Here is a 72,089-nt window from a genome sequence, read left to right as displayed (position 1 = left end):
GTCTGAATCTTCCTCCTCTTCCAAAAGGTGAGACTGAGGCAATGGCTGGACGCTGCTTGGTGACGTAAGGGAAGGCGTCAGCATGTGTTTTGTGATTTTCAGATGAACATGCGCACTTTGGACTGTGGTGTCGTCGACGAGCCCGTCGTCGGTGTAGTCGTCTTCGACGGTGAAACACCGACAGACACAACTGGAGGTAGCGTAGACGAAGCTCACGGGGACGAACCCGTGTCAACGGAGTCGTCTGCGAAGGAAGGGACATCGGCGGAACACTCCTCGTCAACGAACCCGTCGTAGATCGTGGCGTCGACGGTGGCTTGGACGTCAACGACGATTTCCTAATCTTGATCGTCGACGACAATGGCACAACAGCCGTCGACGATGACGTCGTCGAAGTGGACGATGCTGAGGACGCCAAGGACGTAGAGACTGTCGTCGTCGACGAGGTTACTCCCACAGCTGTAGAAGGGGATTTCGTTGTCGTCGAGGCCACCGTCGATGAGGGGGTCGTCGACGGGGCTGAAGTAGGCTTTTTAAAAGGTGTGTACAATCCTCTGTGGAGAAACCTTGGTTGGTAAAGCCTTAAGTTTTGCCTCTGAAGACTTTTTCTGCATCTTCTTTTGGGGGGGCTGCGATGAAGGACCTGGAGAAGCATCTCTGGGCCTTTTCTGTGAGGTTTTTGAAGATTTTTTAGATACCTCACTCTCCTCAGAGGACAAGGCATGGTCTTTGTCTTTAGGCCTTTGCAGCCAAATTAAAAGACGTCCCTCCCGGTCTTTAAGGGTCTTTAAGGGTCTTTGAGGAGAAGGTACCACATACCTTACAGTCCTTTGATGAATGGTCCGGATAAAGACAGTAGAGGCAGTCTTTATGTTCGTCGTCGACATGAAGCCTCTTCTTATTGCAGGAAGCACAGGGCCTAAAAAGGCCTTTCTTAGGAGTATCTGACATGAAGATATAGAGAATTTCAGTCATAAGAAGTAATTCTGAAGAACAAACCACTGGAATTCCAGAAACAAGGAAAACTGAGCAGAGCTCTGGGGAGACTCCCGTAGCACGACGTGCAGTAGAAAATCTGAGGGACTAGAACTCCTTCCAGGAAGGTTCCAGAGGGTGGTGATAGCTGATTGGTTGTTCTCTAGAGTTTGGTCCTCTTTACAAAAGGACCGGGGTATGTTACTGATGTGAGGCCTTTGGCCTATCTCTTTATACGTCTAGCGCAACATTACTTTTCTTATGTACTGGGGACTCCCATCCCGATAACAGGGAATGATTCAGGCATGTGAATCTATGAAAGCTACCCTAATACTGGATAAACACCACTTGCAGGCATTGTAAGCACATTAATAAAAGGAATTGTCATTTATAATGCCAATATCTCAAACTCTCGCAAATGTGAGACCATAAACAATTGCGGCACCTGCGATTTAGTTTAGAATGTTGCTTTAAAAGTAAAGGGAGGGGGGCGTGGCTAGGATGGCGGGCGGCTAGGATGCGCTTCCTGATTGTTTTTCGAGCCGCCGCCATCAGCATACATCAGAGCCCATCGGCTTCCTTTACATTGGCATCGAGGTGTGCCCCAGACTACCGACTGCATAGGGCACCCGCTGGAGTACTCCGGAGCGGACGGGAGGGTGAGCTGTGCGACACCCGGAGTGCTGGGCAAAGCGGATGGCATGTGAGCCCGGGTGCAGCCATCGGCCAGGGACTCTGTTGGGGCCGGTTCTTGCGGAGCATGCAGGATGACAGGTGAGGGCAGCAACATAGGTGGAAGACACCTCTGCGCTATCGGGCGCCCGGCCCTATGAGTGTGCCCCCCCATTGTGTGAGCCCACCTGGTGAGGCTCGGCAGAGGTGCGGTGCCGCAGGACTGGGTGGGGAGGCTGAATCCACGGCCCTCCACATATCGATGGGCAGCCAGGGGGCCCGCTCCATTTCAAGGTACCCTCCCGGGGATGGGCTGACCATCTTCTGGTGCGGGCGTAGAGCGTGTTACCTACGCCCCTACCCCACGCTTGAAGCACATCTGTGGGGAGAGTTGGGGCCTGCAGTGTGAGACTCTTTGCAGCCTGGGGTAGGCCAAATGACGGACGTGGGCCTCGGTGAAGCCTTCCCACCTCTCCCTGGACCTCGTCCTGGTGCAGCACCCGCCTCCCCCATTGCCAAACTCAGCACCTTACTGGGTGGCAGAGGGGACCTGCGAGCCTCCATCCTTCCCTGTTGCGAATGGTCAGCCCCTGAGCCTCGATGGACTTTGGAGGCCACACGCTGACCTGATCCCTAGGAGAGTTGTGTTGATTCGGCCAGGTTTGCCCCAGCTGTCCCTGCCCTAACGACAGCAAGAAAGGAAACGCGGAGCTGGATCTAGTTTGACCTGAGCAAGAGCCATTACCCAGGAGCAGCAAGTACCAGCACAAGGCGTGGCTGCTGCCACCTACTACGCTTCGCACTTGGACAGGCTGGGTCCGGCGGACCGCAACAAGAGATTCCGGTCCCTCCTGCTACTTTGGCGGGGAGGACCACAGAATGCACAGCAGCCAGGGAGTCCAGCTGTAGGATATCTCCATCAAGGACCCAAGCACATATGCAGGAGTCGTCGTCTGGCAGAGAATCGGATGAGGGCATTTGCTTTGACCATCGCTCGGTGCACTGCGGCTGACAGGGGATCTTGAAAAGCGGGCTTCTCAGAGTCATCACACTGGGTCTGCGAAGCCAGCAGGAGACACTCCAGTGCAGGCCCAACCCAGGACTGCCATTGGCTCAGACACACACAGGAACCTAGCAGCATGGCGATGAACAGATCCAAGAAAGACTGCTCCCTCAAGGATATGTTCGGCATGAAAGGAGGCGCCGCCATGGAGGATAAGCTCGCCAGTGCAGGTGCTGACCTTAAATCAGACCCTTAAGATGGGGAGGGTCTGGTGACGAAGACCATCCTGGAATCACTGTTCACCTCGCTGCAAGCGGACCGTCAGGTGATGAAAATGGACCTGACAGCAGAGTTGCGAGAGGTGCGACGAGATGTAGACGAAGTAGGTGAAAGAGTGGCCGCACTAGAAGATAGGGAGTCCACTCAAGAAGAAGAGCTGGGAAGGCATCAACAAGAGGTCCTGAGGCTCAAAGAGCAACATTTAGACCTTCAGGTGCATAACGAAGACCAGGAGAACCACCCCCGGAGAAACAATATTCGGGTCAGAGGGTCCAGTCTTAGAGAATACATTACAGAGCTCTTTCGACATATCCTAGGATCTACAGACGAATCCTCCCTACAATTGGATCGCGCCCACCAGGTGGGCCCTGAGCGGTCGAGAAAAGGACCCCCAGCAGATATTTTAGTGTGTGTGCACAATTTTCCAACCAAAGAGCAGATCCTTAAAAAAGCACGGGATGCGCACCCAATTCAATTTAACGGCCACACACCAGTGCTATACCAAGACCTCTCCAGATCACTCTTCAAAAGCGTAAGGTCTTCCGTCCAATCACAGACCACCTGCAGAAAGCCAGCATTCCTTACGCTTGGGGCTACCCTTTCCGTATCATCTTTCTCTATGAGGGTGCACTCCGTTAGATCTGGCCCTAAAGGAAGCATGTGTCCTGTTGCATATTGACACCGGAGGACTCTGGGGATGGTACCCCCCGGGTGCTGCTGGATTGCATCCACAAACATGGCAAACAGTCAACAATGGCAGACGGAGGGAGGATCCAAGATGGCGACCGAGCTGGCGGCGTAAACGCTCGGCTCCATGAGCCTTCTCACCCCGCGCATACATCCTGGCACTTATCCTGAGCTGTACCGGCATATTTTTGTAGGCGAAGGATAACTTTCACTTACCGTTTGCTCCTGAGGCTTCTGCATGCTGCTGACCCGTTGAAATGTCCCCGAATGTTTTGCGGCATTCACGGAGCTGGGACCGGGGTCTCGAGTGCGGAGAGTGGCCGGCCGCGACTGCAACAACAGCGGCCTCTGGTGACGGTGAGGAGTCGGCCGGAGGGAACTGAAGACCAGGTGGCCGATGGTGACAATGCCGACCCAGCCCAACTAGCAGAGAACCATGTGGGGAGTGCGATACAGCTGGGTCGCGGGGAGTGCATGATACTTGGCCCCCCACTCCGGTGTTGTATCCGGGCACATCACCGACTTTTCCCGGAGTTAGCGTGCGGGCCCCAGGGAGAGACGGTGTTTTTAGCCTTTCGGTGACTCTCCGCAGAGAAACCTGCCTTGACTTTTGAGTTCCCCGTTGTGAATCCTGTTCCTCCCTGGTGTGAGGCCCGGTCCCGTGGTGAGGTGGAGAAGGACGAGGCCGGATCAGCTAAGATGGCGGACAGCGCCCTCGTACGCACACCTCATCAGGACAGAGAAGCCGTTGTGCGAGAGAGTCCTGGGGTCAGGTGACACGAGAAAGAGCCCACGTCCAGAGATGTATTGGCTGCGTTAACAACTCTGCATATGACCCTGATCCGGGACGCCCGGGATCTGGGGAGGAGGATGGCCGCCATTGTTGTCCCGTCGATCCACATGGGCATGGTTGAATCACAAGGCAGCGCCGTTGTGCTCGCCTCTGCGTCAGTGCTGAATGTTCCAGCTGCGCCTACGTTCGTTGAGACGCCGATAGACCCGGTATGTGATACCGCTTTGGATTGCTCAGTTGTATATGTAAGTGACTCGTCGGGGCCCTTATCTGTACGGCGGCTGAAGAAACAACATCGATTCATGGTTTGGGCTGCCCCGGCGACGTTTCAACGAGTACCGGATTGTGTGACCTTCTCTTCCTGGCTGGTGAAACTGTGTTCGGACTGGGGGATGTTTCCGGTATCGATACTGACACAGACGGATTTTTGCCATACGTCTTCGGCTGGGTTTTGGGGGCTACTGTCGCATGGAGTATTGGCGCTGCCCGGTCCGCCCGGATCGGTTGGACCCACCACATTGCTTTGTATGCCGACTGATGGGTGGTCGTATGTGGGTACTATCGTTAGGAAAGGCCAGGGGTGAGACCGTCTAGGACATAGTGGACACGTTGTTGGCTGACGGTGGTTAGTGGGACGCTCAACGGGGATGTTATTGATTGAACTGATACTTTTTGCTTACTGTGGCTATTCTGACCTTGCTTTTCCGATGTTTTATTGTGCGCGATGGGTGAGGGGGGGGCCGGGTGGTTTGATTGATGGCCCTTCTCCATATTTTTTTCCTTCCTTTCTTTTCTATTATTCTATATTTCGGGTCTCTCATTTAGGGTGATAGGCACGCTGCTGGGGGGGGTAGGCCGTAGCCTTCTGCAGGGGTGCAGGGTGGGGGGAAGGGGGTTGTTTATTTGTTCTTTCTTTGTCCCTATGGCCCTTTGTCTTTTCTTTTTCTCTGTATCGTCGTCTTTCATGTTTCCTGCAGTCTGTTTTGTTTTTAAGGGCTGGGGTGCTGTTCGACATGACATGTATGTATTGTTCACATTTATCCTGACTCGTGTGCCTTGCCCCCATGTCTTTAAGTGTATTCGCACTCTTCGCGGATTTCTGTTTCGTGTTGCTATTGTAGGACCATGTATGACCGTATGGCAATTATTCTGATATCTTTTCTGTTTTATTTTTCTTCATTGTAAAATGAACCTTCTTGAATCCTGATTATCATGCTGTACGTTTAAATACGAGTTATATCCTGGATATTTCCCTGACCCCGAATTATGGGCTGCTGTATCTTACTATATTGCTTTGCTGAACTTCCGTATTGACTAGCGGCCGGCCGGGATGGTTGTAGGCTCATGCTTGTATTTATGTGAAATGATAATAAAGGTTTAAAAAAAAAACCAAAAAAAAAAAACCAATGGCAGACGGAGAGTAAAATCAGATCAAGACCCCATTAGCAAAGAGCAGCAGGCGGTCTTGCAGGCTCTCTCGACGGACTCTGCTCTCTCGGAGGCTACCTGAGCTCTTAGCAGACCGGCGGCCCAAGAAGAAGAGCACAAGGAGAAGAAGGAGTAGAGTGGCGGTGATGACAGTGGCGAGACAACGGGAATATCGAGGACACTGAGGCTAGAACCTTTCCAATGGCCCCTCATTGTCTCCTGCTCCTGCTCCTCCTCCTCCTCCTCAGACTTCTTACTGGACCGGTCTGGTCCTCCATGGCTGCAGACTGCTCCAACTTCACAGAACGGACTAACTTTGGTCTTCAGAAAGTTTTCTATGTTAACGGTTTTATTTGTCCTTTTATTTTATTGGGTTTAGATTACTCTATTGGGTTGCCCCTTCCGATGAACCGCTCCAGAAAGACCCCACACTCATGGGTTCTGTCACCGGACCCCATCATCAAGTGGGCCCTGGGAACTCTGCACATGCAGCAAGGACTGGTGCTGGCCCAATCCCTCATTGCGCTTCCTTCCTTGTCTCCATGGAAATTAAGCTTGTTAGCCTCAATGTGCGGGCCTCAACAATCCTATTAAGAGGTTGGCACAACTTGGCAGTACTGTCCCTGTTGGAGCAAGCTCAGGGCGACATATGCCTACAACAGGAGACTCATTTACTCCCTAAAGATATACAGATAATGTACCCCAGGGGGTTTCTGCACCAATTATGGTCCTCTGGGAGGGAAAAGGCCACGGGGCTGGATATATTCCTCTCTAAACACTTACCTGGTGCATCTCTAGGGCCTATTGCTGAGATTAAGGGCGGCCTCCTAGCTTTTCAAATGCAACTGGGTGCAATTCACTTCATTGTTGCTTCGATATACTCCTCAAACGAGCAGCAGGAGTCCTTTCTGCTGGACACCCTAGCCAGCATTCTCCATACCCCAGATGTAGCTGTGTTGGTGGGTGGGGACCTGAACATTGTGATGGACGTGGAGTGGGACCGCTCAGGCTTTAGATTTGGTAATTCATGAGCTCTCTCTCCGGGGGGGGGGGGCGGGAATGGCTGGAGGAGTGGACGTGTGGTGCTCACAACACACAGACACCCGTGACTACACCTTTTACTCTGCAGTCCACAAGACATACGCCCGCTTAAACCACTTCCTAGCATCCCGTCGGCGTGGGATCATGTGATCGCCTCTATCATTGAGCCTCGCTCGCTGTCAGACCATGCACACAACTCTCCGTACCTCCGGCTGCCTGGAAGGGGCAGGTGCGGAGGCTCGAGCTCGAGGCAACAACCTATACCTGGATGCTTGCACAACCAGCGCCGCTTAGCCTCGGAAACAAGACTTTCATTACAGGGCACACATGGCTAGATCAACCTACGGTGATCTTCCTACTACTCTAGGAACGACCTACGAGGGTAGCCCCGGCCCTGACAGGGTTATCAGCCTGAAGCCCTTCTCTTCTTGTATAGACTGACGTGCACTTTCCACACCCTTCATTTCTAGGTCCTGAAGAAACGTGACTGATCTTTACGACACCACGTGCGTGAAACATGTCGACCGTGTGTCTAGTTACATTGGCACATTAAAGCCCCATGTAACTCACTAACTTTCTGATTTTTTAATTTACCAATGACATCACGAGAATAAAAACCCTATAGTGGATGCCCTTCGGTATTTTTAACTTCACTTGCACACACCACACCACTTCTCTCACAAAGAATCCGACCCTCTAACCTGTCTCGCCCCCACACCTGCACGCATTTTACGGTGTATTCTCTTTTAAAGATCTCCGCTAAAGAGACCCTTTGGGGGCCCGGCAGACATTGCAGCGCCGGTCTGACGAGGAGCAAAGCCTGATGATGAAGCATGACATCCTTCGGGGTGTCTGAGGGCGAATGAGAGGCAAGTCCTGGACTTCCCCTTCGGGATTGGATCCTTGAAACCGGGGATAAACAACTGCCTCTTTTCTCTTCCTTTTCTTCTTTCTCCCTCTGACTCCCTCCCTCTATCCTCTATCTTTCTTCCCAAACTCTCTCCATCTTTCCTCTCCTCTCTTTCGCTTACTTGGGTGACATACATGCACCCATGACCATGGAACAGTGTCCCCGTTGATATAGTCATTTATATAGGAGCGCGGACACTGGACCTTAACAAGCTGCTGGTTCCCCTCCTCCTTGTTGACTCAACTTAAAAATACCATACAAGACTTCCTAGAGCTTAACAACACAGGCACCACTGCACTATCTTCTGTTTGGGAAGCCTTAAAACTGGTGATCCGGGGGTCTCTTATTGCAAAAGATGTACACGATAACAAGTTGAGGAAAACCAATAGGTGCGAGCTGGAGAGGTCAGTGCTAGAGCTAGAATCGATACACAAGCGCACCAGTGCCCCCCGGATTTGGGGACAGCTGGAGAAAGAGCGGCTGCAACTTAAACATCTTGATCTAGATAGGGCCGAACATGCAATGTTATGCCTCAAACATACATTTTATGTAGGAAGCAATAAGGGAGGCTGCATGGTTGCACATTGGCTCCGCAGCAGACAGTTCACACAGTTGGTCAAATCGGTTCAGACAGGATTGGGAGTCATGGTGTCCAACATACACAGCATTGCGGATGCCTTCCAGGCTTATTATGCGGGGTTGTATAAGCGCAATTCTAGCAGCTTGGCAGACCCCCATACATACCTAGCAGCGGCTGCGATCTCCCCCTCTCCCCCCGACAGAGGTTGAAAGCCTAGATAAGCCCAATTGTATTGAAGAAGTAATTTCGGCAATCTCTAGCCTAAAGCCCCTGAGGTCGCCTGGCTGAGATGGGTTCAGTGCGGCATTTTATAAGACCTTTTGTTCGGAGCTTGCCCCAATACCTACTAGCTTATTCAACGCATTCGCTGAGACGGGCACCCTTACAGAGTCGATGCTTCAAGCCTCAATATCAGTCACCCCGAAACCTGGCAGGGACCCAAAGCAGTGCAGTTCCTACCGCCCTATCTTGCTCCTAAACATCGACGCGAAGCTGTTTGTCAGTGTGCTAGCCCACCGCCTTAATCCTTTGATGCCTTGCCTCATAGACCCTGACCAGGCAGGATTAATTCCCAGTCGTCAATGTGGGGACAATACTAAACGCATTTGTCATTTGATTGACGAGGTGCAGCGGTCTTGGAAAGCATCCCTATTACTGGCGGTGGATGCTGAGAAAGTGATTGATAGAGTGCACAGGCCCTATCTTTTCGCAGCCCTCGAGCACTTTGGTTTGGGCCCACGGTTCAGGAGTTGGATCAAGAGCATTTATAGCTCCCCACATGCGGCGGTCTCAGTGAATAGTGTGAGATCCCATTGCTTTACTATTGAATGGGGCGTGCGTCAGGGCTGCTCCCTCTCGCCGCATCTTTTTGCTTTATGCGCTGAGCCTCTAGCGTAGAGACTTCGAGATAATGCTAAAGCCGAGGGTATCCGATTTGGAGCTGATCAACACTTAATCAGCCTTTACGCGGACAATGTTATCTTCTCTTTCACCCAACCTTTGATCTCTCTCCCAACCAGTGTTATGGAGCTCCATAACTTTGGCACAGCCTCGGGGTTCCACGTGAACATGCAGAAATCGCAAATCCTGAAAGTCCACATCACCCCTAATTCTGATTGGCCCTATGCTGCCAGTTTGACTTTCAGTGAACTGGCCATCAGTCAGAGTCTCTCCAAAACTGCTGAGACCAACTACTCAAAACTCCTTTCCCTGATCCGTAAAGATCTGATGCAAGGGCACCGACTGCCACTTTCTTGGCTTGGCAGACTTGTAGCTGTAAAAATGAATATCCTTCCCCGAGCCCTCTACATATTTCAAACCCTTCCATTGGCCCCACCAGCTGGCACAACCCACACCCTCCAAAGAGAGATTGAGCACTTTATCTGGGGGAAGACGAAAGCTAGGTTGCAGAAACAACGCCTACAGCGTTCTAAATGAGAAGGCGGACTCTCCATGCCCATTCTGTCCCGCTACTACCAGGCAGTGCAACTGCACTATTTGGTGGAGTGGAATCGCCCTCTGACGGAGAAACACTGGGTCTTCATGGACCAAACAGTCGCGGTATCACATATTTGGAGGGAAATATGGTTGACTCAACCCCACAGGGTGAGGGGGCTTTACTCCTCCCCCATAATGCGCCCAACACTCCAAACCTGGGATAGGGTAGCAACTGCAGGGGCCCTCACCACTTTCCCTTCGCCTATGATGCCCCTGTTTGCCAATCCGGATTTCCTTCCAGGCAAATGCCCACATACTGCTAAGCACTAGTTGGCGGTGGGTGTAAGCGCATTGGAAGCCTCTTTGATCACAAAAGTCCCATTCCTTTTGACCAATTAAAAACAGATTACGCCCTGCAGGACGGAGACCGATTCACTCACATGCAAATGACACGGTGGGTGCTTGGCTCCTCCATTCGCCCGAGGGTGGGGAGACCGATGACAGCATTCAAAAAGTGGTTGTTCCTCAAGTCAGACAATAGGAAGCTTATTTCAGAGATCTACCTACACCTTTTAAAGAAAGAGCAAAAACACAAGTCCCCAGGACAGATCCATTGGGAGACAAACTTAGGCCGTGCACTATCTGATAAATAATGGGAAGGCATTTTCTATAGAACACACCACACGGCTCACACTGCAAGACACACTGAGACGATCTATAAAATTACCTCTTACTGGTATTACGCATGCAGAAATGGAAACATCAGAGCGATGGCCTCTGCTGGCGGAGCTGTTGGAACCCAGGGACGCTGATCCATCTTTTATGGCTTTGCCCGAAGCTGCAGAGATTCTGGGACCAAATCCTGAACGACATAGACAGGGCGTTTGACACAACAATCCCCAGATTCCCCGACTACACGCTACTAGGGCTCCCCAACACACTTACATTCCCACTTTGTTTCGTTAAAGGAAGGCAGATGACCCAGGCATTAAATGCCGCACATAGAGTATTGTTGGCTAGCTGGGGTACAGATAAAACTCCCGACCACCGACAGTGGCTCCATCAACTCTGGTCACTACTGGGCATAGAACGGCTGTCAATGGCGAACTAAGCAGATCTATGTATATACACTAAAATCTGGGCACCCTTTATCACTATCCTCTCTGCTGAGTTCAGGGAGCTAACATGCCCTAATTACCTATGAATCTTGCAACTGCTTCCAGATACACTGAACAGGGACACGAAGTGGGTAGGAACGCACAGCGACCCGGACACATAACTTATTCCCAGTAGGCACTCCTCTTCCCTTACAGAAGACGGTTCATTCGGAAGGGGGTGGGGTGGGGGGAGGGATAGGTTTAATTCAATTTACTTTTTAGATGTGTTTTAATATTCTTTTGTTTTACACACCTCACCGCGACAATACCTGCATTTGCTGGTAAATACTAACACTGTTTGAAAGAGGCCGTGCTGGGCCTACTCTGAAGTGAAAGAAGCGTACATGAGGTGTATGTCACTTAAGCATCCTACCCTGTAACGCCGCTGACCCATTGCGGGTTGTAGGCGGCATGATGTATAATTCCTATCCGCAAAGTGTGCTGCCACCTTGATTGTGATGTCAGAGCAGGCCTCTTGATGGTAGACATTTCTGTATAGGACCGCCCCACACATCATTTGCTGAGCAAGACAATTGGACAACACCCTACACTATGCCCTGTAGATGCTGTACTGAGATAGACTTTGCGGCAGACCCGGTTGGGTTGTAGGTGGCATGCTGTGTAACTGTTTCTCTGCTTACCTTTCCAATAAAAAGATTTGATTTTGAAAGTAAAGAAATAGAAAAAAAGTTTTTTTCTATTTCTTTACTTTTGAAACAATGGGGGCACCCGTGCTTTAGCTTAAGCTTAAGATGTTGAAAGTTAAAGTGTGGGTGACGCCATTGCAACAAAAGTAAACAAATAAAAAAAAGGCAGCCAATCGCTTTTTTTTCTATTTACTTTTGTTACAATCGCGGCACAGACGCTTTAGCTTTGAACATCTTAAGCTAAAGCGCTGGTGCCGTGATTGCTTCAAAAGTAAACAAATAGAAAAAAAATTGCACTTTTTTTCAATGTATTTATTTTTTAAAGCAATCGCGGCACCCACGCTTTAGCTTAAGATGTTTAAAGCTAAAGCGCGAGTGCCACCACAAAAAAATACATAAACAGAAAAAGAAAGGCATGCTGTCGAGTTCGGACAGCATATAACGCTGGATAAATGATTAAAGAAAAGTCTTGAGGGAGAGCGTGTCCTGCCAGGCAGGACAATCCTATTTAGGAAAATAATGCTTAGAGGCTGTATTTAAAGCCTACTGAGAAACAACATATGTAACACGGGGTGTCCTCGTGGGAGGTTACAAGATGAGACAAGGAGGTACTAAGCCTATTGACCAATAAAAAGCCATAGTTTACAAAGGACAGTGACAGCAGCCAATTACACAGATGGGCGGAGCTTCAAGTCCATACCTGAATACAGAATGCCACGAAGAGCAGCGCAAGAGCTCCCTAGGCGAGACCTACTAAATTAGGTAAACACAAGGAGATGATGGACGGAGTGCGGAAACTTTTCAGACACTCACCCTCAGTCCCAGATCTGGGTTGAATCCATCATCGTTCTTTAACTTACTTCGCCACCTCAGTTCAGACCCAGCTATATGCAAATCAGTCTTGACCCTGCGCCCAAAGGGAACAGTCCAGCCCGAACTGCCAAGCCAGGTCTTCCCTGTAAGGAGATGATGGACTGAGTGCTGAAACTTTTCAGACACTCACCCCCAGTCACAGATCTGGGTTGAATCCATGATCATTCCATGATCGTTCTTTAGCACCCTTCCCTACCTCAGTTCAGACCCAGCTATATGCAAATCAGTCTTGACCCTGTGCATCATGGGAACAGTCCAGCCTGAACTGCCAAGCCAGGTCTTCCCTGAACCAGAAACAAGCATCCTGGAACCAGTTTCGGGGTAACACCCCTCATCAGCCAGGCTAGCTTGAATCCGGTGACAAAGTGAGAAAAGGAACCAACGTCTGGGCATACCCTACAAACTTAGGGAGAACAAAGCAAACACAAACTTAGGTGGCCCAGCCTTCTCTGTTCAAGCAGCCAAACTATGGAACTCTTTACCCCCAAACATAAGATCCAGGAATAACTACCTTATCTTCGGAAGTGTACTCAAGAGTTGGCTCTTCCCTCACATAACCACCATACTCAAACATAAATATACATCATATACCTCTGTATATAAGCATTTATTTGGTCTATAGATGTGTACCTACATATGTGTATTGCTTTGCATAAACGTATACAATAAATATGTTTTAAAATATATAGATATTAGTTAGTTCTCCATAACAAATGTACTTATTACTTAGTTATATTATTCTATGTTTAACATGCATATAGGTGACTGCAAAAATAAGTACATAACTATCTACAATTGCTTCACTATTGAATTACCAAAACAAACTTAAAGTACAGCAACACTCGAAAGTCTGAGCTTCTTAAATACAACTTAATTTTACATATACACCTTCCATGTACTTATGTATCCTTATATGTATTACTTTGCTTCTAATTCAGCATCTCCGATGCACTACCCTATACCTCACCCTATACCACTCGCAATATATCCTCTACCTTAACTCTGACTCATCTCAAACCTCATTCTACTACTCTTTCCAATGCACTACCCTATTTCTCACCCTATACCCCTCTCAATATATCCTCTACCTCCACTCCTCACTCATCCCAAACCCCATCCCACTATGATCCCCAAAAATAACCATTTCTAGACTTTTTTCTCCTCTACCCCTCCTTGCATTATCTCATACCTTTTACTCTTCAGACCTTCCAAACAAGCCTTTCTAAACCCTTCCCTCTGACTCTTTCCCCTCCACCTCCGCTTTACTCATCCCAAAACTCCTCCCACTGCTATAAACTCCCCCTAAAAAAACCTTCTAATCCCTTCCCTCTTCTATCCCTCCACTATTCCTTTTCAATCTAAATAAACGACTAACATTTCCACCGTTCAAATTAATTTCATATTCCCCTATACTAATTCCCCACTAATCCTGTTTGGTTTCCGGAGTAGCGTGCTACCCACGAAAAGCGCTTCAAAACCTCATCTTGGTAGCAAGCGCTATATAAATACAACCCCTACACTCCTCTATCCCTCCACTAGCCTTTTCAATCCAAATAACAGACGAACGTCCACTGCTCAAATTAATGTCATATTTCCCTATACTAATTCACCACTAATCCTTTTTAGGTTCCGGAGTAGCATGCTACTCGCCGAAAAGCACTTCAATGCCTCGTCTGGGGTAGTAAGCACTATATAAAAGCAATTACAATTATCCGGCACCTGCTGTATAACTTGCAGATGTTAACAACATTTTTTTTTAGCACTAACAGTTCAAAAGTTAATAAAAATGCAGCGACACACTTTGCAGGGCAGTGGAAGGCCCTTATCAAAGGTTTATTGCTCACCTTCTGTTGCTTATTGTTATATTTGGGTGTTAAACTGGTACTAATGAGGTGCAACCAATGCCCACTGTTAATATGTGTAACAAGCATTGTCAAAGCCAAAAGGTCTCCCCTATACAAGAGCTATTGGCTTTGGCAATGCGTTTATTCCATGCAGTGTGGCTGCTGTTCAGCATGACTAAAAATTAATGGCAAGGAGTGGGGGGGGGAGTAGAGTGTCGTAGACTGGATTTGTTGGAGTAGGGTGTCTTACAGTGGAGTAGGGGAAAAAGAGTGTTGTAGAGGTGAGTAGAGGGGAGTACACTTCAGTTGCTCAGTGGCTGAGAGTGTTGTAGAGTGCAGTGTCAGAGTGGAGTGTTGTGGAGTGGGGTGGAATAGAATGGAGTGTGTTGGAGTGGACTTAGGTAGTGAGGTTGATTGAATTGGAGAAGATAGGTATGGATTGGATCGGGTAGAGAGGGTTGGATTGACTGGAGTGGATTGGATTGAGTGGAATGGACAAGAGTGGGCAGACGGGATGGGGTGGATTGGATTGAGTCGGTGGATTGAAGTGGGGTGAGGTGTAATGGTTTGGGTGTATTGGTGTGGGGTGGATTGGAGTGGGGTAGATTAGACTGGTTTGGGGTGGGGTGGATTAGAGTAGGGTGATTTGGACTAGACTGGAGGGGTGGATTGGTTTGTAGTGGGGGGTTTGCCTGGAGTGGGGTGATTGGAGTGAATTGGATTGGAGTGTGGTGGATGGGTGGACTGACATGGGGTGGGGTTAATTGGATTGGGGTAGAGTGGGGTGGATTGGAGTACAGTGGGTGGATTGAAGTGGGGTGGGCTGGATGGGGTAGATTATATTGGAGTGGATTGACATGGGGTATTGGGTTGAGTTGGGGTGGACTGGCGTGAGCTGGGGTGGAGGGGGTGGATTGGAATGGAGTCGAGTGGAGTGAATTGGGATGGAGTGGATTGAATTGGCGCTGGGTGGATTGGAGTGGAATAGATTAGATTGCAGTGGGGTGGATTGAATTGGAGTAAGATGGATTGGTTTCAGTGAGGTAGATTGGATTCCGTGAGGTGGATTGGATTGAGTGAGGCAGATTGGACTAAGGTGGGTGGGATGGGGTGGACTGGAGTGCAGTAGGGCGGGAGTGGGGTGAGGTGGATTGGAGTGGGGTGAGGTGGAATGGAATGGGGTGATGTGGAATGGAATAGGGTGAGGTGAAATAGAATGGGGTAGATTGGAGTGTGGTGGATTTGAGTTGGGCAGATTGTTCTGGATTGGAGTGGGGCAGATTGTTTCGGATTGAAAAGTGGGATAGATTGTTTTGCATTGAGTGGGGCAGATTGAGGGGGGGCAGATAGTTTAAATTGGAGTGGAGCAGATTGTTTTGGATTGGAGTGGGGCAGATTGTTTTGAGAGGGGTGGATTGGGGAGGGAGTGGGTGGATTGGGGTGGGGTGAGGTGTGGTGGATTGATTGGAGTGGGTGGATTGACTGGAGTGGGGTAGATTGGAGTGGGGCAGATTGTTTTGGATTGGAGTGGGACATATTGGAGTGGGGCGGACAGGAGTAGTGCATGCTCTTGCAGGTTCTACCCTAAAAATAACGAAATGATGAATTAATACTATCACAAAAAGTGGCACATTATGCCACATAATTTGCCTTTTCTTGCTGTATAATATACTTAACTAGGCTGCATAATTTTGGCACTCCCCTGCCACATAATTCGAGTGGCCCTGGATAGAAGAGAGTGAGATGGACAGAAAGGCAGAGAAAGAGGAAAAGAGAGAAAACGAGAAGGGTAGAGAGAGTGGAGACAGTAAGAGAGACAGAGAAGGACAAACTAAAGGGGCGAGAGAGAAGGAGAGAAAAAAGAGATGGAGGAGGGAGTGAGAGATAAATACAGAGGGGGAAAACGAACAAGAAATGGAGAGGCGGGATTGAGAGGGACAGAAAGAAGAATGTGTGTGAGACAGAGAGATAGCCAGAGAGGGAAACATCTAACTATTAATTGAAACCACAAGGAGGAAAGATGGAGAAAGATGGGGATAGACAGAGAGGAGAGAGCTCAGGCACAGAGAGAGTGAGAGCAAGAAACACCTGGTATGGAGAAGGAGACCAGACAGAGAGCGCCTGGGACTGAGGGGAGAGAACCCGGAGACAAGGCTCATGTGAAAGTGAAGCTTAGACTCAGGAAGCAGAAAGGAGTAGCTGGGGGAAAGAGAGTGGGGCATCTCAGAGAGCGGAGATGTGTGACATGAGGACAGAGGTCTGGTCTTCTTTTAGCCTTATGGCAGAGAGGGGTGATCTAAGGGACAAAAAGAGTTAAACTCCGGTGAGAGTGAGTGTTTCCCCTACAATCCCCTGTGGTGATTGGAAACATTCTACCCCGCTTGCCGCCTGGCCTGATTTACTGGGATCACCACCTAAAGTATCGAAGGAAGTAAGAAACCTCTGAATGACCATGGACTCTGAGATATCGATGTATGCCCAAGTGGACAAATTAGCAAGATCAAGCTTTGTCACTATAAAAGCGCTGCAACAAATTTTCCCTCATTTGGGAATTCCACACAAGGTCCAAGCTACCATCTCCCCTGTTCTGTCCAAACTCGATTGCGCCAATAGCCTCTATCATGGATCACCTTTAACGGCCATGAAAAGATTACAACGGATTCAGAACTCGGCTGCCAGACTACTCTTCATATCAAACCGCGAGACCACATCTCCCCTGCCTTGAAAGCCCTGCATTGGTTACCGGTTGCCAGAAGATCCACGTTCAAGCTGCTTTGTATCACCCACAAAGCAATACATGGAATGGGACTGCTCTTCATCAGGAATAAAATCACCAAACACATTCAACAAAAGGAACCTTAGCTCTAAAATGGCACCTTGCCTCAAAATCCCAAGATACAAGAAAACAAGCATTAGAAATGCAATCGGGCTCGGATTTATTTGAGTTTGAGCTAATGGCATTGTAAATGCCAATGTATTGTTGCTATGTGTTATGGAGTGTGTTCATGTGGTGTGTACTGCCAGTAATCTCCTTGTGAGTGTGCGAATATTGCACCACTTGCCTGTGATGTCCTTCTTGTGAGTGTGAGAAGCTTGCACCTCTGCTGCCTGTGGTCTCCTTGTGAGTGTAAGAAGCTTGCACTGCTGCTGCCTGTGATGTCGTTCTTGTGAGTGGGAGAAGATTGCACCTCAGCTGCCTGTGGTCTCCTTGTGAGTCTATGCACTGTCATCGCTAGCCTGTAGATATGCACTGTCATCGCTAGCCTGTAGATATGCATTGGCGTCACTAGCCTGTGGGTATGCACCGTCATCGCTAGCCTGTAGATATGCACTGTCATCGCTAGCCTGTAGATATGCGCTGTCATTGCTATCCTGTAGATATGCGCTGTCATTGCTAGCCTGTAGATATGCATTATCATAGCTAGCCTGTAGATATGCACTGTCATCGCTAGCCTGTAGATATGCACTGTCATTGCTAGCCTGTAGATATGCATTGGCTTCACTAGCCTGTAGATATGCACCGTCATCGCTAGCCTGTAGATATGCACTGTCATTGCTAACCTGTAAATATGCATTTGCTTCACTAGCCTGTAGTTATGCACTGTCATCGCTAGCCTGTAGATATGCGCTGTCATCGCTAGCCTGTAGATATGCTCTGTCATCGCTAGCCTGTAGATATGCACTGTCATCGCTAGCCTAGCTAGATATGCATTGGCTTCACTAGCCTGTAGGTATGCACCGTCATCGCTAGCCTGTAGATATGCACTGTCATCGCTAGCCTGTAGATATGCGCTGTCATTGCTATCCTGTAGATATGCGCTGTCGTCGCTAGCCTGTAGATATGCATTATCATCGCTAGCCTGTAGATATGCACTGTCATCGCTAGCCTGTAGATATGCTCGGTCATCGCTAGCATGTAGATATGCACTGTCATCGCTAGCCTGTAGATATGCATTGGCTTCACTAGCCTGTAGATATGCACCGTCATCGCTAGTCAGTAGATATGCCATGTCATCGCTAACCTGTAGATATGCATTGGCTTCACTAGCCTGCAGTTATGCACTGTCATCGCTAGCCTGTAGATATGCGCTGTCATCAATAGCCTGTAGATATGCTCTGTCATCGCTAGCCTGTAGATATGCTCTGTCATCGCTAGCCTGTAGATATGCATTGGCTTCACTAGCATGTAGATATGCACTGTCATCGCTAGCCTGTAGATATGCACTGTCATCGCTAGCCTGTAGATATGCTCTGTCATCGCTAGCCTGTAGATATGCACTGTTATCGCTAGCCTGTAGATATGCATTGGCTTCGCTAGCCTGTAGATATGCATTGGCTTCGCTAGCCTGTAGATATGCACTGTCATCGCTAGCCTGTAGATATGCTCTGTCATCGCTAGCCTGTAGATATGCATTGGCTTCACTAGCCTGTAGTTATGCACTGTCATCGCTAGCCTGTAGATATGCTCTGTCATCGCTAGCCTGTACATATGCACTGTCATCGCTAGCCTGTAGATATGCACTGTCATCGCTAGCCTGTAGATATGCATTGGCTTCAAAAGCCTGTAGATATGCACTGTCATCGCTAGCCTGTAGATATGCTCTGTCATTGCTAGCCTGTACATATGCATTGTCATCGCTAGCCTGTAGATATGCACTGTCATCACTAGCCTGTAGATATGCACTGTCATCGCTAGCCTGTAGATATGCACTGTCATCGCTAGCCTGTAGATATGCTCTGTCATCGCTAGCCTGTAGATATGCACTGTCATCGCTAGCCTGTAGATATGCACTGTCATCGCTAGCCTGTAGATATGCACTGTCATCGCTAGCCTGTAGATATGCAATGTCATCGCTAGCCTGTAGATATGCTCTGTCATTGCTAGCCTGTACATATGCATTGTCATTGCTAGCCTGTAGATATGCACTGTCATCGCTAGCCTGTAGATATGCACTGTCATCGCTAGCCTGTAGCTATGCACTGTCATCGCTAGCCTGTAGCTATGCACTGTCATCGCTAGCCTGTAGCTATGCACTGTCATTACTAGCCTGTAACTATGCACTGTCATCGCTAGCCTGTAGATATGCTCTGTCATCGCTAGCCTGTAGATATGCACTGTCATCGCTAGCCTGTAGATATGCACTGACTTCGCTAGCCTGTAGATATGCACTGTCATCGCTAGCCTGTAGATATGCTCTGTCATTGCTAGCCTGTAAATATGCACTGTCATCGCTAGCCTGTAGATATGCATTGGCTTCACTAGCCTGTAGATATGCACTGTCATCGCTAGCCTGTAGATATGCACTGTCATCGCTAGCCTGTAGAAATGCACTGTTATCGCTAGCCTGTAGATATGCATTGGCTTCGCTAGCCTGTAGATATGCACTGTCATCGCTAGCCTGTAGATATGCTCTGTCATCGCTAGCCTGTAGATATGCATTGGCTTCACTAGCCTGTAGTTATGCACTGTCATCGCTAGCCTGTAGATATGCTCTGTCATCGCTAGCCTGTAGATATGCACTGTCATCGCGAGCCTGTAGATATGCACTGTCATCGCTAGCCTGTAGATATGCATTGGCTTCAAAAGCCTGTAGATATGCACTGTCATTGCTAGCCTGTAGATATGCATTGGCTTCACTAGCCTGTAGATATGCTCTGTCATTGCTAGCCTGTAGATATGAATTAGCTTCACTAGCCTGTAGATATGCACTGTCATCGCTAGCCTGTAGATATGCATTGGCTTCACTCTGCACTACGCACCACGCCTCTGCACTACGCACTACGCCTCTGCACTACGCACTACGCCTCTGCACTACGCCTCTGCACTACGCACTACGCCTCTGCACTACGCCTCTGCACTACGCACTACGCCTCTGCACTACGCCTCTGCACTCTACCTCTGCACTCTAGACTACGCCTCTGCACTACGCACTATGCCTCTGCACTACGCCTCTGCACTCTGCACTATGCACTACGCCTCTGCACTACACCTCTGCACTCTGCACTACGCCTCTGCACTACGCACTACGCCTCTGCACTACGCACTACACACTACGCCTCTGCACTACGCCTCTGCACTACGCCTCTGCACTACGCCTCTGCACTCTGCACTACGCCTCTGCACTCTGCACTACGCACTACGCCTCTGCACTACACCTGTGCACTCTGCACTACGCCTCTGCACTACGCACTATGCCTCTGCACTACGCACTACACACTACGCCTCTGCACTACGCCTCTGCACTACGCACTACGCCTCTGCACTACGCACTACACCTCTGCACTACGCACTACACCTCTGCACTACGCACTACGCCTCTGCACTCTGCACTACGCCTCTGCACTCTGCCTCTGCACTACGCACTACGCCTCTGCACAATGCCTCTGCACTACGCACTACGCCTCTGCACTACGCACTCTGCACTACGCCTCTGCACTACGCACTACGCCTCTGCACTCTGCACTACGCCTCTGCACTACGCACTACGCCTCTGCACTACGCACTACGCCTCTGCACTATGCACTACGCCTCTGCACTATGCACTAGGCCTCTGCACTCTGCACTACGCCTCTGCACTACGCCTCTGCACTACGCCTCTGCACTACGCACTACGCCTCTGCACTACGCACTACGCCTCTGCACTACGCACTCTGCACTACGCCTCTGCACTACGCCTCTGCACTATGCCTCTGCACTCTGCACTACGCCTCTGCACTCTGCACTACGCCTCTGCACTACGCACTACGCCTCTGCACTACGCACTACGCCTCTGCACTACGCACTACGCCTCTGCACTACGCCTCTGCGCTCTGCACTACGCACTACGCCTCTGCACTACGCCTCTGCACTACGCCTCTGCACTACGCACTACGCCTCTGCACTACGCACTACGCCTCTGCACTACGCACTACGCCTCTGCACTACGCCTCTGCACTCTGCACTACGCCTCTGCACTCTGCACTACGCCTCTGCACTACGCACTACGCCTCTGCACTACGCACTACGCCTCTGCACTACGCACTACGCCTCTGCACTCTGCACTATGCACTACGCCTCTGCACTACAACTCTGCACTCTGCACTACGCCTCTGCACTACGCACTACGCCTCTGCACTACGCACTACACACTACGCCTCTGCACTACGCACTACGCCTCTGCACTACGCCTCTGCACTACGCCTCTGCACTCTGCACTACGCCTCTGCACTACGCCTCTGCACTCTGCACTACGCACTACGCCTCTGCACTACACCTGTGCACTCTGCACTACGCCTCTGCACTCTGCCTCTGCACTACGCACTACGCCTCTGCACTACGCACTACGCCTCTGCACTACGCACTACGCCTCTGCACTACGCACTACGCCTCTGCACTACGCACTACGCCTCTGCACTACGCACTACGCACTACGCCTCTGCACTACGCACTACGCCTCTGCACTACGCCTCTGCACTCTGCACTACGCCTCTGCACTACGCCTCTGCACTCTGCCTCTGCACTACGCACTACGCCTCTGCACTACGCACTACGCCTCTGCACTACACACTACGCCTCTGCACTACGCACTACGCCTCTGCACTACGCACTACGCCTCTGCACTCTGCACTACGCACTACGCCTCTGCACTCTGCACTACGCCTCTGCACTACGCCTCTGCACTCTGCCTCTGCACTACGCACTACGCCTCTGCACTACGCCTCTGCACTACGCCTCTGCACTACGCACTACGCCTCTACACTACGCACTACGCCTCTACACTACGCACTACGCCTCTACACTACGCACTCTGCACTACGCCTCTGCACAACGCACTACGCCTCTGCACTACACCTCTGCACTACGCACTACGCCTCTGCACTACGCCTCTGCACTACGCCTCTGCACTACGCCTCTGCACTACGCACTACGCCTCTGCACTACGCACTCTGCACTACGCCTATGCACTACGCACTACGCCTCTGCACTACGCACTACGCCTCTGCACTACGCCTCTGCACTACGCCTCTGCACTACGCACTACGCCTCTGCACTACGCCTCTGCACTACGCACTACACCTCTGCACTACGCACTACGCCTCTGCACTACGCACTACGCCTCTGCACTACGCACTCTGCACTACGCCTATGCACTACGCCTCTGCACTACGCCTCTGCACTACGCCTCTGCACTACGCACTACGCCTCTGCACTACGCCTCTGCACTAAGCACTACGCCTCTGCACTACGCCTCTGCACTACGCACTACGCCTCTGCACTACGCCTCTGCACTACGCCTCTGCACTACGCACTCTGCCTATGCACTACGCCTCTGCTCTACGCACTACGCCTCTGCACTATGCACTACGCACTACACCTCTGCTCTACGCACTTCGCCTCTGCACTACGCACTACGCCTCTGCACTATGCACTACACCTCTGCACTACGCACTTCGCCTCTGCACTACGCACTACGCCTCTGCACTATGCACTACACCTCTGCACTACGCACTACGCCTCTGCACTACGCCTCTGCACTACGCACCAGATCTGATGCATGTGATTCTCTACAAAAAACACAGCAGTGCACACGCTCCCACCACCATCTGCCTTCAATTACCGGCACCTCAGACAGCTGGTAATTGAGGATTTATGTATTCTTCTGCCGAACACTTTATGCAGCGCTCGCACCATCTGGATTGCATTACACGGCCAGTCTGACAGCTCCTAATTAAGATTAATCACTCTGCCGTGCTCGTTCTCGCACAGAATATGCCACATCGGGCACGAGTAAATTACTTACAGCCTATCAGGTCAACACTACTAAATACACAGCACAGCGAATCACTAGGCACATTCCATAAAAACTAAGGAATGTGCCAGCCTGGACCCCTTTCTGCATTGAACACATTAGGGCTCGCAAGCTCCGCCTCCACGAAGTGGAGGCTTAGGCCCGAGCCCTAAAAACATGGGTGGCACATCCTTCTCTGTTTAAGCAGCCAAAGTATAGAACGCTTTACCCCCAACATAAGATCCACCGACAGCCACCTTATCTTCAGAAAACTACTCAAGAATTGGCTCTTCCCCACATAAGCACCATACACACACAAATTTACAGCATATCCGTCTGTATATAATCATTTATTTTTACTATAGATATGTACCTATCTCTGTGTATTGCTTTGTATAAACATGTAGAATAATTATGTTAAAAAAATAATAATTTAAGTACAATAACACTTGAAACCCAGAGTTTATCTGGTGCATCTTTGGTCTACATGTACTTTTTCCATTGTGCATCTATGTACCTTCCATGTACTTGGATCTGTGTGTTTGTTACTTTCCTCCTGAAAAGCATATCCAATGCACTACCCTATTTCTCATCCTGTATCTTCCATCTACATATACCTATCTCCTTTATCCATCTATATACTTTCAATGTACTTATGGATCTATATATTTATCACGTTCTTCTAATTCAGCATATCCAATGCACTACTCTATTTCTCACCCTATACTACTCTCAATATATCTTTTAACCCAACTTTCTGGCTCATCCCAAACTTCTTTCTACTACTCTTTCCAAGGCACTACCCTATTTCTCACCCTATACATCTATCAATATATCCTCTACACCCACTCTCTCATTTCACCCAAACCCCACACCACTGCTATGATCCCCAAAATAACCCTTTCTAGACTCTCTCCTACTCTGCCACTCCTTGCATCATCTGACACCTCTTTTACTATACCGATCCCCAAACCAAACCTTTCTAAACTGTTCCCTCTGACTCTCCCCTTCCACAACCCCTTTTTACTCATCCAAAAGCCTCCTCCTACTGCTATGACCTCCCAAAAAATAATCAAAATCCTTCACTCTCCTATCCCTCCACTATCCTTTTCAATCAAAATAACATACTAACATGTTCACTTCTCAAATGTCATATTCCACTATACTAATTCACCACTAATCCTTTATGGATCACAGAGTAGCGGCAAATTGCCAAAAAAGCGCATCAACACCTCATTAGAGGTAAGCAAGCATTATATAAATGCAAACCGTTTCCCTATCTTCTACCCCTCCGCTACCTTTCTCTATCCAACTGAATAACACATCAACCGCTCAAACTACTTTCATATTTCACTATACTAATTTTCAACACTAATCCTTTATGGGTTCCGGAGTAGAGTGCTACTCGCCAATAAAGCGCTTCAACACCCCATCAGGGTTACAAGCGCTATATAAATGCAACCTTTTCCCTTTTCTACCCCTCCCCAACCCTTCTCAATCAAAATAACTGCCTAACAGATCCACTACACGAATTACTTTCATAATTCACTATACTAATTCAATAATCATCCCAAAAAATCGCTTCAAACCCCATCAGGGGTAGCAAGCGCTATATAAATACAAACCTCTTTCCCTCGTGTATCCTGCTGCTACACTTCTCTATTCAAATAATTGAATAACCTATCCACAATTCAAATTACTTCATATTTCACTATACTAATTTTCAACACTAATCCTTTATGGATTCCGGAGTAGCGTGCTACTCGCCAGAAAAGCGCTTCAACACCTCTTCAGGGGTAACAAGCGCTATATGAATGCAAACTTTCTCCCTCTTCTATCCCTCCGCTATCTTTCTCATTGTAAATAACTGACTAATATTCTCCACTCAAATTACTTTTATATTTCACCATACTAATTCCCCACTAATCCTTTATGAGTTCCGGAGTAGCGTGCTACTCGCCAGAAAGGGTAACAAGCGCTATAGAAATCCAAACCTTTTTCCCTTCCGAATCCAAAGAACTGACTAACCTATCAACCACTTTAATTACTTTAATATTTCACTATACTAATTCAACACTAATCCTTTATGGGTCCTGGAGTAGCGTGCTACTCGCCGAAAAAGCGGTTTGACGCCTCGTCAGGGGTAGTAAGCGCTATATAAATGCAATTACAATACGATACAATACAAGGGTGGGGAGGGGCGACTCCGACTCAGGGACAAAGAATGTTAAAACTCAGGGGCAGAGAAAAGAGACTCTGGTGACAGAGTGTGTAGCTTGAAAGGGGCGACCGAGGTGGTGAGGCGGAAGAGACTTGGGGAAAAAATTGTTACTCTCATGGCCAGACAGTGGCAGCCTTCGGGAACCTGGAGTCACACAGGCCGAGGCATAGGGGTTCTGAGGGGTAGAGCTGCGTTGCTCGGAGTCACACCCCTCGCACAGGGAGTGGTGGCCTCAGAACAGCGAGGGCTGGCCGAGAGGAATAGACTTGGGACAGAGAGGAATAAACTCGCGACCGAGGGGTTTATTCAGAGACAGAGAGGGTAGACTTAGGAGACAGAGACATACACCCTGACATCAGAGAGGGGTGGACTCATGGGGACAGAGCGAGGAGACCCAGGCTACAGGAAGTGTCAGGCTCAGGGGACAGAGAAGAGCGTCTCTGGCCACAGAGAGTGCAGCACTCCGAGGGCAGCGAGACATCTCTGGTGCCGCAGACAATGCCACACTCAGGGGGCAGAGGGACATACCTGGCGCCGCACATACCAGGGGGCAGAGGGGCGTCACCGAGGCCCGTGTGTGAGGCTGAGGGGGCACAGAGGGTCACTGAGGGGCCAGAGAGGGGTGGCGTGGTTTGAGGGAGGCGCCCGCACCGGTGTCGCCCCCTCAGGGCCAGGCCTCCCGGGGGGCTGCGTTCACCTCCCGCAAAGGCTCGTTTTCCCCACACTACAAAGGGCCCCGTCGCCTGCTGTTGAAATATTCATGGCGGCCGAGGCAGCCCTTACCTGAGCCCCGGGGCCCAGCTGGTGGTACCTCCGGCCACGGAAGCAGTGCTGGCACCGGCCCTGGGCGAAGAGGTTGGCCTCAAACTTCTGGCAGAGAGCGGGAGGGTCCTCGGAGGGGTGCAGCAGGCTCCAGGGGGTCTGAAGGAGAAGAGAGGCAGAGAGAGGCTCTCATGGCAGATAACGCTTCAACAAAAGAGGCACAAGGGGCTGTGGAGAGAGGATCCCAGAACAGGGACGGCTTCGAGAGGGAGCTGTACCCCGGGGTGTGGACAGGTGTTCTGATAAAAGCAGTGCTGTGGGAGGCGACAGGCTGGGGCTATGGAAAGATGCTCCTATGCCAGGAATCTTCAGGGCAGGGAGGGCCAGGATGGGGCTGTGGAGAGAGGTTCTTATACCAGGAAACCTCGGGTCAGGGAGGGACAGGCTGAGGCTGTGGAGAGGTGTTCTAATATCAGGAATCTTCAGGGCAGGGAGGGACAGGCTGGGGCTATGGAAAGAGGCTCCTATACCAGGAATCTTTAGGGCAGGGAGGGCCAGGCTGGGGCTATGGAAAGAGGCTCCTATACCAGGAATCTTTAGGGCAGGGAGGGCCAGGCTGGGGCTATGGAAAGAGGCTCCTATACCAGGAATCTTTAGGGCAGGGAGGGCCAGGCTGGGGCTATGGAAAGAGGCTCCTATACCAGGAATCTTTAGGGCAGGGAGGGCCAGGCTGTGGAGAGAAGTTATTATATCAGGAATCTTCAGGGCAGGGAGGGACAGGCTGGGGCTATGGAGAGAGGTTCTAATATCAGGAATCTTCAGGGCAGGGAGGGACAGGCTGGGGCTATGGAAAGAGGCTCCTATACCAGGAATCTTTAGGGCAGGGAGGGCCAGGCTGGGGCTATGGAAAGAGGCTCCTATACCAGGAATCTTTAGGGCAGGGAGGGCCAGGCTGGGGCTATGGAAAGAGGCTCCTATACCAGGAATCTTTAGGGCAGGGAGGGCCAGGCTATGGAGAGAGGTTCTAATATCAGGAATCTTCAGGGCAGGGAGGGACAGGCTGGGGCGATGGAAAGATGCTCCTATACCAGGAATCTTTAGGGCAGGGAGGGCCAGGCTGGGGCTATGGAAAGAGGCTCCTATACCAGGAATCTTCAGGGCAGGGAGGGACAGGCTGGGGCTATGGAAAGATGCTCCTATACCAGGAATCTTTAGGGCAGGGAGGGACAGGCTGGGGCTATGGAAAGATGCTCCTATACCAGGAATCTTTAGGGCAGGGAGGGACAGGCTGGGGCTATGGAAAGATGCTCCTATACCAGGAATCTTTAGGGCAGGGAGGGACAGGCTGGGGCTATGGAAAGATGCTCCTATACCAGGAATCTTCAGGGCAGGGAAGGACATGCTCTGGGGCTATGGAGAGAGGTTCCTATACCAGGAATCTTTAGGGCAGGGAGGGCCAGGCTGTGGAGAGAGGTTCTTATATCAGGAATCTTCAGGGCAGGGAGGGCCAGGCTGTGGAGAGAGGTTCTTATATCAGGAATCTTCAGGGCAGGGAGGGACAGGCTGGGGCTATGGAGAGAGGTTCTAATATCAGGAATCTTCAGGGCAGGGAGGGACAGGCTGGGGCGATGGAAAGATGCTCCTATACCAGGAATCTTTAGGGCAGGGAGGGCCAGGCTGGGGCTATGGAAAGAGGCTCCTATACCAGGAATCTTTAGGGCAGGGAGGGCCAGGCTGGGGCTATGGAAAGAGGCTCCTATACCAGGAATCTTTAGGGCAGGGAGGGCCAGGCTGTGGAGAGAAGTTATTATATCAGGAATCTTCAGGGCAGGGAGGGACAGGCTGGGGCTATGGAGAGAGGTTCTAATATCAGGAATCTTCAGGGCAGGGAAGGACAGGCTCTGGGGCTATGGAGAGAGGTTCCTATACCAGGAATCTTTAGGGCAGGGAGGGCAAGGCTGGGGCTATGGAAAGAGGCTCCTATACCAGGAATCTTTAGGACAGGGAGGGCCAGGCTATGGAGAGAGGTTCTAATATCAGGAATCTTCAGGGCAGGGAGGGACAGGCTGGGGCTATGGAGAGAGGTTCTAATATCAGGAATCTTCAGGGCAGGGAAGGACAGGCTCTGGGGCTATGGAAAGAGGCTCCTATACCAGGAATCTTTAGGGCAGGGAGGGCCAGGCTGGGGCTATGGAAAGAGGCTCCTATACCAGGAATCTTTAGGGCAGGGAGGGCCAGGCTGGGGCTATGGAAAGAGGCTCCTATACCAGGAATCTTTAGGGCAGGGAGGGCCAGGCTATGGAGAGAGGTTCTAATATCAGGAATCTTCAGGGCAGGGAGGGACAGGCTGGGGCGATGGAAAGATGCTCCTATACCAGGAATCTTTAGGGCAGGGAGGGCCAGGCTGGGGCTATGGAAAGAGGCTCCTATACCAGGAATCTTCAGGGCAGGGAGGGACAGGCTGGGGCTATGGAAAGATGCTCCTATACCAGGAATCTTTAGGGCAGGGAGGGACAGGCTGGGGCTATGGAAAGATGCTCCTATACCAGGAATCTTTAGGGCAGGGAGGGACAGGCTGGGGCTATGGAAAGATGCTCCTATACCAGGAATCTTTAGGGCAGGGAGGGACAGGCTGGGGCTATGGAAAGATGCTCCTATACCAGGAATCTTCAGGGCAGGGAAGGACATGCTCTGGGGCTATGGAGAGAGGTTCCTATACCAGGAATCTTTAGGGCAGGGAGGGCCAGGCTGTGGAGAGAGGTTCTTATATCAGGAATCTTCAGGGCAGGGAGGGCCAGGCTGTGGAGAGAGGTTCTTATATCAGGAATCTTCAGGGCAGGGAGGGACAGGCTGGGGCTATGGAGAGAGGTTCTAATATCAGGAATCTTCAGGGCAGGGAGGGACAGGCTGGGGCGATGGAAAGATGCTCCTATACCAGGAATCTTTAGGGCAGGGAGGGCCAGGCTGGGGCTATGGAAAGAGGCTCCTATACCAGGAATCTTTAGGGCAGGGAGGGCCAGGCTGGGGCTATGGAAAGAGGCTCCTATACCAGGAATCTTTAGGGCAGGGAGGGCCAGGCTGTGGAGAGAAGTTATTATATCAGGAATCTTCAGGGCAGGGAGGGACAGGCTGGGGCTATGGAGAGAGGTTCTAATATCAGGAATCTTCAGGGCAGGGAAGGACAGGCTCTGGGGCTATGGAGAGAGGTTCCTATACCAGGAATCTTTAGGGCAGGGAGGGCCAGGCTGGGGCTATGGAAAGAGGCTCCTATACCAGGAATCTTTAGGACAGGGAGGGCCAGGCTGTGGAGAGAAGTTATTATATCAGGAATCTTCAGGGCAGGGAGGGACAGGCTGGGGCTATGGAGAGAGGTTCTAATATCAGGAATCTTCAGGGCAGGGAGGGACAGGCTGGGGCTATGGAGAGAGGTTCTAATATCAGGAATCTTCAGGGCAGGGAGGGACAGGCTGGGGCTATGGAAAGATGCTCCTATACCAGGAATCTTTAGGGCAGGGAGGGACAGGCTGGGGCTATGGAAAGATGCTCCTATACCAGGAATCTTTAGGGCAGGGAGGGACAGGCTGGGGCTATGGAAAGATGCCCCTATACCAGGAATCTTTAGGGCAGGGAGGGACAGGCTGGGGCTATGGAAAGATGCTCCTATACCAGGAATCTTCAGGGCAGGGAAGGACAGGCTCTGGGGCTATGGAGAGAGGTTCCTATACCAGGAATCTTTAGGGCAGGGAGGGCCAGGCTGGGGCTATGGAAAGAGGCTCCTATACCAGGAATCTTTAGGGCAGGGAGGGCCAGGCTGTGGAGAGAAGTTATTATATCAGGAATCTTCAGGGCAGGGAGGGACAGGCTGGGGCTATGGAGAGAGGTTCTAATATCAGGAATCTTCAGGGCAGGGAAAGACAGGCTCTGGGGCTATGGAGAGAGGTTCCTATACCAGGAATCTTTAGGGCAGGGAGGGCCAGGCTGGGGCTATGGAAAGAGGCTCCTATACCAGGAATCTTTAGGGCAGGGAGGGCCAGGCTGTGGAGAGAAGTTATTATATCAGGAATCTTCAGGGCAGGGAGGGACAGGCTGGGGCGATGGAAAGATGCTCCTATACCAGGAATCTTCAGGGCAGGGAAGGACAGGCTGGGGCTATGGAGAGAGGTTCCTATACCAGGAATCTTTAGGGCAGGGAGGGCCAGGCTGGGGCTATGGAAAGAGGCTCTTATACCAGGAATCTTTAGGGCAGGGAGGGCCAGGCTGTGGAGAGAAGTTATTATATCAGGAATCTTCAGGGCAGGGAGGGACAGGCTGGGGCGATGGAAAGATGCTCCTATACCAGGAATCTTCAGGGCAGGAAGGGACAGGCTGGGGCTATGGAGAGAGGTTCTTATATCAGGAATCTTCAGGGCAGGGAGGGACAGGCTGGGGTGATGGAAAGATGCTCCTATACCAGGAATCTTTAGGGCAGGGAAGGACAGGCTGGGGCTGTGGAGAGAGGTTCTTATATCAGGAATCTTCAGGGCAGGGAAGGACAGGCTGGGGCGATGGAAAGATGCTCCTATACCAGGAATCTTCAGGGCAGAGAGGGACAGGCTGGGGTGATGGAAAGATGCTCCTATACCAGGAATCTTCAGGGCAGGGAAGGACAGGCTGGGGCTGTGGAAATATGCCCCTGTACCAGGAATCTTTAGGGCAGGAAGGGACAGGCTGGGGCTGTGGAGAGAGGTTCTTATACCAGGAATCTTCAGGGCAGGGAAGGACAGGCTGGGGCTGTGGAAATATGCCCCTGTACCAGGAATCTTTAGAGCAGGGAGGGATAGGCTTTAGAGAGGTGTTCGTATATCAGGAGACTTCGGATCAGGTAGGGACAGGCTGGGGCGATGGAAAGATGCTCCTATACCAGGAATCTTCAGGGCAGAGAGGGACAGGCTGGGGTGATGGAAAGATGCTCCTATACCAGGAATCTTCAGGGCAGGGAAGGACAGGCTGGGGCTGTGGAAATATGCCCCTGTACCAGGAATCTTTAGGGCAGGAAGGGACAGGCTGGGGCTGTGGAGAGAGGTTCTTATACCAGGAATCTTCAGGGCAGGGAAGGACAGGCTGGGGCTGTGGAAATATGCCCCTGTACCAGGAATCTTTAGAGCAGGGAGGGATAGGCTTTAGAGAGGTGTTCGTATATCAGGAGACTTCGGATCAGGTAGGGACAGGCTGGGGCTATGGAAAGATGCTCCTATGCCAGGATTCTTCAGGGCAGGGAGGGACAGGCTGTGGAGAGAAGTTCTTATATCACGAGTCTTCAGGGCAGGGAGGGACAGGCTGTGGAGAGAAGTTCTTATATCACGAGTCTTCAGGTCAGGGAGGGACAGGCTGGGGCAGTGGAGATAAACTCTTATATCAGGAATGTTCAGAGAGGGACAGGCTGGGCAGTGGAGAAAAGTTCTTATATGAGGAATCTTCAGGTCAGAGAGGGACATATCGGGGCAGTGGAGAGAAATTACATCAGATATCTTAAGGGATGGACTGGTTGGGGCAGTGGAGAGAAGTTGTTATTTCAGAAATCTTCAGGTCAGGGAGGAACAGGCTCGGGGGATAATTTCTTATAACAGGAATCTTCAGGGAAAGACAAGGTGGGGCTGTGGGGAGAAGTTCTTATATGAGGAATCTTCAGGTCAGGGAGGGACACATTTTGGCAGTGGAGAGAAGTTCTTACTTCAGAAATCTTCAGGTCAGGGAGGAAGAGGCTCTGGTTAGAATCACTTATATCAGGAATCTTATGGGAGGGACAAGGTGGGGCTGTGGGGAGAATCACTTATATCAGGAATCTTCAGGGAGGGCTGGGCAGGCTGGGGCTGTGGGGAGAAGTTCTTATTTCAGGAATATTAAGGGACGGACAGGCTGGGCACTTGAGAGTAGTTCTTATATCAGGAATCTCCAGGGAGAGACAAGGTGGGGCTGTGGGGAAAATTTCGAATATCAGGAATCTTCAGGGAGGAATGGACAGGCTGGGGCGAGAAACTTTTGTATCACGAATCTTCATAGACAGACAAGCTGGGGCTGTGGAGTGAAGCTCTCAAATTAGATATCTTAAGGGAGGGACAGACTGGGGCAGTGGAAATAAGTTCTTATATCAGGAACCTTCAGTGAGGGACAAGGTGGGGCTGTGGAGAGGCGTTCCTACGTCATGAATTGCTTCCACGGGAAGATACAGGCTTGGGCTGTGGACAGAATTCCTTATGACATGAATATTCAAAGAGGGCCAAGCATGGGAGCGGAGAGGTATTTTATAAGTGACAGGCTGCAGCACCAAGCAGACAGCCAGAACCCTTCGAGCCCACCCCTTCTCACTTACCTCAGCCTCCTCCATGCCTCGTCTGGTCCCTGGTCCTCCCCGGGCTCACCCACATTCATAGCAGCCTCCCTGTCCAGACAAACACAATGAAGAAATACATTGTCAGGTAACTCCAAACCTTGGCATACTGCCAGTCAAACCCTCTCCCATTGGAGATCTCATTTATGGACACTTTCTATGTTTTCGCATTCAGTGACTCTTCAAAAATCAATTTCTCTCTGCGTATGAAATATCACAGTGTCTCCTTGAAACCTCCCTCACGGATGTCGTGCAATGCTGAACATGTCCTAAATGCCACGCTGACCAGGAATTTCTGGGCTAAAAAACAGAGTTTACTCATTCAGGGACAAAGGCCCTCATTTCCTAAAGTCTTGCGTGGGCACTGGTGTAACGCGTTACAAAAAATTGAATCTGTTTACTTATCATGTTAAAGCCCCACGTGTGTAAAGCTAAACTGCGTAGTGTCCCTCAAACTCAACCAGAAACCCGAGCAAACGTGGTCCAAAGGCGTCAAAACTTTTGGGCTTCCTAAACCCTGACTCAGGATCTGGCAGTTACTTCCTGAGTCGTAAGTGTGTGTCAGAAGGTGGCGCAGGGGCGGCCTTATGCATGTGCAAGCTGTGCACCAGCACAGGGCCACCACGCCAATATATATCCTTAATATAATAATCCTCTAAGGATGGATACATATTTGCGTAGCAGCCCCTGGCAGGGATTGGGGCCCTCTACCTACGCTCCCTGCCCAGGGCCGCCATGAGCCTAGAGCCGCCCCTGTGTGACGGGAAAATGGAGGGTCCCATACAAGATCTCTTGAGGTCGCCCTGCCAATGAGGCAAACATACCTAAACTCGTGACTGGATGGATGTTCACAAACATTGGCCATGTTTTGACTGCCTTCTCTGGACTCTTAAACTCACCTCGACTGCAATGAGGCGGAAGGAGCCCCGATACACCTTTTTGTCAGGATGAAAACAAGGGGAGAGGTGGGATTAAATGTGGAATTGCCAATTTGTCCAATTTGTCCAATGGCTGCGGATTGCCAGCGCTGTCGACATTTTGGAGTTGAACCGTAAAGATTGGCATACTTATATTTTTTTCAGATTGCAAATGTATATTAGGGGATAAAACCAATATATTACATTAAGAAGCACGGAGGAGCTTTACAAAGTACAGTTCAAATGACGTTCGCACCTAATCCCTAATTGGGGGTTGAGGTAGTCTGAGACCTTCTGAATGTATATAATTACAGTAACCTGTTGCTGAGGAATCTCAGAATACGTGTTACAACAAATTGCTGAATTGAGCTAGACGCAGGTATCCAAATTGGTGGGTCAGAAAGACTTAAAGGTATGGCCATCACTCTCGAGTCTGCAAGAAGTCTGCATACATTACTTACGACAATTCAGTAATACTCAAAGTACGACCCGACGGCGGCCACCCTGACCTTTACAAGCGGCCCCCTCCTCAACAGACTCGATTTAGCACTAACATCAAGGAAATGTTAAGTAAATAGGCAAGCATATTATTCAAAGGGTAAATGCAGTTAAACAAAGGAAGTAACTAGGGAGTCCTGCACCGCTTAAATTTAGGAACACTTTCCTTCTTCCCCTCACCTAGACAACTATGCAACTAGTGAACGAAGAGGCAAGTCAGATGTTATGTTTACTCTTTGAATGGCCTGGGTTCCTATTATACATGAACAACATTATTGAGCATTAAATCAAATACAGAAGAAGCTTTTGTATAGCGCAAATCCGGAAGTCATGTATTTCAATGTCTCCGTAATTGTGATAATGAACAAAAAAGGGAAAGTGAAATAAAACCGTTGGCTAGGATCACACAATTTGGTTAAGTGGTAAAAACCAGGATTAAGCCCAGGTTTTCTGGTTTCACATTGTTCAATTCAGTCACTAGATCTACATGCTTCCCTTCCCCTACACCCACCTTACAGCCAATCCCCCCCCCCCAACCCCATGATCACCACACTGGCTGGCATCAATGAGTCCCACCGTCACATCAATGACCAAACCGTTTGGCCCCAGGGAAAAGGTTTTCAAGTACCCATTGGTTATGTTATTTGCATTTGTATAGCGTGAAACTGCTGGTGTTGCACTGCAGCAAACAACTTTTCGAGAGATTGCAGGCAGATTTGTAGTTTGGTTGTGTAAGCGGTGGTTGTATAAGTATCCCAGGGATACATCAAAAGCCCTGGTTTCCTGTAGGGTATGCCTCCATCTTTTGTACATGACTCCAATGCTCCGTTGTACAATGTTTCTTCTGTATGTTTGTCATACTCTTGGAAACCAAGGAGTGGGTCAACTCTTGGCAGCTTCTGGACACCGCGTGTGGTGATGGCTTCTCTTGTCCAGAAATCCAACGGCGAGTAATTTCCTACTTCTCTCCTTTTCAGAGCCATATTTTGTACTTGATCGGGGTTGACAGCCTTCACCATAGAAGTGCCTCCTACTAGACACCTGTTGTATTTATGGGTTCTCAAAACTAATTTCTTTCCTTTGGCGGAGACATAAGGACACATCGGTGCCTATGCTATCCTGGATCTGCAATACCTGAACTCTGTAAATCTTTATACTTGTGATGGACACTTACATCTTGTTGCTGGTAATTAAAGCATTCCTAGAGATGGGACTACACAGATTAAATTGATTATTAAATTATAATGAATGTTTCCATTCCCAAAAATATGGTCATGATGAATAAAGTCCGCATGTCATAATTAAAATTGAATGCATAATCTATGGTTTGCGGGGGTAGCTATGGTTTGAGAAATTGTACTGTAATCCCAACCGCAACTATCCCAAAATGATCTAGCCTAGTTCTGTTTGTACTGCTACGGCGAGTGAGCTTCACACGAGGGTAATCATTAAAATACTGTTAGGCAATCCCGATAGTATGCAACTGGCAATAAATGGTTGAGACACAGGTGGACAGAACAAAAGAAACATACGGGAGAAGAGGATATGATGTCAGAACCTAAAATCCTATGGTACTCTGAAGTGGATATTGACCAGTTACAACGATGACCATCAATACTGAATACTGGGTCCACTAATAGCAATAATCAGCGACAAACTGAGTCAGAGAAATTAATCAGATTCAAGAAGAAACATGTCCACATTGTTTTAGACAGTGAAGTACTTTTAGAACATTTAAGGGCAAACACAATTCCCCAGGTCCTGCAAGTGAGGACCATTCCGGTAATATTCACCGATGATCCTCAGTATACTGGGGACTTCAGTAGTAGAGGCTTGAAATGAGACTGGATGTTTGTATCTATCAAGACAGCAGAACAATTAGTCAAAAAAGAACTGGATCTCCACGACCCTCAGGGCATGGGATTAACTTGTGCGACAGAAAGGGTGGACTTAGTTTTCCTCTCCACTGTCCCCTAATGTAGACAACCCTGACATCCCACCCGGCTGCACGCCCCCGCCGTTTCATCGTTGGAGGGAGGAGGGGTGCAAGAGGGTGTGCTCCCTTTTTGATCTTGATGGGCTGATTCCCTTCTCTCAGTTATGTGCAGATTATGGTCTGCCTGCTTCTCATGTATTTCATTACTCGCAGCTTGCACATTGGGTCACGCGTCCTGAGAATTTTGCGCACATGTCCCGCCCCATGACGACCTTTGAAAGAGGTTTAATATGCAAAAAAGATGATTGTAAGCTAATATCTGAATCATATACTATGATCACTACGTGACCTAAGAAACATCGCTCAAAGGCGCAAGTTAGATGTGAGACTGAGTTTGGGAGACCCCTTACACCGAAGGAGAGGGACACATTTTTTATCGCACACACCACACTGCTTCCAATACAGCGGGTGCGGAATCAGCCTATAAGGTGGTCCATTACTGGTATTACACACCAGTGCGCATTAAGTCTTGGGATAAGTCCAAATCAGACCTCTGCGAAGGGGGTGTGGTGGCACTGGTACCCTAGGGATGTACGTCATTACGACGCACACTTTTACAACGCGTTCCATTATAACGCGGTTGTAAAAACGCAAGTCGTTACAACGACTTGCGTTGGGGGGGGCGCAAATTAAAAAAAAATAATTTACTATTCCAACACCAGTCCCCGTGGATAGTAGGGAAGGTGTTGGGATAGTAAATTAAATGATTTACTATCCTTGAGCGACCCCCAGCGCAATTCGTTGTAACAACTTTCGTTGTTATGACCGCGTCGTAATGGAACGCCGTTGTAACGGTTGCGTTGTAAACGTCGCATACCATACCCTAGTACACTTGCTGTGGCTCTGTCCGAAGTTGGTGCGTTATTGGACAGATTCTCGATGACATCGATGGAGCTTTTCATATTACACTGCCACGACTGCTTAAATATACACTTCTGGGACTACCCCACTCTGGGTCCTTTCCACTGAAGTCCTTGAGCGGTAAGCAGATAGCCCTGGCACTGTTGGCAGCTAGGCAAGTGCTCTTAGGGCAATGGGGATCTCAGTCAGTCCCGGACCCGTGTGATTGGATACAAAAGCTTTGGCATCTATTGGCAATGGAACGTCTTTCTCTTACTGTAGATGGCCGAGGCAAAGAATATGCGAAATTATGGGCCCCCTTTTTACAGCTCCTTTCAAAAGACATGAGGGAAGTAACATGTCCGAAATACCTGCAGATTTTACGGCTTATACCCTTGGGCCCACCTGGTACAGAGGTTGCCTGAAATGACAAGTAACATCCAGTAGTACATAGTGGGGTGTTAGTGGGGAGGTCCTGAAATGATGCGGAGGGAGGGTGGGTGGGAAGGGAGGAGGGAGGGGAGGGTTTGTTCTCTGTTGTATATTTTTTTTTTTAAAAGTGGTCTCTTGGTCGCGGTGCCTTGACCTTCCATTGAGATTTGCATTAATGCGAGGTCGTCCCCCGGGATGTAGACCTTATGCGTTGTGTATTGTTCTCTAGTTCTCGCTCTGCTGGCACTTGGATGTAGGCAGCAAAGTTCTGTATTATGCACTTATGACCACACAATAAAAATGATTGATTCTAAAAAAGAACTGGAAGCCATAAAAGAATTGGAGGGGTAAATGAAACTTCATTTTGCTAGATCTGATGCTAAATTTTTAGCGGCAAAGATGAATAAGGAGATTGCAGACTTCAAAGTTAAAAACAAAAAATTGAAGACGATATAAAGAAGCATATTGAACTAAACCCTGGAAAAAAACATGCCGCTATCTCAACAAAGATTTTTACTCAGAATCTGAAAAATCAGGAGTTTGTAACACAGTATCAATGCAGGAATCAGCTTTTCAGAAAGCTCAACATACTCGCACTCTACAAGTGATTCAGACCCAGCCCCAAGCCCGTATGTTCCACCTTCGAGAGGTCTTTTTCTTTTGGGAAAGGATCAAGAAGAGGCAAAGGAAAACATTAGCATTAGGTGAACATACAGATGGAGGAGAATACATGAGCCCCATACATAAATCTCTAAAACACCCCTTTGACACTTATGAAAAGGAGTTTTATCAAACGGTTTGTCCTTTATATCATTGCAGCGTACTGATTTTACTCAAGTAAAAATGGGTTTGATACTATATTTCAGGAAAAGTTGATTGCAAAATGTTTTGGAGGAAATCTATCATGCTACAAGAACAGGCTATTCTAATTTTTACAGACAATCTAATTTTGCCTTCTACATGCAAAATGCCTATGCAAATCATTACCTTTACTGGTCTTAAGGCACTAGACAAAGTTGTATAAATAAACAAATATACTAAATTGAACATCTCCAAACAAGAAAGCTGGCTCTCAGCTGCCTAATGTGAGACAATCTAATCATAATTAAACTGGACGGTAAAAGTGTAGCTATTGTGATCCAGGATAGATCTGAATAATAGGAACAAGAATAAAGAGGTAACTGAATAATAGTAAACACTATAGGAAGATCAACCATGAACCCACAACATGAATTCAAACTGAGATAAAACCCTTAGTGGAGTTAGGTAAAGGAGAAGGTTGGTGGACTAAAAAACAGAAGCAACATTTTTGGGGAAGGTAAATGCTAGAACACATGACCTATACACACTCTCTAAAATATATAAACACCCTTCAAAACCACCTGGGAGACCTATCATTTTTGGAGTAAGCTCAATTCTGGAACCTATAGCATAGCACGTTGATGTTTTCCTCAAAGCTTTCATCAGAGCATTCCATCATATGTTAGAGACACCATAGACTTAATTAAATAGAAGATACAAATTTAAATATGGAAGAGGAAATCTTGGTCACCATGGATGTTGAAGGCCCATACACCAATATTCCACAGGAGGCAGCACTAGAAGTATTAGAATGGTATCTTGAGAGCCGATCATGTCCACATCCGGTACTCACTGAATTCATAACACACCTTGCAAAAATATGTATACCCCAGAATTTCTTCAAATGTAATCATCAATTTTACATCCAGGTCAAAGGAACTGAAATGGGATTTCTCTTTGCCCCAGAATCGGCAGTACTGTACATGGCTAAATTCCTCGGACTCAAGCAACTGGTCAACACCCCCACCCACTACGCCGGCCACACGCTTGATCCCGTCTTCTCTTCCAGCAAGTACATCACCTTCAGCCACGCCACCGGACTCCACTGGACCGACCACAGCTGCGTCCACTACAGCTTCAAAAGATACACGACCCACCACCACCCGCAACAGGTACCTCACAGGAATTGGAGCAAGATCACCGCAGACCAGCTCACCACCTCCCTCAGCCAGAGCCCACCCGCCAACACAACGGACCCCAATGAAGCAGCCCGCAACTTCACACAGTGGCTGACCGCCTGCGCCGACGACCTCGCGCCACTAAAGAACCCTCCCAGCAGACCCAGAAGCAAGAAGGCATCCTGGTTCACCGACGACCTCAAGGACTCCAAGAAGACCTGTCGCACCCTCGAGAAAGCCTGGCTCCTCGACCGGACCGCCGACAACATGACCGCCCTCAAACACGCTACCCGCAAGCACCACCAGCTCATCCGCACCACCAAGAAGAAATCCCTGAAGGAACGACTGGACAACAACGCCCACGACAGCAAAGAGCTCTTCACTATCGTCAAGGAGTTCTCCAACCCCAGCACCGGCACCAACGACATCACTCCGTCACAAGACCTCTGCGACTCTCTCGCCTCGTTCTTCCACCGCAAGATCGCCGACATCCACAACAGCTTCGGCGCCCCACCCACGCACCCAACCATCGAACCAATGCCCCCCACCGCCACCCTTCGCAACTGGACCACGGTGACCACCGAAGACACAGCCCGCACGATGAACACTATCCACTCCGGATCACCAACCGACCCCTGCCCACACCACGTCTTCAACAAGGCCGACTCCACCATCGCACCCCAACTCCGGAACATCATCAACGCCTCCTTCAACACCGCCACCTTCCCGGAGAGCTGGAAGCACGTCGAGATCAGCGCCCTCCTGAAGAAACCTACAGCGGACCCCACCGATCTCAAAAACTTCCGCCCCATCTCGCTCCTCCCTTTTCCTGCTAAAGTCATCGAGAAGATCGTCAACAGACAGCTGACCGCCTTCCTCGAGACGAATGGATCCCTCGACCTCTCGCAGTCCGGCTTCAGAGCCAACCACAGCACCGAGACCGCCCTCATCGCAGCCACCGACGACATCCGGACCCTGCTTGACAAGGGGGAAACAGTGGCCCTCATCCTCCTGGACCTCTCCGCTGCGTTCGACACGGTCTGCCACCGCACCCTAGTCCAGCGCCTCCGCAACATCGGTATCCAAGAGAAGGCACCGGAGTGGATCATCTCGTTCCTCGCCGGAAGAACACAAAGAGTCCGCCTCCCCCCGTTTCGCTCCGAGGCCACCGAAGTCATCTGCGGCGTCCCGCAAGGATCTTCACTCAGCCCCACCCTCTTCAACATCTACATGAAACCTCTCGCAGCCATCGCACGCCAGCACAACCTCAACATCATCTCTTACGCCGACGACACCCAGCTGATCCTCTCCCTCACCAGAGACCCCGACACCGCCAGAACCTGCCTACACGAAGGGATGAAAGACGTCGCCGAGTGGATGAAGGACAGCCGCCTGAAACTGAACTCGGACAAGACGGAAGTCCTCATCCTGGGATCTTCGCCCTCCGCCTGGGACGACTCCTGGTGGCCCCCAGCCCTGGGCACCGCACCCAAGCCAACCGACCACGCACGCAACCTGGGCTTCATCTTGGACCCCTCCCTCTCGATGACCAGACAAGTCAACGCCGTCTCCTCATCGTGCTTCAACACCCTGCGTATGCTTCGCAAGATCTTCCGCTGGATCCCGACCGAGACCAGGAAGACTGTCACCCAGGCACTCGTCACCAGCCAACTGGACTACGGAAACGCCCTCTACGCCGGAACCACAGCCAAGCTACAGAAAAGACTCCAGCGCTTTCAGAACGCCTCCGCCCGACTCATCCTGGATGTCCCCCGACGCAGCCACATCTCCAGCCACCTGAGGAACCTGCACTGGCTCCCCGTCGACAAGAGGATCACGTTCCGGCTCCTCACCCACGCACACAAGTCTCTCCACGACCTGGGCCCCAAGTACCTCAACGACCGCCTGACCTTCTACATGCCCACCCGCCAGCTACGGTCCACCAGCCTCGCCCTCGCAGCCGTACCACGCATCCAAAGAGCCACCGCCGGAGGAAGATCCTTCTCTTACCTGGCTGCCAAGACTTGGAACTCCCTCCCCATCCTCCTTCGGCTGACCCAGGACCATCTCGCCTTCAGGAAACAACTCAAGACCTGGCTGTTCGAGCAGTAGCATACCCCTCCCCCCAAGCGCCTTGAGACCCTCCCGGGTGAGTAGTGCGCTATACAAATGGCATGATTGATTGATTGATAAATTCGAGGAATGGTGGCTATAGGAAAAAAATCCCTTTAAAGAGCATGTTGTATTATGGCAAAGGTACATTGATGATGTATTAATATTATGGAGGGAAGTCAACAAACTATGCACTTTCATGAGTGACTTAACTCTAGGTCACCAGACATCAAGCTTACTTTAAGCTTCTATAACATGGAAATTAATTCCCTGGATGCAACTATTAAACATAAAGATCTTATACAATAAATAAACTGACAGAAATTCCTTTTTACATTAGTTGAGCTTTCATCAAAGAAAACTGAGGAACAAATTGCCCTATGGCCAATTCCTGAGGATAAGACTTAACTGCAAAAGGATGGATGATTGTTTCTCCTAAAACTCCCCCAAAAACGACAACTTTGCAAATATCCAAAGAAAATGCTAAGAAGATCCTACAAAAGGGCTAGGTACAGTCAGAGAGATTGTCTATTACAGCCAAAAGAGAAACACCACAAATAAATATATTTGTGTGTCACTGCACTTGCTACCCAACTAAACAAGCATTGACAAAGCCAAAAGGTCTTGCAATGGCTTTGCTTTTGGCAGTACTGAGGGAACCACCCCCTCCCTCCTTTACCCCCACCCCCTCCGCTGTTGGGGCGAAGAGAAACGAACATCCTTCACCTGTCCAGCGCAGATGCCGCACCTCTTCCACAGCCAGTTATGGCTGTGCGGGTCACAGGTGAGCACGGGAGGGGGACGGGAAGAAAGACAACATGGACAACGGGGGTGGGAGCAAAGGGAATGGGGTGGAAAAAAGACAACACGAACAACGGGGAGGGGGCAGGAGCAAAGGGAATAGGGTCAACGGAAGGGGGCAGGAAAGCAGACAGCATGGACAACTGGGAGGGGGCGGGAATACTGACAATGGGAGGGGGTGGGTGCAAAGTGAACAAGGACAACGGGAGGGGTGGCGGGAGGAAAGTAAAAGACAACAGGAAATTGCTAAAGTAGCCAATGCAAAATAAAAAGTAGTGCGGATACCAAAACATATGGCCCATATCGGAAAGATCCATGCAGCAGGGGCAAACGCCAGGGCGGAAACAAAACAGTCACAAGGCGGGAAAATTGTACTCTATCCACAAACCAAAACTATGGCATTTAGAAAGGTGGACCAAGTAACCAATCACAAGCAGTGGCCATGTGGGAGGTGTCTTCTAACTTCCCAGGTTAATTACGCCATGCCTCGCAGAGGCAGCACGCATGCTGCCTCTAGGCTCGACCTAAAAATGATTATCGGAAAGAACAGACACACATATTTTTGCACTGAGGTGAAGTAGAACATAAAGGATTATCTCGTGAGATCTAACAGAGAAAAAACAGGACCTACTGCTTGCCTCAGATCAATGACTGGGCTTCCAATATGACAGGGCCACTATAAATGAGGTTACTGTTCGGTATGTGAAATGACCATTGAGGGTATGGAAATAACCTACAATAACACCATGTTCAAAGACAATGAATTCAGTAACTGGAACACTAAGATGTGATCTACATAATTCTATGTACCTGCAACAAGGCTTAGATCTGGAAGAGGTGTGGTGCAGCGGCCAGGGTGCCTGACTCCAGACTACAGGGTCCACGGTTCAATCCCCTGCCGGCGGCAGGGTAGCCCAGCACCATGTGACTCTGTGCAATAGCTCACTTAATCTTCCCGAGGGCCCCCAGCGCCGGGACACCACTTCGGAGGTAGCTGTGCGCTTTACAAATACTGGTATTTCATTTTCATTTCATTTGCAAAACGTCACGCGAAATCAAGAAAAGAAATGGTCAACATAAATCATGAATCAGATGTATAATCCCGGAGTCACCACATGTCCAATACTATAGTTACGAATAACTACACTGAATCCTAGATGAGGTGGAACATTTTTAAGCACATTAAACCAAGAGCTGGTAATAGTGAAACAATACTGTCTCACTTGGAGGCTAAACTGATCTTGAAAATTCAGACGGCTGAAAATGCTTTAAACAAACTATCGAAAATAAACAATATCATCTAATTAAAAAGTCATGTATGCTATGTTTTGCCGCATTGAAGGAGACAGATTAACAACAATGAGCACCCATAATTATGGAATTCGGTCCAGGGGATCCAGTACACTTCCAACTGACAGATTAGACATAAAATACCTCCCACAGGGAAACCATCAGATAGATCAAGGGCAATTAAAGATTAGATCTCAGGCCACTGATTGCACCATCTAAAGCCACAGCACCAGCGACCATGGGGAGTATTCCAAGGAAACAAGCAAGGAAGCTAATTTGAAAGCATTTGTGTATATCAACTCTGTACAAATCTTGAAAATCTTGAGTAATTTAGCTTTGAGCTGAATTTAACAACCGCATCACTTGCAGCCCGCACTTCTGAGCTCTCCCAGGCAATATCTGGCAATGGTTACTACGATTTGTGCACAATCCGACCTCTATTTGGAACTTTAACTCCCACGAAGAACGCAAGTCCAAATAAAGAAACATGACGTTTGCAGACTACAACGTCCATAAGATGGTAGTCCTTCATATGATGAACAACGTCAACGTGGCAAAACACTCTGTGCAATGAAGTAAGAACTACAAATGCCATCAGTGTTGTAGTTTTTTTGCTGCAATGTCATCAGCCCCAGGTGTGACGCATGCTGCATATTAAGAGGGGCGTCGGATTTAAAACTTCAAGTTCGGCAAATTACTACAGGATACCAAGATGGAATAGAAACAAGCGCAACCAACCCCCTGCAGAATTTCACAGTCAACCACGGATGAATAGTGAGCCCTCGGCATCCTTTTTGGAGTCTAGGAATAAGCCGCTTTGCCCCCTCACTAATAACAGGAGTAAGAGAAGACAAGTAAGGACTGTACATGATTGTACTGGCAAACCTAAACAAATTAGGATTTCAAGGCTTTCCTATAACTAGAAATGTAAATAACTATCAGCCAAAGTGTTCTCTCTTTAACACCGATAAAAACAAAAGTCTTGATCCAGTAAGGTGAGATCATAGTGCTGAACGATACGAGGTGCAGGTGAAGTGACTAGTGCTCAACATACATCAATCACCAGTTATTTCCCTCTTCACAGAAGGACAACGTTAGACCAATAGGGATGCCCCATACATAAATATGCTCATCAACATAAAAGATGGAATATCTAACCAGACACATACATTTGTATATATGTGTTTCTTCTTCAGCTCTCCCCGACTTTTGTTTTGAAATTTCCATTTGGCCCTGAGGAAGATCTTAATAAAACTTTTCTGTCCAGCCAAAAGATTGAAACACGTTGGCCTACCTAATAAGTATTAATGTGCCCTCTTAGTTGAAATCTCCATAAATCTTTAAGCTTGCGATGGACATTCATATCCTCTTGCTGATTAGACTATTCCCTCAGATGGGACTATATAGACTTAGATGAGGCACTCGTATCCAAACAGTGATTGCTTATTTATTACTCAAGTACGAGGCCGAAATGCATCAGCATTTTTTCTCTTATTGTTAAAGTTTAGTGAATACATGTTGTGCATTATTTGTGTTATAACTGTATCGATATGAATATTTTGCATGTTTATTGTTACATTTTCCATACATGAGTGTCTCAACTGGTAAAGAAGTGTAACTTGAATTATAATGAATGTTTTTTTCCTCAAAAACATATTGTCAAAAAACCATGGGGAACAAAGTATGTATGTCACATATTTACGATTGAATGCATAATCCAGAGTTAGCAGTGGTACTTAATGGTTTGAGAAACACTATTGTATGACAGCTGGCGTATTCATAGCTCAGAACACTGAGGACCCCTTGACCTCTCATCTTGCTACTCTGGCCATTTTACAATCCTGACAGTCCTGGCAAACTAGTTTGTTTATATATTTTTTATTCTTATGCCCTCCCTGACTTATGTTTTGAAATATCCATTTGGCCCTGAGGAAGATCTCAAGTTCTGTCGCACAGAGATTGAAACGCATAGGCCATCAGAGTTGAACCCTTTAAATCTTTATACTTTTCACAGATGCTTGCGTCCTGTTGCTGGTGATTTAAGCACTCCCTCCAATGGGGAAACATAGATTAAAATGATGTTCTCATACAGGGATTATTGATTTATAATGCAAGCACGAGAGTCAGGCATCTGCATTTTTCTATTCATATTAAAGTCTGGTGAATATAGGTTGTGCATTATTTGTATTGTTACTGTATAAACATGATTTTGTTCATGTTGGTAAGTTTTCCATATACCAGTGTCGACTGCAAAACAAGTGGGATTTAATGTATAATTAATGTTTTCTTTCTCAAATAAATATGAGGAAACAACATGATGAATAAAGTCTGCATGTAGCATACTTACAATTGAATGCATAATTTAGGGTTAGCGGGCATATCTATGGTTTGAAAACACTATTGTCTAACAGCTGGCATATCTGAGTCCAGCACAATAAATGACCCCTTGGCCTCTCATCCTACTTAAATAGCCATCTTTGCATCCTGCTAGTCCTGATGATGACCCTCCTTCTATAAAGGGTTGAAACGCTGCAGACCAGTGCCCCATGAGCCAACTTTTCACAAATTTAGAATCATGATTATAGAGGCATACAAAGGTTTTCCTTAGATAGTGCATTTTTGGCTAATTTGTGCTTCTTTGTGTACACTGTATGTATGTTAAATCATTCCATGTACCGCATTTGAGGACCAATGCAAAACCAAAGGGGATGATGGACGGAGTGTTCAACATTGCAAGAACTCACCCCCAGTCAACTGATCTGGGTTTAATCCATCATAATTCTTTAGCTCACTTCGCCACCCCAGTTCAGACATGGCTCTATGCAAATCAGTCTGACCCTGTGCCTCATGGGAACAGCCCAGCCCAAACTGCCAAGTCATGTCTTCCCTGGATTGGAAACAAGCATCCTGGGACCGGTTTTGGGCTCACAGCCCTCATCAGCCAGGCTATCTTAAATCCAGTGGCAAAGTGAGCAAGGGACCCACGTCTGGGAATACCATGCCAACTTAGGGCGAGCAAAGCAAAACCAAAGGGGATGATGGACGGAGTGTTGAACATTGCAAGCACTCACCCCCATTCAACTGATCTGGGTTTAATCCATCATCATTCTTTAGCTCACTCCGCCACCCCAGTTTAGACATGGCTAGAGTCAAGACTGATTTGCATATGGCCAGGTCTAAACTGGGGTGGCATGGTGAGCAAAAGAATGATGGATTTAACCCAGATCTCTTGACTGGGGGTGAATGTTTTGATTTGTTCTGCATTCCGTCCATCAATTGTGTGTCTTTTGCATTTGAGGACCAGGCACTTTTCACAACCATAGACATAATTGAGCCTTCTTTTTGTAATTTCTTAATTATAGACAGAGCTTGTAGTATACCTACTTACTGCTGGATTCCTTTTAATTTATTACACTCTTGTTTTACATCTACAATGATAGTAAAAAACTTTCAAAATTAATTACTGTAATTATCAGAGGAACCATTTCCGTCTTTAGAATTATTGTTCATCCCATATTCCTGGTTATTCTTTAACCCAGATCTCTTGACTGGGGGTGTATGTTTTGATTTGTTCGGCATTCCGTCCATCAACTGTGTATCTTATCCTTGGTTATGCCGTTGTGGATATAACATGAACCAGTAATAAAATACAACTAATTACAGAAATACTTTTGTGAATATGATTCAGAAGGAGTACAACTATGCCTTTTGTAAACAAACATGCCTGATACATATTTTTTGTGACTCAAGGCTTTAAAATGAATAAATGAGAGGCAAAAAGTAAGTTACCCACAAAACTTACTATATGAAATGTTTTGCGCTGACTGGATATTCCCGATGTTGGAGTCCAACACATTTGAAAGAAAATTCTGCAGAAACGCCACATCAGCCCATGGATCAAAAAGGAAGCCCGTCAAGATGGCCCTTACTTCTGGAATTTTGATTTCATCAAGCAGTTGGTAAAATAAATAGAAAATGACAGACCATTAATTATTGTGGGTATTGGGAACGATTTCCAACAAGGCAAATCAGTCTTAAATCTGTCTTAAGTCGGGGGAAATTCGTCATAAATGTCACAGTGGTGAAACGGTCTTAAGCCACAGCCAAACTTCTTAAACAAGGCCACTTTAACTGGGTTAAGATATTGATAAGAATGTCTTAAGCCAGGAATGATTCTCGAAATTTTCAAGAAAGTATCAAGAAATTTAAATGTATGATGATGCTCTTTATTTAGGTCTTGCATACCAGACAGCTTTTAACAGTCTATAGGTGAAAGCCTATTGTGGAACATACCAAACACAGTGTGATTAGAACTCGCCCACTGCTTATGTTTGGTTGGCTTTGTCCCTCTGTTGTGCTTGCTTCGTATATGATGGCTTTCCTTCCGGTTCTTGTGTTTGCCCCTCCCCTGGAGCATAGCTTCTTTACCATCCTTTTGACTTTCTGACTTTTATTCTTCCACTACTCCCATTCAGGGACCTCTTTTTTTCTTTAACCACTCCAAGATAGTCCATGTGTTTCCGTGCTGTCGTTCTCTTGTGCGCTGCTTACCACCCCACGCACTCCTCATTCCTTCCACTCTACAGGGCCCTTCCATATTCCTTCATGGCTCTCCCACTCCTCGCGGTCATTTGATATTTTTTTTTTTTAAGTACACATTTTTTTAGTGCCTGGTAACTGCCATTTGCTGCCAGGCCACCCTGCATTCAAAAACGCCTATTTGAGTGCCTACTTTGTTCCCTTTCCTCCATCCACTCCCTGTTACCCCCACCACAACCCACTTCCATACACGGCAATAATTGTATTTATTTTTACATTTCTATATTTTGGAGGGCTCAGCAGCTGCCAGTGGCTGCCGGGCACCCAGCTAGCCAGAAAGCACTTTCATGCAAATAAAACGACTATTTTTTTTTATCTAACAACGTAGGTGGCTTCCGTCAAATTGGTAAATACGGAGGTGAAAAGAAGAAAATGGTGCCAGAATACTCCGTAGGTGCAATCATGCATGAAAATCCACAGAATGATGCAGTAGTTGGCAGCAGTTGTGTCATTGCATCTCCTCTTTTTTTGCTGATGCTGGACAGCTCCTGGTGCTTTGGCAATGCTTGTTTGTTTTGGATGCAAGAAGCAACCATCTCTTTATGCTCATTATTGAGGAGATTGTGCATGAAGGAGGACCATGGAAGGGTGCTTCATAGTGGTGGATATTCATCTCCTTTAACCCATTTACATTGTTACACCATCTCTATGCAACTGCCTTTTGACTATAGAAATACATTCATACGCACCTACACTTCAGTGAATGAGTAAGTACATGCTTAAGCACTAGTCAGGTGAAAGAATGTAGTAAAAAATAATTGAGACCCACTGCCCTTGTTGGGCAGGAGATGTGAGAATTAGTCAATGAAGTGCAGGGTGAATTACAGCCCAACATTCAGAGCTTTTTAATGCACTGCACCAAGGAAGGCTTTTGGTTCTTTGATTTACCAAATCTCCAGCCCTCAAACCACTTACAGAAAGTTTGGGTCAAAAGAAAGACCAGGGGTATAAAAGATGGAGAGTGTCATTGGTTTTTCTCAAGAAGTAGGCATAGAGCAGAATAAGAGAGAAAGAAAGAATGCCGTCCCCACCACTGTGACCAGGGAAGGTCATGCCATGTGCCCTACTAGGATATCAGTGAGTCCAAGTGAAATAGCTTCATGATGCATGAGCCCAGGTGAAGTGCCTGCAGGACATCTGAGAGACCAGGCGATACACCTGCAGGATGTCTGTGAGCCCAGGTGAAGTGCCTGCAGGACATCTGAGAGACCAGGTGAGACACCTGCAGGATGTCTGTGAGCCCATGTGAGGGACCTGCAGGACATCGGAGAGTCCCGGTGATACACCTGCAGGGTGTGACTCACCTGCATGATGCGATACACCTACAGGACATCTGAGAGACCAGGTGATACACCTGCAGGATGTCTGTGAGCCCATGCGAGGGACCTGCAGGATATCTGAGATTCCAGGTGATACACCTGCAGGATGTCTGTGAGCCCATGCGAGGGACCTGCAGGATATCTGAGATTCCAGGTGATACACCTGCAGGATGTCTGTGAGCACAGGTGATACACCTGCATGATGTGATACACCAGCAGGACATCTTAGAGTCCAGGTGAGACACCTGCGGGATGTCTGAGAGTCCAGGTGATACACCTGTGGAACGTCTGTGAACACTGGTGGTGTATGCGCATGATGTCTGTTAGACCAGGTGATACACCTGCATGATGTCTGAGAGTCCAGGTGATACACCTGTGGAACGTCTGTGAACACAGGTGGTATACGTGCATGATGTCTGAGAGTCCAGGTGATACACCTGCATGATGTCTGAGAGTCCAGGTGATATACCTGCAGGGTGTCTGTGAGCACAGGTGGTGTACGTGCATGATGTCTGTGAGACCAGGTGATACACCTGCATGATGTCTGAGAGTCCAGGTGATACACCTGCGGGATGTCTGCGAGCACAGGCGATACACCTGCGGGATGTCTGAGAGTCCAGGTGATACACCTGCAGGGTGTCTGCGAGCACAGGTGATACACCTGCAGGATGTCTGCGAGCACAGGCGATACACCTGCGGGATGTCTGCGAGCACAGGCGATACACCTGCGGGATGTCTGAGAGCACAGGCGATACGCCTGCAGGACATCTGAGAGTCCAGGTGATACACCTGCAGAGTGTCTGCGAGCACAGGTGATACACCTGCGGGATGTCTGTGAGCACAGGTGATACACCTGCGGGATGTCTGCGAGCACAGGCGATACACCTGCGGGATGTCTGCGAGCACAGGCGATACACCTGCGGGATGTCTGCGAGCACAGGCGATACACCTGCGGGATGTCTGCGAGCACAGGCGATACAACTGCGGGATGTCTGCAAGCACAGGCGATACAACTGCGGGATGTCTGCAAGCACAGGCGATACACCTGCGGGATGTCTGAGAGTACAGGCGATACACCTGCGGGATGTCTGCGAGCATCGGTGATACACCTGCAGGATGTCTGTGAGCACAGGTGATACACCTGCATGATGTGATACACCAGCAGGACATCTTAGAGTCCAGGTGATACACCTGCGGGATGTCTGAGAGTCCAGGTGATACACCTGTGGAACGTCTGTGAACACAGGTGGTGTACGTGCATGATGTCTGTGAGACCAGGTGATACACCTGCAGGACATCTGAGAGTCCAGGTGATATACCTGCGGGATGTCTGCGAGCACAGGTGATACACCTGCGGGATGTCTGCGAGCACAGGCGATACACCTGCGGGATGTCCGAGAATCCAGGTGATACACCTGCATGATGTCTGAGAGTCCAGGTGATACACCTGCATGGTGTCTGAGAGTCCAGGTGATACACCTGCAGGGTGTCTGTGAGCACAGGTGATACACCTGTGGAAAGTCTGTGAACATAGGTGGTGTACGTGCATGATGTCTGTGAGACCAGGTGATACACCTGCATGATGTCTGAGAGTCCAGGTGATACACCTGCGGGGTGTCTGTGAGCACAGGTGATACACCTGTGGGGTGTCTGCGAGCACAGGTGATACACCTGCGGGATGTCTGCGAGCACAGGTGAAACACCTGCGGGATGTCTGCGAGCACAGGCGATACACCTGCGGGATGTCTGAGAGTCCAGGTGATACACCTGCAGGGTGTCTGCGAGCACAGGTGATACACCTGCAGGATGTCTGCGAGCACAGGTGATACAACTGTGGGATGTCTGCGAGCACAGGTGATACACCTGCGGGATGTCTGCAAGCACAGGCGATACACCTGCGGGATGTCTGCGAGCACAGGCGATACACCTGCGGGATGTCTGGGAGCACTCTGATTCCAGGTGAGATTACTACAGGATCTCTGCGAGTCCAGGTGACATTCTTGCAGGATCTGTAGGAGTCCAGAAGACACACCTTCAAGATATCTGTGCGCCCAGGTGATACACCTGCATGATGTCTGCGAGCCAGTGTGAGATACCTAAAGGATTTCTGCAATTCCAGACGAGATACCTGCAAGATCTCTGCAAGTCCATGTTAGAGTACTACAGGATCTCGGAGTCCATGTGAGAGTACTACAGGATATCTGAGTCCATGTGAGATCACTACTGGATCTCTGCGAGCCCAGGTGAAATACTTGCAGGATTTATAGGAGGCTGGAAGATACACCTTCAAGATGTCTGAGAGCTACCTGCTGGATGTATGCGAGTCCAAGTGAACACCTGTAGGATGTCTCATGAGTCCATGTGAGATATCTGCAGGATGTCTGTGAACTCATGTGGCACACCCGCAGGGTGTAAATGAGTTATGTGGCGTTGTCTTCAGGATTTTTAAGTCTAGGCTAAACATTTGCAGGATGTCTCATGAGTCCATAAGAGATGCCTGCAGGATGTCTGCCAGTCCAAGTCAGATAACTATGGGGTGTCTGTGAATTCAAGTAAGATACATGCAGGATGTCTGTGAGCCGATGTAACATGCCTGCAGGAGGCCTCTTAGCTCAGGGGTGAAACACAGAGGAAGTCTGTGAGACATGTAGCAATACCTACAGGATGTCGGTGAGCCCAAGTGATTTACCAATGAAATGTCTGTGACCCAAGGTGAGACACATGCAGGTTGTCTCGTGAGTCAAGGTGAGTGTAAGAAGCTGGCTCTATATATACTATACCAAAATGAGATATAGTGTGTATAGAGTCCACGTGTCCCCAGAGGTAGGCAGAGGTTAAAGTTAGATAGAACCTTACTCTCTAATAGTGGTAGCTTGGTCGAGAAGTAAGGCAGTATCAGAGGACAGTGTTAAGCATTTGATGTACACACTCAGTCAGCAAATTAATTGACACACTCAAGAACTGAACCCTAGGCCAATTGTTTTTGTATAACAACAACTATATACTGTTTATTTTTAGAACCAAGCAAGCCTGGTACAGGTAAGCATTAAATAATTTTCAGTAATAAGTTACTGGATATAGAACAGTTTGAAATGCAATAGGAATTGCACTTTGTTTGATTTACAGGGGAGCAGTAGAATGCAACACTCATCAAATACAGTACATTGGAATGAATAGACTTTTTCAATAAATTGCAGATAAGTTACTTTTACGTTACTTTTTCTAACTCAGTGCTGGACGCCTAGATTCAGCACTGGGACATTTCCTGTAAACAGGTGAGTAAATGCATTTTTGTTATTCATGCGATTTTTAAAGAATATTTTCAGATTTTAAAACTCCACACTTAGAAACTTTTTGGAGCTGTACATTGAAATGAATAGGCTTTGTCAACAAATTGCAGGTAAGTTACTTTTACGTTACTTTTTCTAACTCAGTGCTGGATGCCTAGATTCAGCACTGGGACATGTCCTGCAAACAGGTGAGAAAACACGTTTTGGTTATTTGACGATTTGAAAGAATATCTTTAGTTTTCAAAACACTTAGTCGGTTTTTGGAGGGAAAATTGTCAATGTTATCCTATTGAGGAAAACAGGTTATCGGTAAGCAGTGCTTAATTTGTGCCGGTGCTTAGCACCAGCACTTTTATTTTAGGGCCGGGGCTACACACACGATCAGCTCACTACGTGCACACACAGTCTTCCGGGTGAAGAGCTCATAGTGGCGCACAGTAAATCCATACCTGGCTTTCAGTGTTGCCTGGATTTGTTCGTAAAATATGTAAATTTGAATTCCATTCCACCCGCCTTATACAGAGGCACACAGAGGGCACACAACAGCTCCAGAAACTGTCCTCTCCCTCCTTGGAGAATTGTCAATTACACCCAAATCGGACTAAAGCAGATTAGGGTCTCTACTTTCCACCCGCCCAAGTGCACTGCGCAGCTGCAGCAATAGTCAGTCAACTGAAGAAGAAAGCAGCGTGTCACGCAGAAGCAGGCCTGTGATTAAAAGTGTTATACCTGAAAGGCAGTAAGTAATGATTTTATTCTCCTAACTTGCACAAGTAACTCTTGTTTAATGTTTGAGGTAGGTGCCTTGAAAAGTGTAAGATTTCGTTTCTTGTGCTTGTTTTTATGTAAAAGTACTGTAACTTCATTTGCAAATTCTACTGCAGATAACCTGCCCTTCTATTTTGTTTGCCCGGCTACACGAGTGAAAATAAGGTGTTTGTGTGGTGTTTCTACAGCAAGCAGCCTTCCAGCTGTGTACCCCCTCTTTCTTTTCTTGATGCGCACCGTGTTGTGTGCTTTGCAGATATATGGGGAAAGCACGCCGAGCCGAGAGCTAGTGGCATATAAAGAGAAAGTGAAATCAATGGTAATAGGAAATGAGGAGGATGAGTTTGCTTGAAACATGGATGCTGGAGATTGCAGTATTTGTGAAACAAGAATTTCAATTAATAAACTATGTCCATAAAAGAGTTATTTTACATTGAATTAAACAATACTACAATACACACTTTTGGCAGACGTGAATGCAATAGAGAATGTCAGAAATGTGTCTTGGAATCAGTATAATAAAATCGCAGCTCATTAAAAGGCACATTTAATAAATTCTACGCACACTAATGTCCACTTTGTGATCAGGACATAGATCTAAGATGGAAAAACTCCAGCTTCACAGTGTCGGGTGTAGTATAGTTAACATGAAAGTGGTTTCCCCAGCAATGGTAACCATGTTAACCGCATGCGTGCGGGCGGAATTCCGCCCGTACGCTGAGATTTTTAAAAGCGCATGTTACGTGACGAGCTGGGCTCGTCATGAGCGTGCGAGGAGGCTACCTCATGACGAGCCCAGCTCGTCATCAGCGTCGAAGGGGTTAAAAGTGTTCCCCAAACTATTCTCGTGGCTTATTCACGAGTTTTAAATTTTGGAAAGGTGGGCAGCTGGGTTGATCACAAATATCTGATCGAATGAGCCAGCGTTTTTCACAATGGTTTGCCACCGCTTATGGTGCTCAGAGGTATGGCTAAGGTGTTCATACAGTTCAATATGTGGTCCATGTATAGGGTATTTGGATGACTTCTTGTAACTTGCGAGACAGGACTCTCACCTTGGATTTTCTTTAATATCCTATTGCATTCTGGGATTTTTAATCTTGGTTTACTTTAATTATACCCATTGTACTAAAACTAGATTACACAGTTTACTAAAACAAAAGCACATGACTGGATTAGCGTTTCCCTAATGATGAAGAGCCATCAAGTAAATACACAACACCATCCCTTTAGATGGATTTTATTAGCAACACCAGTAAAGTACCTTGGTTTCCATGGGTGAAGTGGGGGTGATTTATTCCTGCAATTAAAGCAAACAATCACTTGATCTGGCTCTCAACCTTTGCTCCATACAAAACCAGAGCGCATCACGTCATGAGTATCATTGTTTTTTTTAACCGGCATTCCACCGGGTCCGAGAAGGCATCAATATTCTTTACAAAAATGTTATTGAAAAAGCGATAAATAACTTTCCGCCTCCATTCTTGTGTATCCATCTCTTCTTTACTTTGCCTGTCCATCCACTCATGTCTGTCTTTCTTTGCCAGCTCATCGTTCCCCAAGTTCCATTTTTTTCAACAGCTGTACTCTATTTCCCTCTTTTTAGATCCTCTTCCTCTTTCTCCCATATGTCTCTCTCTCTCTCTTTTGCTTCCACCCTTCACAGCACCCGCTCTGTCTTCATTACCGCGATTACTTTCTTTTCTTCGTGTTTGTCTCTCTCTTTCAGGCTCTGCCTTCTTCTCTTCTTCGGTCTCTCTTTTTCTTTCCGGGGGCCTCCTTCTAAAGCCAGCTCTGTTCTGCAGAGAATCTTGCCCTGATTACCTTGACTAATTCTTAAACAAGTTGTTTTAAATACCGTTTCACTTTTTAATACAGGTGATATGTGAAAGTCTATTATGGACATTTTGCAGAGACATGCTGTATTTATTGTTCATGTAACTTCCATAAAAAAGTTTATTTTAGACCAACAGCACCTCTCAAAAGAGAAATGGGAGGGCATCATTGAGATTATCTGCAGCAATATTAGTGCGGTGCTTCTGTGTTAAATATTGAAAACACAAGTCATTATCCCTGAATATTAGATGTAAACACATTTAAAATGTGGGTGAGTGTTCCTTGATGACATAACGTGCATATGCCTGAAGCATGCACTACTGGGCACTCATTGTCCACAAAATATGCGTTTGCCAAAGGTTTGAAGCACTGGGCTAATATCAGCTGGCCATATAATAAGAATATGCCAGAGGCTTGCAGAAGTGGGCAAATATCAGCTACCCACATGATGTACATATACAGAGCCTTTCACAACTTGCAATATATAATAGGCCAACCAAACAGAAGCCTGCACAGGTGGACATTTCTGACTTGGATATGTGAGGTTTGCAGACCTCCATTATATGCACTGTAATTCTCAAGTAATCTGCATATCTAAAAAGTGTAATTTTCAGATACTTGACTACAACATTACATACTGTGCATATACAAAGGGTCTGAATTGCATTCTATAGGCATACCTGTGTACATTTTACTTGAGCCTATAACATACACACATTTTTCGATATAATCATATAATAAGAGGTTTTACATGTCCATATTGGGCATATTACAGCACTGAATGATGTTTATAAATCAGTAACAGGCAATGCATATGCCAGAGAGGTGCATACGGTGTATCTAGCGGAGTCCAATATGTTCTTCATGTGACAGATGCCTTCATAGTGGACTTGTTCCTCTCAGCTCTATAATATCATATATTCTTAGGTAACAAGATGTACATATATCTATCAGTGGAATGCGAATTCCCTAAATTCTCAGAGCAAAATAATTAGAAGTGTGTAAAGTGTGGTACTCTCTTTTACTATTAGCCTGGTTGGGGGCAGTTTAGGGTGTTATTTGAAAATCAAGCCTGGGGAGACAAAAAACAACAGAGGTAGACAGTAATCCCAGCATTACTTTAGAGTCACGCCTTTCATGGTCAGAAAAAGTTCATTATCTTTGGTTCCAAAAGTTTTGACATCCAGTCTCTTTCGTGGGTAGGCCTTGATTTTATTAACAACGTGTTTTGCTGAAATTCAGATTGGATATTACATCTGGCTTTCAGTGCCAGTTGAGGATGCGGTGGTGCCAATAGAGTAAGGGAGTGGAGCCAGTGGACGAATTGGGTGGAGCCGGAATTGGGTGTGGCCTCCTACAAAAATGTGAGCACCTGCACTTAATATTTTACAAATTAAGCACTGCAGGGAAGTAAACGACTGTGGAAGTTAAGGTTCTGGGGTTAGACTCGGGGGTCTCCCAGGATCAGTGATGCACTGGAATTGCACCTTCAGCGGCACTAGGTCGGCCAGGTGGAGAGCGTTGAGGCCCAATGTTATCCTATGGAGGATAGGGGGTCTCCGGTTGGTGGCTGCTGGCAAGCAGGCCACCAGGTTGTGGGAGCAAAGCTCCTAGGGTTTAGCTCAGGGCAAGTTGGGGACCAAAGTAGCATCAAAGGTGCACCCTCAGCGGCACTAGGACGGCCGGGTGCAGCATGCTGTTTTGAGGTTGGGTGTCCTGTTGCTTCCAATGGAGACCCTCCGGGACAAAGAAACACTGCAGGCTCGGGGACGAGGATCTTCCAGGTGCAACAACCACTATGAGGGGTAAGTTGGGGTGTTGAGGGTTGGTTAGGCACCATTGGTTTGGGCACACACGGCCGTGGGGCGTCGGGTGCAGTGGTGCCTTGGGACTTCGAATTTTCTTACCCGCTCTAGTCACGGTAGGGGGGGGTCCTCTGGATTGAGGCTGCAGGCGTCGCCTGGAGGCTTGAAGCAGGCCAGGAGTCACAGGATCTCAGGTCAGGATCGCCGGGGGGGACCTCCTCGTGGTATTTTTCCACTCGCGCTCGGGTCAGGTTCGGCTGGTGCAGAATGGGCTGGATTCGCAGTTTCTGGAAGCACCAGAAGCTGCAGTTTGAACAAGTCCGGTGTTCACGGGAGATTCAGTCATTGAAGTGAAGGCAGGGAGGTCCTCTGGGGTTTTTGAGGTTGCTGGCTGCAGAACACACCGGGATTTCGCAGGAGCAGGTTCGAGGGGAGACAGGCCTGTAGGGCTGGGCCAAGGCAGTGGGCATCGTCCTCGTTTTAGCTCTGCACGGCTTTTCGTCCTTATCTTCTTTTCTTGTGGTTTCTGGATCTGAGGAAGGAAGGATCAGGGTGCCCCTGAATACTAAATTTAGGGGCGTTACAGGTAGGTAAAGGGCAGGGATCAATGGGTTCCTTCCCTGGGGTGGGTAAACCCCCTATTCTGCCACTCTCCAGTGGGAGGGGGCAGGAGCCTGTCCCTGGTTGGCTGGGTCCCCCCGTCCTCAAGATGGTGAGGACTCGAGGTTGTGCTTCACCTCGCCTCCCCCACCTTAGAGGTGGAGTTGGCAGAGGAGGGCACACCTTTCTTCCTCACTTGTTTTTCCCACCGGTTCTCCCATCCAAAGTGGGGGGTAGAACCAGTGGGGACCAGTTGCTGAAAGCAGAAAATGGTCTGGAGAGGCTCACAAAGGCGGCATGCCTTTAAAGCTTCTCCTTCGTGAACCCTGCCCATCCTGAGGGAGAAGACTTGGCACCTCGTCCCAGGAGGTGCATTGTTTCAGGCTCCCAAGAGCAGCAGCTTTCGACCCAGGGGTCCAGAAACATGTCTGGTGGTGGCAGCATAAGCAGCCACTCAGTCAGGTCACTAGAAGTTGCTAGTTTTCAGGGGGCATCTCTAAGATGCCCTCTGTGGTGCATTTCACATTAAATCCCACACTGGCATCACTGTGGGTTTAATGTGCTGAGAAGTTTGATACCAGACTTCCCAGTCTTCAGTGTAGCCATCATGGTGTTGTGGAGTTCGTATTGACAACCTCCCAGCACCATATACTCTTAATGGCATCACTGCACTTACAGTGCCCAGGAAGGGCCCTGGGTACTGAAGGGTACAGGGCTCCTGCACCTGTACCCTCGCCACTGGCATAGGGCACCCAGCTAGAGGGGTGACTGATATATGCCAGAGCAGTGGTTTGTGGGCATGGCACACAGGGATGTGTTGAAAAACACAATAAAGTCCCTAAAAGCTAGTATATCGATATTGGTGAGTTCTGGGCAAGACAAAGGGTCTGTTATCTACTAACAGTATTACGTTGCAATGCTGTGTATTTAGAAGGATCAACCAAACAACAAGTAATAATGACTGCCAAAATTTACCAATGACTTAAAAAATAAAAAATATAACAATTTATTACATCACTTGGTTATTAAAACATTTCATACATTAAAGAAAAGCTGAAGGAGGAAGAGACCACGCTGCCTCGCTGCCACGATATACTAGCTTTTAGGGACTTTGTGTTTTTCAACTGTATCTACCCTGTCCTTATTGTTTCAATAGTAGGGTTCCTCCTTTTTTGTTTTTCTAAACACAGGGATGTGTGCCATGTCGACTTTTACGCTTTGTTCTGCACCAAGACACGCAGCCTGCCAAGACAGTGTGCGAGTGTCAGAGTACAACACCTCTAAGGGTGGCACAATAAGTGCTGCAGCCCTTAGAGGTCTTCTCTGGTCCCAGTTCCCAGGGCACCTGTGGTACCATTTACCAGGGGCTGACATGTGGCCAGAGATGCCTATTGGGTTAGTTCTGGGGGGGAAAACAGGCCCTGGGAACCGGATTGGCAGGGACCCAGGGCACATCAAGAAAAAGTGCATCAGTCGTCTGGCAAAAAGTGTGGGGGGGGGGGGGGGGGGGGTTACTGCAACAGAAACCCACTTTCCTAAAGTGAGGCACCTGCGGGATGTCTCGTGAGTCACGGTGAGGCACCTGCGGGATGTCTCGTGAGTCACGGTGAGGCACCTGCGGGATGTCTCGTGAGTCAAGGTGAGGCACCTGCGGGATGTCTCGTGAGTCAAGGTGAGGCACCTGCGGGATGTCTCGTGAGTCAAGGTGAGGCACCTGCGGGATGTCTCGTGAGTCAAGGTGAGGCACCTGCGGGATGTCTCGTGAGTCAAGGTGAGGCACCTGCGGGATGTCTCGTGAGTCAAGGTGAGGCACCTGCGGGATGTCTCGTGAGTCAAGGTGAGGCACCTGCGGGATGTCTGGTGAGTCACCTGCGGGATGTCTGGTGAGTCACCTGCGGGATGTCTGGTGAGTCACCTGCGGGATGTCTCGTGAGTCACCTGCGGGATGTCTCGTGAGGCACCTGCGGGATGTCTCGTGAGGCACCTGCGGGATGTCTCGTGAGGCACCTGCGGGATGTCTCGTGAGGCACCTGCGGGATGTCTCGTGAGGCACCTGCGGGATGTCTCGTGAGGCACCTGCGGGATGTCTCGTGAGGCACCTGCGGGATGTCTCGTGAGGCACCTGCGGGATGTCTCGTGAGGCACCTGCGGAAGGTGAGGTACCTGCGGAAGGTGAGGCACCTGCGGAAGGTGAGGCACCTGCGGAAGGTGAGGCACCTGCGGAAGGTGAGGCACGTGCGTCAAGGTGAGGCACGTGCGTCAAGGTGAGGCACGTGCGTCAAGGTGAGGCACGTGCGGAAGGTGAGGCACGTACGTCAAGGTGAGGCACCTGCGGGACGTCTCGTGCGTCAAGGTGAGGCACCTGCGGGACGTCTCGTGCGTCATGGTGAGGCACCTGCGGGACGTCTCGTGAGTCAAGGTGAGGCACCTGCGGGACGTCTCGTGAGTCAAGGTGAGGCACCTGCGGGACGTCTCGTGAGTCAAGGTGAGGCACCTGCGGGACGTCTCGTGAGTCAAGGTGAGGCACCTGCGGGACGTCTCGTGAGTCAAGGTGAGGCACCTGCGGGACATCTCGTGAGTCAAGGTGAGGCACCTGCGGGAGGTCTTCTGAGTCAAGGTGAGGCACCTGCGGGAGGTCTTCTGAGTCAAGGTGAGGCACCTGCGGGAGGTCTCGTGAGTCAAGGTGAGGCACCTGCGGGAGGTCTCGTGAGTCAAGGTGAGGCACCTGCGGGAGGTCTTCTGAGTCAAGGTGAGGCACCTGCGGGAGGTCTTCTGAGCCAAGGTGAGGCACCTGCGGGACGTCTCGTGAGTCAAGGTGAGGCACCTGCGGGACGTCTCGTGAGTCAAGGTGAGGCACCTGCGGGACGTCTCGTGAGTCAAGGTGAGGCACCTGCGGGACATCTCGTGAGTCAAGGTGAGGCACCTGCGGGAGGTCTTCTGAGTCAAGGTGAGGCACCTGCGGGAGGTCTTCTGAGTCAAGGTGAGGCACCTGCGGGAGGTCTCGTGAGTCAAGGTGAGGCACCTGCGGGAGGTCTCGTGAGTCAAGGTGAGGCACCTGCGGGAGGTCTTCTGAGTCAAGGTGAGGCACCTGCGGGAGGTCTTCTGAGTCAAGGTGAGGCACCTGCGGGAGGTCTCGTGAGTCAAGGTGAGGCACCTGCGGGATGTCTCGTGAGTCAAGGTGAGGCACCTGCGGGAGGTCTTCTGAGTCAAGGTGAGGCACCTGCGGGAGGTCTTCTGAGTCAAGGTGAGGCACCTGCGGGATGTCTCGTGAGTCAAGGTGAGGCACCTGCGGGAGGTCTTCTGAGTCAAGGTGAGGCACCTGCGGGAGGTCTTCTGAGTCAAGGTGAGGCACCTGCGGGAGGTCTGGTGAGTCAAGGTGAGGCACCTGCAGGATGTCTCGTGAGTCAAGGTGAGGCACCTGCCGGATGTCTCGTGAGTCAAGGTGAGGCACCTGCCAGATGTCTCGTGAGTCAAGGTGAGGCACCTGCAGGATGTCTCGTGAGTCAAGGTGAGGCACCTGCAGGAGGTCTCGTGAGTCAAGGTGAGGCACCTGCGGGATGTCTCGTGAGTCAAGGTGAGGCACCTGCGGGATGTCTCGTGAGTCAAGGTGAGGCACCTGCGGGATGTCTCGTGAGTCAAGGTGAGGCACCTGCGGGAGGTCTCGTGAGTCAAGGTGAGGCACCTGCAGGAGGTCTCGTGAGTCAAGGTGAGGCACCTGCAGGAGGTCTCGTGAGTCAAGGTGAGGCACCTGCAGGAGGTCTCGTGAGTCAAGGTGAGGCACCTGCGGGATGTCTCGTGAGTCAAGGTGAGGCACCTGCGGGATGTCTCGTGAGTCAAGGTGAGGCACCTGCGGGATGTCTCGTGAGTCAAGGTGAGGCACCTGTGGGATGTCTCGTGAGTCAAGGTGAGGCACCTGCGGGATGTCTCGTGAGTCAAGGTGAGGCACCTACGGGATGTCTCGTGAGTCAAGGTGAGGCACCTGCGGGATGTCTTGTGAGTCAAGGTGAGGCACCTGCAGGAGGTCTCGTGAGCTCATGTGATTACATTAACTGAGGGTCAGGAGAGTTACCTGCAGGGAGGTCTGAACCAGCAGGCTTAAGTCATTGCATAACGGTCTGTGATCCCAGTGAACCTACCTGCACGGAGGTCTCTGATCCCATTCACTATACCTGCAGGATGTCTGTTAACAAAACTGGTGCAGCCTCCAGGTCTGTGAGCTGAGGTGAAATGCCCGGGTTGTGTCCATCAGCCAAAATAACAGACGAGTAGGGTGTCTGCGAGAAACAGAACTTGCAGAAAGATCTGTGAGCTCGGGTGCCATACCATACCTGCAGGGCAGGAGGGTCTGTGTGCTCAGGGGAGATGCAGTCCCTTCATGGACCTCTCGGAGCCGGTGTTTCCTACTTCCAGGGCCGGGCAGCATCTCTTCCCCTGTCCGCAGAAGGCCGCTCCTGCTTCCCTCACTAGTCTCCCCGTGCAGCCTGCTTTTTGCACCCTCCCCGCAGCTGTCAATCACCTCACCCAGGCCACGCCTCCTCGGTAAAGCCCGCGGTCTCTGCTCGGGAGCAATTTCGATTCTGCGCCGATGGCTTAATCGCGATTTAAACCTTCCTCTCACGATAGATCGAGTCCAGCTTGGGGGCAGAAGGGGTTAATTTACACTTACGCAGAGTCTGTAATACAAAAAAAAACCACAATGGCCATAAGTGTTAGTCTACTATTTTTTTTTTTTTTTTTGCAGTGTTGTAGAGCTTAAACTCGGCCGGAAGGTATTGTAGCGCTTAATTTAAGCGCCGCTTTCTTTACACACGGACACGTTCATTTTATTTTTGTAGGCATGAGGAGATTATCCGGTTTGCCTAGAATCACAGGACATTAAGCAGACGCTGAGACTCTAACCTGGTGCCCCAGTTCCAAAGCTGGCAGCTCTGGCCGTTACTATACATACTCTCCTAAATGTAGAATCATTTACAAGGTAGCATTTTTTTGGGTGCGGGCAGTTCACCATTTGATTCGGTCTCGTCTTGGAGAGCTGAAAAAAATACCTTAAAATGTATTGGTTACATGCAATTTTAAAGATACTCTGAAACTGGCCAGTTAGTCACAAATTCTACCTCAATATACTCCAACGTCACGTGTCTCGACAGTAAATTGACCGAGGTCAAATTCGGAGCAAGAACTTTCTGAAACCCAGAAAAAATACAATGTTGCACTTTCACCTCGCCCACTGCTTTAGCAACATTACATTATTTTTTTTTTTTTAGAACATTTGCTGAACTCAGCCGCCCTCTTGTGGTGGGCTATGAGCAGTGCTTAATTTGTGAAATAAATGCAAAGAGGCCACTGCAGCTTGCACCACCCACTGCCCCTGTAGTCGCTGCCAAAACAACTACTAACCATCTCTCGCACCTGCAAGTGCGACAGTTCGGATTATTCCAGGTCCCCAAAGCTAAAGGAATGGCTAGGGAGGCAAGTATTAGTTATTTTTAATATATATTTTATTTATAAACATTCTGGGAGAAAATCTTTGGTTTCATAATTAGAGCACTGGGCTGCACGCTAACAACTGAATTTTCCTCCCTCGCCACCGCATTCATGACCACACTAAGATCAGAGCATGACAAAGACCTACCAGACCTGCTGCTGACCGCTGTGGTAAAAATGGTCCTAGCCAATTGGAAAGACACAATTAAGACCTCATACAAAGGCTGGGCTAACTGGGTTACGCACCTCAGAGGTGCGGATAACATTGCACTACAGAACTCGCCCTGGAGGCCAGCAACCAGTGGGATGTGGAAGTCACTCAACACATTCCTAGACTCTTATGAAACACCATGAAACCATTTCCTCCCCTTACAGATATATCGTTACCGAATGTAAGTAACTTGTGCATCTGAAAGAAACAGGTTAGGGTTAGATTCCTTACCTTAGAATAGATACCCCAGCAATACCAACCCCGGTGGTGGGTCTGCGAACCAGGATCACACCAGAAAGTCCTGGAGAACGGAACGGCCGAAGAAGCCACCTCTCCAGACTTGGCTGTCCAGGTAGTAGTATCTAGCGAACGTGTGCAGCGAGGCCCACGTAGCTGCCTGACAGATGTCCTGCAAGGGGACTCCCCGACCCAGGGCAGTAGTAGCCGCCGTGGCCCGAGTGGAATGGGCCCTCAGCCCAAAAGGGGGCTCCTTTCTAGCTAAGGAGTAACAGACCTTGATGCACAACACGACCCACCGAGAGATGGTTAGTGTGTGCACAACCCGTCCCTTCTTAGCGACCACGTAACCAACAAAGAGCTGGTCGTCCACCCGGAACTGGCGTGTGCGATCAAGGTAGAAGGAGAGCGCACGTTTTGGGTCCAGACGGTGGAGCCTCTCTTCCTCCTTCGAAGGATGCGGAGGCGAAAAGAAGGTGGGCAAGGTGATGGACTGCCCGATGTGAAAGGCCGTAAACACCTGGGCAGGAAAGAAGGACGAGTTTTTAAAACAACTTTGTCCGGAGGGACAGAAAGGAAAGGAGGCTTAGAAGATAAAGCCTGGAGCTCACTCACTCTCCTGGCAGAGGTGATGGCAACCAGGAATGCAGTCTTAAGGGTCAGGAGACGAAGAGGGCAATTGTGAAGTGGCTCGAAAGGAGCGCACATCAGATAGGTTAGAACAAGGTTCAAGTTCCACTGAGGCTTCACGAAAGGTACAGGACGAAACATGTGGGTGATGCCTTTCAAGAATCTATTTACAACAGGGGACTTGAAAAGAGAAGGCTTATCAGGAAGCCTCAAGAAGGCTGCAATGGCAGAGAGGTAGCCCTTAAGAGTGCCCAGAGCAGAGCCCTGCTGGGCAAGAGAAAGGAGGAAGAAGAGAACCTCAGAAAGGAGGGCAGAGAGTGCATCCACAGCCTTTGCTGTGCACCATGCCACAAATTTGTTCCACCTACAGGTGTATACCGATTTTGTGGAGGGACGCCTGGCTGCCAGAATCACATCACAAACTTCAGGAGGCAATTCAAATGGACTCAACTGTCGCCGCTCAATCTCCACACATGGAGGTGGAGGCTGGACAGGTTCGGGTGGAGAACCGTCCCCTGCTGCTGCGACAGAAGGTCCTTCTAAAGAGGCAGACGAATCGGGGGGATCAACTGACATGCTAAGGAGCTCGGGATACCAGTACCTTCGCGCCCAGTCCGGAGCCACAAGGATGACTTGGGCCCCGGTCGCGTCTGATCTTCTTCAGCATTCTGGGCAGAAGTGGTATAGGCGGAAAGGCGTACAACAGACCGCAGCTCCACTCGCGACAAAAAGCGTCTCCGAGCGAGTGCCGCCTTGGAAATTCCAACGCGCAGGACTGATGACGTTGCGCGTTCTCTTCGGTGGCGAATAGATCTAACCAGGGCTCTCCCCACTGCTGAAGGAGGCCTTGCGCCACGTCAGAGTTCAGACGCTATTCGTGATCCATCATGCACTGGCGGCTGAGTTCGTCCGCCCTGGCGTTCAGGGAACCTGCCAGGTGTTGAACCACCAGGGTGACGCCCTGGTGTTCCAGCCATTGCCAGAGGTGCAGAGCCTCCTGACAAAGGGTCCACAACCCCACCCCGCCCTGTTTGTTGCAGTACCACAAGGCAGTGGTTTTGTCCGTGAACACCTGCACTACACTTCCCCGGACAGAGGGAAGGAATGCCTTCAGTGCAAGCCGGATCGCCCGCAGCTCTAGAAGGTTGATGTGGAGCCGGTAATCTGCCGGAGACCAGAGGCCTCTGATCTCCCTCTCTCCCATGTGGCACACCATCCCAGGAGGGACGCATCCGTCACCACTACGTGCTTCGGTTGGGGTTGGGAGAGAGATCTGCCGCTGACCCAATCGCGGTTCGTGAGCCACCACTGCAACTGTCTTGCGGTGCCCTCAGAGGTCCGAACGTGGTTGGACAGGTTGCCCTGATGCTGTGCCCACTGAAACTTCAGGTCCCACTGCAGAGCCCGCATCCGCCACAGCCACCGGGCGTGATGCACCAGAAGGATGCAGGAGGCCATCAGCCCCAGGAGCTGCAGCGTCAACCTGACCGAGACCCGGGATAAAGGCTGAAAGATCGGAATCAGAGCCTGAATATCCCGAACCCGCTGTTTTGGGGGATAAACCCGAAACTGCGCTGAGTCCAGAACCGCTTCGATGAAAAGGAGCTTCTGAGAGGGATACAGGTGTGACTTCCGCACATTGATGGAGAACCCCAGCGAATGCAGGAGGTCGGCCGTAGTCTGGAGGTGGGAGACGACTGTCTGGGGCGAGCCCGCCTTCAACAACCAGTCGTCGAGATGGGGAAAGACTGAAACCCCCAATCTGCGCAGATGAGCTGCGACCACCGCCATCACTTTCGTGAACACCCGTGGGGCGCTGGTAAGGCCGAAGGGAGCACGGTAAACTGAAAGTGCTCGTGGCCTACCATGAACCGCAGGTAATGCCTGTGGGCCGGCAGGACGGGGATGTGGAAATATGTGTCCTGAAAGTCCAACGTTACCATCCAGTCTTCTGGGTCCAGGGCAGCCAGGACCTGAGCCTAAGTCAGCATCTTGAACTTCTCCTTCCGAAGGAAGCCGTTGACACTCCGAAGGTCCAAGATCGGGCATAGGCCTCCTTTGCCCTTCTTGGGTACCAGAAAGTAGTGGGAATAGCAACCACGTCCTACTTCTGGCCCAGGAACGCGCTCGACAGCCCCCTTGGCCAAGAGGGCCGTAACTTCCCCCTGTAGAAGTCGCAAGTGATCCCCAGACATGCGGTGGTACTGAGGTGGCATGGCTGGAGGGGTCGCCTCGAAGGGGAGGGAGTAGCCCCTTCGGACGATTTGCAGCACCCACCTGTCTGATATGATGGAGCGCCAGGGAAGGAGGTGATGGTGAACCCTGCCCCCCACTGGTGTTGAATGGGCCAGAAAATTCGGACTAGGAGGATTTTGAGGCAGGGGCGGGTGTGGACTGACCTTGGTAATTACTCAGGCCGCATACCAGTCTATCGCTATTTTGCACAGTATGCCACCACAGTTTGGACCCAGTATAAGCTAGTAACCAAGAGAGTAAAGAGCAGAAATTTCGTAACAGGAAAGAGAGGTTAAATCAACATAGGAGAGGCAAACAGTGATCCCCACTTGAACCAACGTGCTTCTCAAATAAGAGGATTCGGAGTTCCCTTTAGAATGTGAACAGGTAGAAGGCTGTGCGAAGGTCTGGTGGGAGTAAGTTTTAAAGTCTTGTTGCACTACCAGAATGCCTGACTCTTCCAGTATTCTTGCCTGAAAGTCAAGGTCCAAGCAGGAGAGACTCTACATTCCTTGTTCGTCGTGGAGCTCCAGAGAAGATCAGTTTTCCAACCAAGGAGGAGTGAGTGGAGTTGTGGCGGATCACAAAGCGGAATGCAGAATGAAGCACTGCTACAGGAGGAGCTAGATATGCTTAAGGGCGACCATATAGGTGAGAGTAACCACAGTGTAGTCACCTATGCTAACCTTTTTTTTCCATATTCAATGGGAATACAGTAACAGTCTTGCCACCTTTCATGCTCAACCAATTGACCAGCATTGCCTTGGAGTCACCCAACATACCATCACAATTTCTGTGTATCATGTTAAAAAGATTTCTTACAATCTCATACCACATGCCCTCCTCCATTGAGTGTACACAAGGCAGAGGCCTACTGCAGGACCATGTCCTATTTCTTCAAAATCCACATAAAATATTGTTGTCATGATGTAGACCCACTGATTGTTGCATGGGGGATAAAATGTCATCATACGAATGACAATGTCTCTGTCCCCCACAACACTCACAGCGATTTAGAGCAGTTAAAAGACTCAAATCCAGAATTCTCGTGACCATTTTAAGCAACAAGACAAAGTTTAGCCACCACCCTTTAACACTCAGGATGGCAAAACGTGCTCCTTTAAGTCAAGAAATCCATATAAATTCTATGACCTTGTCCCACAATAAAACAAAATAATTGTAAGGATGCTGATTGGCTGCAGGCCGTGCCTGGTGGACACTGGTGCAGGGCTTTGCGTACTTTACACAGGGCATGCACACAAAAAAAGCTTGTATACATTCAGGCACTCTGAAGTCTTAAATATTTATGCACGAATCTGAGCGACATGCACTGTGTAGACTTCTGGCATGCGATACAAGCTCAGTTCAGGTTTTCTGGGCCTGATCTGTGCCCGAGTTGGTCCACAGGGGCACTAAAGCAGTAGAGATGCTAAAGGCACCAAAAAGGAAAATGTCAACACCTTGACTGCTACAGCAATTCCCGCTGGGTGCTGACAAGTCAGATTTATCATTGTTCATGACAAGGTCAGCTTGTCATAAGCACACGACCAGTGTACTGCATGACGAGCTGAGCTCGTTATGAGCATGGAAGGGGTTAAAACACAGGGTATCGAGTACTTTCGCGTTGGAAGGTTGTCAGTTTTTGTTTAGTGTGTTGAACTTTTCTCTACTTTGGGACAGCTTTGCAAAAGAACTTCACCCTGACACACATGCACAACTTCTATGGATCTGCAGTGTGTCTGTTTAAGCTGTCAGTTGCTTCTGTGATCATTTCAATAAGTTTACCCTATTTCTATATGCAATTTCATGTACAATTGTGTTCCCTGAATCACAGGGATGGTCGCATATATTAATACTGTCTGGACAATAATTGCCACTCTCTATTACCAGTGTAACTCCTGGAAACAACAATCAGCATCTGACTTATTTCCAAATTAAACTTTGTAAGGGATCTGCCACTGCTGCACTTAACACCGGGTGACACTTTGTTTTTTTTATATAACAAATGTTGGTCTCTTTAAGCTACAAAATCATTTTTGTGAAATCTGCAAAATATACAGATCGTGTATTATGTGGCAACACTTTTCCAGCTGAACTTAAGCAAAAGGGTGTCAACTGAATACACTTTTTTCCACATCCTTCAGTGCGATGCCCTAAGTGTTTCGGGTATGTCCAGACATGTCTCCCGTGCTCACTGTGTCACTGAAACCAAGCTACACACGACCAAAGAGCCCCAATCAGGGCGAAACTTGTCTTGGGTTGTTTGTGTTCCAGTTCAGGAAGGAGACATCCGCAGTTCAGGCTGGATGGTTCCTATTGGAGAAGGGTCAAGACTGATTTATATGTGTGGGTCCAAACTGAGGTGGCATGGTGTGCAAATTAACAATGGACTGAGAGTAAATACTAGTGGCCGAGATTAATTCAAGCATTCCACCCATATCCCGCTTGCATAATTGAGCAGAAGGGGGCAGTGCACTAAGTAGTAAGGATCCTGACGTCTTACACTTACATCATTGAGCTTTGAAGCACATTGCATAAAAAGAATGACCAAGTCGAAAAAGTACGCACTGGCAACATGTTGCTGTCCTGTGCACGCTTTTAACACTTAAGGAGAGAACTATGCAACCTGGAGGGGAAACATCCTTTACCACGCAGTGCTTTTACATCGCAACTTTTACAACGCAAACCATTACAACGCATTGCGCTGGGGGGCGCTCTAGGATAGGGAATAGATTTAATTTACTATCCAACACCTTCCCTAGTGTCCACGGGGACTGGAGTTGGAATAGTAAATTAAACTATTCACTATCCAGCACCCCAAAGCGCTATGCATTGTAATGGTATGAGTTGTAAAAACCGCGATGTAAAAGCATGCGTGGTAAAAGCATGCGTTGTAATGTCATACATCCAACATGGAGACATGTTAGATTTTCGGCAAATAGTTTTCCCATACCACCTTGCTTCAACGAGGCCAAGCAGTTTCTTGCACCAGCAGACTCACGGGAAACAGACAGTCCTCCAGGAAACACATTTAAATGCATATCCTCCAGTTAAATACTTTTGCCATAATCTTAGAATGGACTAAGGGCCTGATTTAGAGTTTTGCAGATCGGTTACCCCATCACAGACCTGACGGGTATCCAGTTTGCCTTATTACAAGTGTATTATATCCTATGGCACTTGCAATAAGGCCGACTGGGTTACCAGTCGCGTTTGTGACTGAGTACCAGTTTGCCAAATTCTAAATCAGACCATTAATCTGCATTTTAGTATATATTTCTGTTAAGAACCAGTATTCATATAGCATATATTTAGGAGCATTTTCTTTATTTGGTCAGTTTCTGAATCACCAATAAGGAGACTTTGTTTACTGACCACGAGATGCACAATGAGAAGGCTGTTTCTGGCAGATTTTATTTTAATGGCCATGAAGAAGTGCCCTGGGGTAGATGGAATGTATGAAACAAACAAATTAATTTTCTCTGCAAATTTTGTCCGGTACATAGTTTATAAGGAAAATGAATTAGTTTGTTTCATACATTCCATCTACCCCCCGGGCACTAATCGACTAGGTGCCAGCTGTACGACCAATTTTAGCATGCGCAAATGGGTTGGAATGGCCATGTACTAACCATTTTGTGAGACGCAAATGAATTGCGACTCGCAAAAAAGTGTTTAGAGACTCGCAATTTGAAAGGGGCGTTTCGTTCCAAATAGTGACTCTACAAATGCTTTGCAACCGCAATAGCGGTCGCAAAACACTCTCATATTACCACCCTCTTCAAGAGGGTGGTAATGGAGTCGCAAATGAGAAGGGGTCCCCACCCAGGGGACACCTTCCCCTTTGTGACAGGCTCTGAAATATTCATGAGGCTCGCAATTTGCAACCCCATTGGGAAGCACAAACAGTGTTAAACACACTGTAGTACATCCGATTTTGTGACTCGCAATTTGCAACACAATTAGCGAGTCGCAAAATTGCTGGTCGTACATCTGGTCCTAGGTGCGGTGTTAGTAGAGAACAGGTGAAAAGACCTACAAATTAGCTATTTTTAATTTTATTTCTTTAACACGTTTTATATAAGACTCCTACACAACATGGTGCTTTACCAAAATCCTATAGCCTGATTCACAAAGCCACTTATGGTCGAAAATGGCTGGATTAATCCCTACTCCGGATCCACATACGAATACTCAGGTGGCACAACAGCATTTCACAAAGGGAAGGGCCCGGAATACCTGCAAACATGGAACTGTAGGAGAAAGACTGTGAAAGGCTGCTTTTCCACAATATTGAACCACACTGTGAGGGCAGTTGCAACAATTCGAGAAGAGACTGAAAAAGGTGACCTTGAAATGGGTTCCTAGAGGAATGCCACTAGACTGAGTTCTCGGCAGAAATTGTGATAGCTGATGAAAGGCTCTACTCTAGGCTTTCGGGCAGTTTGCGGTTACTGGACAGTGTCTGCTGATACTGGTTTGTCAAAGTCTGAAGTACTTGTGGACTTCAATTTATTTCCATATTACACCTCACTCTCTAATAGAAAGGGCACACATTTAACGTTTACTCCATTAGATGGCAGAAAATTTGAAAAAAACTCTGCAACTTAAAAAAAAACCTTGTCCATTGTGAACAAGACTGTCGTAAATAAACACCTAGTACTTCTTTGAATAGAAAAGTAGACCAGCAAAATTGAAAACACAAAAATCAGAAGTTTGTGGCACTTTCTAGGGCCGACATACAACCCCATAACAAAAATAATAGTGCTTTTGTGCTACAATGTCTACCTTTTACAGCAGTCTGGATGAGAACTCTAGGCAGAGAGGGTTCAGCCTAAGTGGCTGAAAATCAGAAAAACGGTCCCAAGATATAAAGGCGCCCAAAAGACTACCACTCAATGTGAGCAGAGGTCCCACGAGACCAATGGTGAGGAGTATGTGATGCAAGGAGCAAGCTTCCTATGTTAAGTCGGTGGAGCAAAGGGAGACCGGGTAGTCGGAGGCATGGAGCACAGCTCAGGGTGAGACTTCTACCTGGTTTCCAAGATCCAGCGTTTTTCGCCATGGACTGGTGGTACCTGGGATCATTGGCATTCAACAGAGGCCCCCAGGGGCACAGAACTCAAAACTGGTCAGGCATAATTGGCATTCATTTGATATAAACACCCATGGTACCAGTGACCTCTGGGACACCCGTTAGCATTGGGGGAACGTCAGGCTCTAATTCTGCATCTGTTTGGACCTCCAGCACAGCGGTCGCGTCCTTCGGGGCACTCCCAGTCATTCTGGCCAGGCCATAACTAACACTTCTTCAATGTGATGCTCCTCAAGGCCCTGTGCTTAACCCTCTCCAATTCTCCATTTACAAGGTGTTATGTCCTCCTCTTTACCTTAATGGTATATTCCGCTCACCCCTACACCTTCTTCCCTGTTGGTTTCACCCACCTGAAGCTTACCTTAGAATGTTGGCCTACTGTGATTGAGGAGAGTAGATGGCCAATAAAGTGTACTTGCCGATTCCTGGTTCCTGTCTTCATTAATTCCAACACAAGGTTTCCCCAATGCTTCCCGCATTTCCTCCTCTGGTCATTACAGTCAGTTGTATGCGGACAAAACTTTCCATGAGGTGTCTGAAAGAAACCATTTGTCTTTCTTCTGTTCAAACCTGGTTATTTTCTCACTCTCTTCCAATCTTAAAAATACCAAAACAGAGAGGTTATCCCCGCTTCCTCCCTCACGCCTATATAAAAATTCCTATTTTATTAA

General features: G+C 48.7%; 1 long non-coding RNA gene across 1 annotated transcript; it reads right to left on the bottom strand.

Annotated features, from left to right (window-relative positions):
* Nucleotides 1–32,426: 32,426 nt before the first annotated feature.
* Nucleotides 32,427–61,988, bottom strand: LOC144773093 (uncharacterized). The gene is made up of 3 exons (XR_013599917.1): nucleotides 61,855–61,988; nucleotides 47,112–47,240; nucleotides 32,427–32,495 (listed from the first exon to the last, which is right to left on the bottom strand). It is a non-coding gene; the product is annotated as an uncharacterized LOC144773093 (long non-coding RNA).
* Between the last annotated feature and the right edge of the window lie 10,101 nt (nucleotides 61,989–72,089).

The sequence above is a fragment of the Lissotriton helveticus genome, chromosome 1_1 (genome assembly GCF_964261635.1).
Source record: "Lissotriton helveticus chromosome 1_1, aLisHel1.1, whole genome shotgun sequence".
In the NCBI taxonomy this organism is placed as follows: domain Eukaryota; kingdom Metazoa; phylum Chordata; class Amphibia; order Caudata; family Salamandridae; genus Lissotriton; species Lissotriton helveticus.
Note: the sequence above shows the minus strand (reverse complement) of the source record. Positions and strands in the feature narration are given on the sequence as shown.